Source organism: Schistocerca americana, chromosome 2 (assembly GCF_021461395.2).
Source record: "Schistocerca americana isolate TAMUIC-IGC-003095 chromosome 2, iqSchAmer2.1, whole genome shotgun sequence".
Taxonomy (NCBI): domain Eukaryota; kingdom Metazoa; phylum Arthropoda; class Insecta; order Orthoptera; family Acrididae; genus Schistocerca; species Schistocerca americana.
In genome coordinates, this window is record NC_060120.1 from 107,277,460 (window position 1) to 107,330,135 (window position 52,676).

The 52,676-nt window shown below is 41.4% G+C and overlaps 1 protein-coding gene across 1 annotated transcript; it reads left to right on the forward strand.

Moving 5' to 3' along the window:
- Positions 1 to 9,937: 9,937 nt before the first annotated feature.
- LOC124594577 (NADH dehydrogenase [ubiquinone] flavoprotein 1, mitochondrial) lies at positions 9,938 to 52,101 on the forward strand. The gene is made up of 9 exons (XM_047132948.1): positions 9,938 to 10,092; positions 11,294 to 11,364; positions 17,802 to 17,946; positions 22,536 to 22,629; positions 28,301 to 28,499; positions 43,678 to 43,908; positions 45,480 to 45,712; positions 51,241 to 51,559; positions 51,645 to 52,101. Exons 1-9 carry the CDS (start codon positions 10,044 to 10,046, stop codon positions 51,726 to 51,728), a joined length of 1,425 nt encoding a protein of 474 aa, XP_046988904.1. The 5' UTR covers positions 9,938 to 10,043; the 3' UTR covers positions 51,729 to 52,101.
- Positions 52,102 to 52,676: the final 575 nt, after the last annotated feature.

Consider the following 52,676-nt stretch of genomic DNA (forward strand, 5'->3'; position numbering starts at 1 on the left):
TACCTGTATTGCAGAACGTATTCGTATTACATTAATAAGAATGCTGCAGAATCTGTTACAAACGAGAAGATGAAAAAAAAAAGTTAGCACATGTGAACATACTTCCACTGATGCCACAATCATATGTCTCCAGTCATTGTGCTACAGTAATAAGTACAAATTCGTACATTGTCTTTCGTCTTCCAGTGTCTTGAAAGCGTATACCACTAGTAAGTCGTTACCTGACAATTATAACAAATCTTACCATCAGTGAATTGTTTGTAACAGATTTTCAATTCATCGTTGCCCTCAGATAGCATACTGTCACAATACAACTTTTAATATGAGCTCAATGTAATACGATGAATCCAATATGTTGTCCAACTGTTATTGAGTTCCGTGGTCACTTTGAGCTGCATGACGATGTCATGAGCATTAGCCAATCAGCAAACCCAATTCCTGGGGTGTGCTTGCATATCTCACATCGTAAAATCATGATGTTGTCATGACTCAAAGCTGAGAATTTGAATCACACACTTCAATTGACCCCATATTTTTATTTCGTTTTTGTAGGTCATAAAATATTTATAAAAATTTGAATTATTAATAAATTCACTACTTTCAAAAATGAATAGTGAAATGGGACAAAGAAAGAGATGGTGGGGCTATTGTGGGGTTTTCCAAAAAGAAATGAAAATGTTTTTCAGTGAATTTGTATGACAATTTCCGTAAACATTAAGAGACAATCTACGTAATCATCTACATGATGGACGAAATAGAGGCCTATCACTCCCTTAGGGACAACGTAGACAAGATCATTGCCCACAGAGGCAACCATTCTTTCTGTGCTTCATATGTGATTGGAATGAGAAGAACTGTGATATGTGGTTCAGTGAGAGGTAACCCCTGAATTTCACTTCAGAGTGGTATGAAAAATATAGATGTAGATGTGAAACACAAAGTGAGTTGACACAGTGCGACACTGGACTCACATCAACGGGTGGGGGGGTTGCTAAAATCCGGTCCAACCATCCAGGTTTATGTTTACCATGGTTTTCCTAAATCACTTACGGCAAATCCGGGAATGGATATCCCTCCTCATCCTATCCCATTCCGTACTTGTGTTCCATCTCTTATGTTTCTTCTTGCATGCCAGCGTGTTATTTGCAGCTTACTGACAACAATATCTCTAAGTTAGCTATAAGCGTTCATAATGCTTGTGACAATACTAAAATTTTACGATGGTTGCAATATTTCTGCTATCAGTCTTAAAACTAGAAGTACGGGAGGAGCACAACGGCTGATTCACACTAAACTTCACATCACGTCACGTCATCACCACGTCACAACATACTCATACAGGTCATCACATTACGTCAGGTCAGTTCACTTAAGCCCAGCACCGAGTGGTGAAAGTGGGGTTATGAGATACCATCCGTGATCCAAAGATCAGAGTACGTATCGAAATTGATAAAATCTATTAATGGGCAAAACAAACTTCATAACATATGTTCTTGATCAGTTTTCTATGGTAACGTACTGAGATGCGAAACAACGTTTCAAAACATCGACATTTAGCTGTTAGCGAAAATATATACATACAGAAACGTCGAACAACATTTACAAGTCAATAAATAAAGCCTTTTACCGTATGTGTTGCGTTTTTTCTTACGTAACTAACAACGTCATGAACGATTGCACGAGAGCTGTTCAATAAAGAATGATCATAATTTTTTATGGTCATAACTTCTCGCGCTAAAATTTAATCTTATGATAATGTGTTAGATTAATGTGCAACAAACACGCCGTAGCAGTATCATTGTTGGCGCTCCTGGTTCCCGCCTGAGAGAGGCCGTCAAGGTCAGACATGTTCAGTATCGCCTACCGCTGCAATGGAGGTAACACGCGAGGAACAATATGCCGCTTTGAAATTCTGTTCTCGTCTCAACAAATCTTCAGCTGAGGCCTGTACAATGTTACAGGAGGCCTATGGAGAGTCTGTTCTTCCCTACAGCAGAGCTCGAAGGTGGTTTAAAATGTTTAAAGAGGGGGGACAATCAATTTCAAAGGAAAGTGGACCCGGTGATCCAGTTACTGCTCTTAGGGAAGAAAACAACACTGCTGCTGTCACTGTGAGATTGGATCGACGAATTACCTTAAGATCACTTTCTGAAATACTGAACATTTCATTGGTGCCTCCGACACGTTGGTGACAGAAAAATTACACAAGACACGTGTTTGTGTGCCATGGGTTCCAAGACTGTTGATTCCTGAACAAAAGGACATTCATGTGCAGGTCTGCAAGCAGTTAAAGTTGATGTTGGAGGAAGATCCGGAGTTGCTCTCAAATGTAATCACTGATGATGAAACTTGACTACATCATTTTGATCCTGAGAGCAAACAGCAAAGCTCGGTGTGGAAATCTCCTTCATCACCAACCCCTAAAAAAGCAAAAGTGGTTGCTTCTACTGGGAAAGTTATGGTCATCCCATTCTTTGATATTCATGGAATGTTTTATCAGCATGTTGTATCTGCACACACATCAGTAACTGGACAATACTACAGGGATGTCCTGAAAAGACTGCAAGTCCATATGAGGCGCAAAAGACCACACTTCCGTGAAGCAGTCTGGATGGTGCACCACAATAATGCGCAGCCGCATGTTGCCAGTGTTGTTGGTGAATATCTTGCAAAAATCATTGTGAAGTGCTTCCCTCACCCACCCTTTAGTCCGGATTTAGCCCCATGTCACTTTTTTCTATTCCCCAACATGAAGAAACGCCTTTGTGGGGGGCATTATCAATCATCAGAAGCAGTGGTGAAGACTGCGGAGGCGATTTTGAAGGACCTCTCAAAAAATGGTTTCCAGCATGTATTTGAAGACTGGCAGAAACGCTGGGACAAGTGCATCGCATTCGTGGGAGACTACTTTGAGAAGGGCCATCAAAATTATAAGGACGAGTAAAGGTATGTTGTCAAAAAAAATTATGATCATTCTTTATTGAACAGCTGTCGTATATTTCTCCTTCATTAGAGCTGACTTTTTCACTTAAAAATGTGATTTAATGAGAATTGCTACATCATCTTACGTTATTATGTATACACAGTGTAGTCATCAGCTCTGTTCTGTCAATTTACTCTTTCAGGTACCTGATTTCGCTTATGGAAGAACACTCAATGGAAAAATATCCAAGTCATCGTGGAACATTTACAATTTGCCAAGACAACAGTGTATAATAGTGAAATAAAGACTAAAGGCCAGTTGACACTGGGCTTCACGTCACATCATGGCATGTCCTGTTAAAACATTCTGCAACGCATTTCAAATGGCTGAATCCATACTGACCATCCCATCACGTCACAACACATCACAGCACCATCAAGCTTTCTCAGGAAGAGACGACTGATGTCATCCATCTGTTGTTGACCACGTGACCCCAAGTTCATTTCCTCCTGATACATGGCCATGCATAGATCTCCATATTTCGTTTCATTGAAGTTTTCGTGGTTAATACGATTGTTTGTTGTTCGTTATTTGTTATAAACTGTTTCATTTTGTTATTTTTTGTCAAAATTTATAATAAATGGCAAAAGAATAATTGAAGCAGTGAGGCAGCCTTCTCAATTGTATGATGTGAGCATACTAAATTACTTACCTTTCACTACATTAATAAGGTGAATTTTTATACATACTGGTACCATATTTAATTTGTAGAATAAAATGTATTGCAATATGGCTGCAGCTTGAAGTGAAATACTGTGGGTACAATCAGAATGATTATTAAGTGGAATTAATTTTTGTGTTGCCAGGCATCTGTAGTTTTGGCCGCTGTGTAAGAGAAGCAGGTCTGAAGACTCTACTAGGGGTGTTACAGGAATAACACACATATCAGAATATCTTCAACACACTAACGGAACTTTACTTGATTGTAGACTGCTAAAAACAGTTTTTTTCTTTATTGTATTTCAATTCCCCACCTGGGGTTGGCTGGCAGCTGTATAGGCGCTGCTCTTCAGCCGAGAGACATTAAGTATATAACAGGAAGACATTTAAAACAACATAAAGGAGAAAATATGGCGGAACAGAGATATAAAAAGGGGGAACACAATGGAAGAGAGCATACAAAAAGGGGGTGACTGTAAAAATAGAGATAAAAATCTAAAAAAGTAGTTAACACAAAAAACCACACACGGTAAGGATTAAAAGAACACAAGGCGAAGTACGGCCGGAGCACAAAATTAGCAGAATGATTAAAACAGCCATGCAATGGGCGGCGTAGCACAGAACAATCATGCACAGCAAAACTATGTACAAGTCAAGCACTCAATTAACACCACAGCACTTGACGTCACTGGGGAATGGCACCAAACACAACGCTGACATACCATACCGATGGTGAAGGACAAACTGGGAGGATCTGCCAGTAGTAGGGATATGAGGGAGAAGGGGGGAAGGGGTGGTGCTAGAGGGGGGAGGGAGAGAAGGGTACAGAGTTTATGAAGATGATTGCTAAATACTGAGCTCAAAAGACTAGGAATGTGAGAACTGATCAGTTGCACTTAGTGAGCTCATTATTTACTTGTGTTACTAGGTACATGGTACATAGGAACCCATAAAGACTAAAGGTAAAAAACATAGAATAACCAACATAGCAAAAGTAACAAAACAAGGAATAAAACCTTTGCTCATCCTGAGAACAAAACACAGCACCCCCAGCGAAACGCGTGAAACTACTTGGTGCACATGCGGAAATTGATACTTGCACTCAGATTGTCACTCGCGCACTAACGCAACATGCACCAGATGATGGCTGGGGTCGCCACAACAGCCCCCTCACTGGGAGGAGAGCGCAATTTAGAAAGCGCGCCGGGAAGTGCACATGAGTGCCAAATCTCGTGGTGCAGTGTGGCACAGAAACTGCTGGTGAAGCAGTGCAGTTGTCCGGGTCACTTCTGGTGCATAGGTGTGCACTGGAGCAGGCAGTGGAGAAGGCTGTGGTTGTTGGCCCAGAAGTGATGGTGGCTCTTGGAACATGTAAGACAGATTCACTCTGTCTACAGTGACTGTGGAATGCTTTTCATCGAAGAGAATGTCCATGGTGCAGTCTCCTCTGCCGATAACCTGATGTGGATCAGTGTAGGACATCTGGAGAGCAAGGCTGATGCTGTCGCTATGTAGCATCATGTGTAAGCATGATCCGCAGTCCTTGTACGTAAATAGCGAATTGGTGGCATGTCTGGATGGCTGTGGGAGGGCATGTTTTCTTTATGTGCTCTCTAAGACGTTCAACAAGCGTACATGGTTCGATCTCTTGTCACAGGCTGGCTTCTAAAAAATCACAGGGTAGTCTCAGTGTTTCTCCGTACACTAGCTCTGACGAGGAACCACCCAGGTCTCGTCTCGTTCCGAAGAGGACGATTCACAGAGCCTCAGTCCACCCAACTGCATGGCACAGCAGCGCCACTTTTAGGTTGCAGTGCCATGATTCCACTATTTTGTTGTTGGCAAGGTGGTAGCTGGTCATTCGATGATGGCTCATACAACAGTGTGCTGCCAGTTTTGCGAACAACTCGGACTCAAATTGTCTCCCTCTATCATTTCCGACATGGAGAGGCCATCCAAACTGCAATATTCAGTGTGTTACACAGCCAGTACCAACGTTTCAGCTGAAACATTGTCTATCAGAATTTCTTCAGGCCAACGAGTGAATCTGTCAACAATGGTGAGCAGGTAACGCTGGCTGTTTGAGGGCTGTAGCAGTCTGACGATATTGATGTGGACATGACTAAAGCACATTATGATGGGGAAATTACCTAATGGCGCATGAATGTGCCTGTTAACCTCCCGAGCGGTTCTAGGTGCTTCAGTCCGGAACCGCGCGACTGCTGTGGTCGCAGATTCGAATCCTGCCTCGGGCATGGATGTGTGTGATGTCCTTAGGTTAGTTAGGTTTAAGTAGTTGTAAGTTCTAGGGGTCTAATGACCTCAGATGTTAAGTCCCATAGTGCTCAGAGCCATTTGTTAAATTCACTATGTTGGACTGTAGACAGCACTTCGTCAACTGTCTGCAGTCCTTCTTCGCCCCTATCCACATGAAGTGAGCTAGAACTAGACAGAGAATAGACCTCGCTAAGGTTGTGCAAGCGAATTCGAACGCTTGCTTATGGAAGTCTGGAGGCAGGTATGGACATAGTTTGGCTGTAGACACATCGCAATACAGTTATTCGCTGGTGCCAGCAATGTCCACAAACTGTGTCTTGTACCAGGTCTTGAAGCTCTTGTTCCGACCTCTGTGCTTCCGCGAGTGCTGTATAGTCCATTGTAGAGAATCTTCTGACGCAAGAGGGGCAGTCTATCACAATGTTGTCCATACCTGAGACGCGCTGAACATCTGTGGTGAATTGGGTTAATACAGCAACTGATTGTCGTATCTCAGCGAGCACCTCAGGTTACTTTTCCAGAAAACGAATGCCAGCAGCTTGTGGTCAGTAAATATTGTGAAGGTACGAACTTCGACATGAGGGCAGAAGTACTTGATGGCACCATATATCTCCAGTCGTTCTCTGTCACACGTGTTTCATTTCTTCTGTGAGGCCATCAGCTTTTTAGAAAAGAAAACTAGTGGCTGCCATGTCTCTTCGACACATTGTTGAAGTGCTCCACCTATTGCCATCTGACTCACATCTACTACCACAGCCAAGAGTGCATTCATTCACCTCAGGATGTGGCAACAACACTGCATCCACTTATCGTTTGTTTACACTTCTCAAACGTCACAATCATATTGTCTATCCAGGTAATTGCAAAGTTGCCTTTAGCCTTCAGGCCCACCAACTACGCTGTCAGTGGCTCTTGAACTTCAATTGCCAGCAGTGGACTTGTCTGGCAAAAAGGTTATAGTACACCAAGAAATACGCTCCTGTAATTGGTTCATCCACATCTGCCACAATGAAATTGCATGGGAAGGCATGGTGGAGGTCGATATACAGCTCTGTTCTGTGCAGAGCGTGTGTGGACATAGGCGAGTTGTTCGCAGCCACCAGCCAGAATGTTGTACACAGTCAGTACCAATGTAGCAGTATATGTGGGCCAGTATCTATCAAGTACTTATAGCCATTGCATCCATTGCATCGATTGCTGATGAATAGCCCTTGTGACGTTGGCCGGCAATCTGACAAAGCACCTGTGGTCGATTGCTGCTGGTGTAAGAGTATGCGCAGAGCTTGGTCCAGCATTGCGCACGTTCTCAAAAATGCCAATGGTACCAGCAGTCGTCCTTCTGTTTATCAGGTGTCAGTGCAGGCGAGTGACACACAGACCTGCTCAGAGAGCACCTTCTATCCATTTTCCGGATGCGTCTCCACTGGAGCTGCAACACGCTACCAGCTGGCTAATCTGTTGCGTCAGCTGATCAACTTTCGCCACTACTCAGCGCACCCTACCATGTTGCTTGTACTCGCGCTCTGTGCAGTTGATTCTGTAATGTGTTCGGGCAATTTGGCGTTCAGTAGTTTTTTGGCCAATTTTGCCACGTCGTCTAATGACATCTCTCACTGCGTCACAATAATCGCCTTGATGGAAGGAGGCAAGCAAGTGTTCCAGATCGTATGCAACAGCTGATTGCGTACGGGACCTGCATCGATTTTGCCTCTAAGATGCAGCAGGTACTGTGACGGTCTTTGGTCGCCGATATCCTCTTGGGTCATTATCTGCCTAATACACTCCTCTTGAGATGCAGAACCATGGCGGATCAGTTCCAACTTCAAGTGGTTGTATGCATGGTTTTCAGAATTTCCAATTCTGTAACACACCTTAGGAAGAATGAATTACTGAAATTACTGGGATTTACCATCTGTGGTGGGTCCTCCCTACTCATCTTACTAAACTGCTCTATGAATCTCTCACATATTCCTTTAGGTCACTCAGCAATTTTTCATTGTCACTTATTATTATGTTATTGCAAAACTGCATGGTCACTCCCCCCTTCTTTCCTTATTTACTATACTCCACATTGTTTTGATAGCATTACTAGGTTGGCTTATCTGTTCAGCATACATCTGTGCTTTCAATGTTTTAAGTGCTTCCCTGTAGGTTTTTCTACAGGATTTGTATTTAGATTGGAAGTACTGCAGTTTGGTGTCTCTAAAAAGAATATATAAAGCCTTCATTGCTTCCTTTAATTTTATCATGTTAGGGGGAAGTTTAAGATTACTGAACTGGCAGTTTTCTTTAGTATTTTAACCACTGGGCACGCTTGATAAGGCAGTGAGTTAATGTTATACAACATTTATCCCACTTTTCTTAATATCTTATATTACATATAGGCCTACATGATGCCAATTTATGTGTGTCAAGGTTTCCTTTAAAGTATGATAGTCAAGTTATACAACATTTACCCCACTTTTCATTAATATCTTCTATTTCATATAGGCCTACGTGGTGCCATGTGTCAGGGTTTCCTTCAATGTATGATAGTCAAGTTTTCTTTTGTAGGTAAATAGGTCCCCATCAGCTACTATTTCTTTGTCTTTAAGAAGCTCTAGGACTAATGCACTATGATCTGAAATGTGATTCTCAACAGTTCTAACTACAAGGTCTTCCTTTCTTAAGTTTGTAATAACATGGTCAATTCATGTCTGAGAGTCATATGTAATTCTTGTTGGCATTGAATTCACATGAGTATAATTATAGAACTGTAAAAATAAATATATCTGAGATTATTTATACTATTAGTTAAGGAGTTTATGTTCACATGGCCTACTATTATAGTCTGTTTTTTTTTTAGGTGAGAGTTTGTCAACACGTTCCTCTAAATGACAGAAAAATTCTTGTAAGTTACTGTTAGGAGATCTGTACAGACTAGCTGTTATTAAACTGCTATTTCTAAGCTTTATTCTTATTGCAGCTATTTCAAAAAACATCTCACATGCAAGTTTGTCTACCCAATCAATTTTTTCCCACTGGACATTATTTTTGGCACAAATACCAAAACCCCCATCTTTTTGTTGTTTCCCACAATAGACACTGACCGTTTTATGATTACTTAAATCAATGCTACACGTTTCTTCAGTTTTGCACCCTAGTTAATTCACAAAATAAATATGAAGTCAACTAACACTTAGAAATTCGACAATTTGTTCTATTTTCTTGGTAATATATTGGACGTTTTGTGATATTATTTTTAGTTAACTGTCATTTACGATGTTGTTGTCAAGTACTTCGCATTCACATATACATGGTGAACGCTGTTTTCCTCTAAAAATGTCTCTGTAGGACTACTTTCGCTTGTGAACGATCTGTTTTTATCTATAAGGCTTTTCAGTTCAATCTTTTCTTTTATTTATTGATTTAATTTTTCACACAAATAATGTTATCTGCATAATTCAAATGAAATCCGTGTTTAGTGTGTTGATCTCTATCCATCGTTCCTATGCCTAGAATTGAACAATTTCCATAGTTTGAACATAATGCCTTAACTGTAATATTTGTTCTTCTTACTCCCTTGCTAACGCACGAGATTTTCATCAGATCGTAGCAATACGGGACAGTAGCGACAATCGTGTTTATCTGCTTATTTTCTTCAAGAGAATTCTTCAAAGCTTCAATGCAGACACCAGCTTCGTTGCTTCCCACATCATTCGCACCACTTACACAAACTATGAAATCATTGCCACGCAGCATTTTACCTTTCAAGTCGGCGCCTTGTACGATGTTTTTAGTTTTCGCGGAGGGTTTCACAGCACTTTATATTATATACAGTCATAGAATATTATCACTTCGCCGTTCACGTATGATTGACGTAACTAACTTACTTGCAGAATTAATAACAGTGGACGCTATGAATCACTCGTTTCTAGTCTAGGTCTGATTTTTGTTTCAGTAATTGCTCATAAATCATTGGTTTATTATGCAAAAATCTCAGTAGTCGAACTTCATTGTAAATATCGATATATCGAACTTTGCAGCCGTCCTGCCAACCTTAAGCGCAACTATACGGAGTACCTTGTTTGTGTGTTTTAAATACTGTCTGTGTTTTAATTTTAATTGTATTTGGGGAGGGACTATGGCTGGAGCAATAGTTAGGTGGCAGCAGGTATTTCGGGGTAGTGTAGGTAAGATACTTCTACGTAAGCCTCACTTTTGCTCTGTAATATCATTGAATCAGTTTAAACGCGATACAGCTGTTAATTATGTGAAAAAGTTGTTATTCTAATTAGGATTATTTTCACTATACTGCTACTAGTGAGCATTAAATGCTTCTGGTAATCGCTTCAACTGTTGACTTTCCTTGTTAATATAGTTGAAGAACGCGAACAGTGAAATTTTTGAAGGGGTTACATAATAGTCCTCATGCTATTATAAACCATTCATCTGTAGTGGCAATATTTATCTTCTTTTGCAGTAACAAATTGTAATTCACCAGTCCATATTTTATATGCCACCAGCCGAGTTCATGCTCCATTTAATCTTGTTACTGTCATCAGGACATGTAACACATTATGTGTGCTCAACACATTATGTGTGCTCGCCTTTTACGATACGGAAACGATTCTGTAACTGATGTAGGCCTACTCCTAATTTATCTGTCAAATTTTATCAGAATTGTCTTATTTTATGTGCGATAAAAACATTGTTAACAAAGTATGCACCAGAATAAAAATAAAGTTACCGGATTTTGACATCTTGTGGTATATTAAACTGATAGGGACAAAGCTGATTACTTGCCATAGACTCGTAAGTGTAGTACATGAACAACAGTAGAAAATTTGAAGTTCGAAACTCAAACTTTAACTGAGGGGAGACAATACAAGTGATTAAAATAAAAAGTGGGAAATGGTCATTCTTTATTTACCATTTGGGTTTTAAATGTTTGATGATACACTGCAAATGCAGCAAACAAATACTATTTGGTCAGTCTACTCTGCCAATCTATTAAGATGGTACGACTAAGATATTTGACCTACTTAAGAGATGTGAGGTTAAACTCCCCCATCAGGTCATTATGATTTATTTTATGGTTTCCTTGAATGATATGAGGCCAATAGGACTTTACTTGGTCCAAGTAGCTGCTGAGTTTTTCTTGTGCAGTTAATGACACTTGTCTGCATAATAGAGATCACTAACACACATTTATGCTGTGATGCTCACTCAGCGGTAGCAGATTCAAATAAAGTTATTATTTCATAAGAATTTATTGTTATGCATTGTTGCTGCCAAGTCTGTGGCATTGAGTGGTATCAGAACATCAAGACACCCTCTGAAAATGATTGAATACATACCTTCATTGGTGTAAGAGTTCTGTTTGTTTTGCAGGTTGTACTGCATCAGTTGTTAACAATGTGCCAGTCAGGCACAACACCACCACAGCCACTCCACCAACAAAGGTAGGTAAAGGAAAGAAAAGGGAAAGACCATGACATGTCATATATAGTTTTCTTACTGTAAGGTAGAATGAAAATACTTTACTTCAACTTTACAGTTTTTTTCCTCATTGATATATTTTTACATTAACTAAAATACCTTTCATTTTGAAAGTTGGTGTATGATGTTTGTAAACTAAGCTATAACGTGTATGTGCCTATATGCCAACCTTGCTCAAAGCTTACTGTGTGTGACAAATTGTTCATTACTTACGCCATTATTTGTGCCTCCATCCAGGATTCTGTATCAATGTATGACCTATTTAGACTTGACGTATGTTTTACACTTCAAAATTATACCATCGTGTAGGGAACTAATGCTTGCTTACTCTGCCCATGAGCATTGAAATTGCTCATACTTTTTTCTGGTTTCCTTCAAGCTTGAGAAACACACTCTTCTGAAGGAGCTTTCTTCTGTTATTTCCGGAAATTATATATGGTACATATGTTAGTTGGGTTGCCCACACTGATCAGAGATATATGGAGAAATTAGATGTTCCCATAATTATAAATCTCTACATGGACTAATTTTTGTTCAAAGAAGTTAGTTTATTCCATGGTTTCCTGATAGTCGTGGGGTATCAACTGGATTAGGTGCAGATATACTACCAGTTAGTGATGTGTGAAAGTTTATGCCAAACTGGGATTCAAACTGAGATTTCCCACTTATTGTTAGCGGTTGCCTTAACCACTTAAGCTATCTGTGCACACTTCCTGGACTGACCCAAACTTCCATAATCTCTGCAAGTCCATTTTTACACTGAATGTTTGTGGGACATCAGCTGTTCAGCATAAAGTGTCAAATCAAAATACCTTCACATATCTAAATTTCCAATTTTATATTACTTTTGCTACCAACCTCTGTGTTACATGGCCCCTATTTTGACTCCACAAGAGGTGAGATCTTCCTACAGTTGGTCAGATGGCATAACGTAATGCTGAAACTGATAGCAAAACTAATATGAAATTGGAAAGTGAGACGGTTGAGGGTGTTTTATTGGACATTTCAAACTTCCGTAAGTCACAATGTCTACATTTTTGTGTCATAGTCGCATATATTCACGGCCTGATGTTCGTACCGTTACTCTGGACTCCCACACCAGTGGGAATGAGACTGTGGTGAGAGAGTCTTGACCAATGATGTTACTATCATTTGCACCCAGGACACCCCCCACCCCTCCTGTGGTGTATATTACTTACTACTTACTTTCGTGTTGGGAAGAATAGACATTGACAATGGACAGCCATATGAAGTCAGTCTGACATAGGTTTTCTGACTATGAATATCTTGGCATTGGCTGTGTTAGGTGTAGGGATACTACCTATTGGGTTGGTCCAGTAGACATGTGTGGATAGCTGAAGTTTTTAGTCAACCAACAGGTAGTATGTCTGTATATAATACAGCTGACTTGGAGATATTTGCAATCAGCAGATTTATTTTGAATTAATTTTGTATGGTTTGCGATCATTAGTACTGTCTATTCTTCCAGACATGCAAGTAAGTTGCAGGGTGCTCTGGAAACAGTAAGGCTTAAAAACTCTACTTGCTACAAGGTAAGTTGTAGTATAAATGAAAAGTGGTACCAGTCAGTGAGCAAAAAGACATTGTGCATTACAACACACCATATGGGAGAAAATAAATGCAAAAACTACATGATCTTAAAGATGAGTATTGCTACTCTCTTGATATCGTGCCAAATGACCAGTAACTACCTAGGACTCAGACATAGCCCAGCCATAATTAGGACTCAGACATAGAAATATGGCTCCAATAGCATAGCCAGTGCCAGACAAATGCATTTAAATCCCTGACCTAGTTAAGTAGGTCATTGGCAAGGCAGGGCCATGCATGGCATCTACGGTGTGTCAGTTGTCCCCACGAGTTCTACGAGCGCAGCCTCAGTCAGCGCCATAACTATGATGCAGTGCCGCTGCCACCAGTCCGGGATTCATCTCCTTGGGTGGCACAACCTGCTGCTGTGCAACTAGGACATCTGTGGCTACAGTGTAAGATGCCTTCACAGACTTGCCACTGGCTACCAGCTCTGAGGTGAGAGTCGTGATTGTCACAGCCAACATGGTGCCCAGAATGCTGAGCACAGTGAGCCGTATCCTGGACAGCAGGCATAGACCGTAGTCGGTTTGCTATGCTTACTTTTTCTGCATCACCAAGTGGAAATATTACGAGACAATGTCAAACTGTGCCACAGATAAGGAGTACATCCACGTAATTTTCCAAATCTGATGGGGTAATAAAGAACTGTTTTGTCCACGCTCGTTTTTCTTTCCAGCCACGTCCTACACCACTACATTCTGGAGTCACTCCTGTCTCCCTCACCACCATACAACAAACCTAGGTCACCCTAGGTGGGATTAGTGTGCCTCCTGAGCAGCAACAAGGCGGCTCCCACCACCCAGTGGTAGTCATTGCACCATTGAGCTGCTACAGACCACTTAATATGGATGCACATTGACGAGGAGTGATCAGTATTTTGGGACACTACTAGCAAACTATTGTACTGGAAATCTAGAATTGATAGAAAATTTTAGTTTGAATGATTTCTGCAAATGTTTCAAGGATGATAACAATACATTAAGAGGCCAACAGGAATTCCACTATTAAATGCATGGGAGAGAGCACCTAGGTGGAAAAAGAACATTCAGTGCCTCTTTGAGGGGGAGGACTTGCCTGACGATGTGGCAGAAGAAGGAGTCAGTAGGGAAGAGATACAAGATCCAGTATTAGAAGAAGAATTTAAGAGCTTTGTAAGATTTAAGATCAAATAAAGAAAGAGGGATTGATAACATTTCCTTGGAATATCTAAAATCATTGGCACAAGTGGTGCCAAAAAGACTGTTCACTTTGTTGTGTAGAATGTATGGGATTCGTGATATACCATTTGACTTTCCGTAAAACAATATTCACACAGTTCCAAAGATTGCAAGAGCTGACAAGTGTGAGAATTCTCGCACAATTAACTTAGCAGCTCATGCATCCAAGTTGCTGATAGACTAGTATACAGAGGAACATATAAGAAAATTGAGGATGTGTTAGATGATGATCAATTTGGCTTTAGAAAAGATAAAGGTGCCAGAGAAGCAGTTCTGATGTTGCAGTTGACAATGGGAGCAAGACCAAAGAAAAATAAAGACATGTTCATAGGATCTGTTGAGCTGAAAAAGAAAAAAAACATTTGAGTGTAAAAGGGTGAAAGTTTGTGTTCTAAGAAAAATAGGGGTAGGCTGTGGGGAAAAATAGGTAATATACAACATGTACAAGAACTAGGAGGTAACAATGAGACTGGAATGTGAAGAGTGAAGTCCTTGGATTAAAAAGGGTGTAAGACTGGTATGCAGTCTCTTGTTGCTACTGTGCAATGTGTACATTAAAAAAGCAGTGACAAAGAAAAAAAAAGGTCAAAGAGTGAGATTTCAATTCAGGGTGAAAGGATATCAAAAAGTTTTGCCAATGACAGTGCCATCATCATTGAAAGTTGGGAAGAATTACAGGATGTGTTGAATGGAATGAGTGCAGAACATGGTTTGAGAATAAACTGGGTTGTATATTTAGTCAGAATGTTGGTGGGAAAGAACATCGGGTGGCATATGCCTCTAGACAGTTGTATAAGGCTAGAACTAATTATTTGACAACTGAAAAATATCAGCAGTTATTTACAGAACCCCTTATTTTCATTGCTGTTTGTACAGTTGGAAATTCAAAGTGATTACAGACCACATGCCTTTAAAATGGTTATTACAGTTGAAAGATCCATAAAGCCAATTAGTGAGAATGGTGTTAAAATTGGGTTAGACTATGAAGTAATTCATAAATCAGGTGTCAGATATGAGTGCTGATATCCTAAGCAGGAAGATAGCAGTTTTATAAGTAATAGCTGGAAGTCAAGGATATTGGATAAAGGCACAATCACCTAAACTAGATGTGAAGTACCAGGAAGACAATTTTACCTTCCAGCTACCATCATGGACACAACAGTGATTAACATATCCCAGCCAAAGATATATTTGCCAGAGGAACCACCACACATATTACCTAAACAGAGCCCAATTTTTTAAATTAATGATGCCTTGAATTCCAATTTGCTACACCCCCTAGATGAATTTTTAACTTGAGAAAAAGAACAAATTTCAGTTCCTCAAATATTGCAACATGTGAACAACATTACAAGAAACATAGACAAAATAAAGTTATTTTCAGTGCATCAATGACAAGCATTATCTTTGTGCTAATTTTCATATAAAACGTAAGATATCTCCATCTTAGTGAACTACCCTCGGATACCTGTGGAATAGATATGAACATTAATAAACAGTTAAGTGAAAAGTGTGATTGGTTTATGTAACCAGGACAGAATTACAAAGTAGATTAATTAAGCAACTAATAGGTTGAGAAGCAACCCAGAAAATGATTATAGAACAACTTAAAAAATACAAGGCAGGTATATAATTATTACTAATAAGTGAAAGAAAGGGAAAATTTGGGACAATAAAAAAAGGGACGTGTTATAGTACAGACTAGTAATGGGTAGACATTACAAAAAAATTTATCAAAACTCTTTCACATTTCCACTGGTAAACTCGGGTCATACCAGAGACAAAGGCAGAAGCAGGAAGTGAGCCAGTGTGTCGCGCCGTAGCATAGCGAGGAACTGAGACAGCAGCTAACAGCCTGTTAATGAATATAGTAGAATGAGGACAACACATATGGTCATTACGAACTCAGCTTTGTGTCATAGTCTCACGCCAGTTCCCTTAATATACCTCAGCTCTCATCACGAGTTAGTAATTGGGATCAGTAGCAGTCACAGTAGTGGCACTCTATTTCATGATGAAGATATTGTAGAGAATCTATGTCCTAGATGCCCACTACAGTCTATGAACTAGACGAAGGTTTACTCGATGATGGACTTCGTCTGGTGAACTTCATGCTGCTTGCCACCAACCATTTACTTGTGGAGGAACTGACTGTTTTCCGACAACATCAGATACATCATAGATAGTCATCGGAGGTAATTGTAGAATTCAGAGTGGGACAGAGGACAATCTAGCAGCCAGCCTGAGACCATTTCACGGTGAGCAACAGCGACAGCTGCTTACCGGCAACCTGCCACAGCACTGGAATCATTAAACCTCACCTGTGCATGTATCGCTGAGTTGAATAACAGCTGAGGCGGGTGCAGATGGACGACCACTTACAAACATTGAGAATAAAATGATTGAGATCTAATAATATTTGATTGATGTCTTTGCCACGTCATGGGTTTCCAACAGCTATCCTGACTTCACATAGAGGTGTCTGCTGAGCCCTCTGTAGCAGTGCATAGAGAAAATACACAAAGCTTTAATTTAAGTTAAAAATATCTGTTTCAGTAACTCTGGTACGGGTTTCCTTTTGGGTCAGTACTGAGACCTCTTTTCTGTACATAAATAAATAGACTGCAACAATGTTATTCCATAACTGACATCAGTGCAGTGGAAAATGCTAACCAGTATTTCGCTAGCAGTTTTACTTGTTCGTAAATGGAATGACAGCAAAAACCTTGGAGATAAGTGGTAGTATAACAGTCTAGACAGAAAATTTTAGTGTCAACCTCAGAAATTACTTTCTGCAGTAGACAAATAACCAGTGTTTTGGAGTGTAGGATGGCTGATGGGAGAGAAGTAGAAAATACTTGTTCAAAAGCACAAACACCACTATTTGAGATATTTCATCAAGAGTCAAAATATCTGAGACTGATATAGTGCCCATTTCAAGCCTGCATTACATAGAAATAGAATACGCTGTGGAAAAAAAAAAAAAACACTTGTTTGTCCCACACTTTCAACCGTAAGGTCCATAGTTTTCACTGTTCTTACTACTTCGTATCAGTTGCCATCTAGTGCAAGACTTGCTAAATGATCTGATTAGCTGGTTCAACCTTTAAGTAGTGAAGTACTAAAACCTAGTTAAGCCACTTGACTTGTATTTTGCAGTGACAAGAAAATCTATTAGGTCAAACTAATACAGGCTTTAGTTGGTTGCATAAACAAACATTCTACAAAAATTGGCAAGTTGCTGGAAGATGTGATGGTCAGCTCAGTGTCTTGTTGTCCACCACAGCATGTGAGACATTGATCATTCTTGATGGGGAACTAAATCTGTTAAAAAAAGTTACTGTTAGCATGCTGGTGGGAAAAAAAACTCATATTATAGTGAACGGAATTCCTTTCTGTTTCTCATATTCTATTCGGTTGTATTGGTAACTATTTTTTATGACTCACAAATGTTCCACTATTGTTATTAATCCTTCACATTCAGCCATTTCTGCTTACAAATTGTTTTGTAATTGCTTTAATTATGTAGATGTGTAATTTTGAGTGGCTTAAGCTTGTATTAATTTCAGAGCAAATACGGACCCCTTTCTGATGAAGATCGCATCTTCACAAACTTGTATGGTAGACATGACTGGAGGCTGAAGGGTGCATTGAAACGTGGTGATTGGTACAAGACAAAGGAGATCTTAGTAAATGGACCTGACTGGATCTTGAGTGAGTTTTCTGTGCGGAGAAATTTCAGTTTTCTTTCCACCTCTAATTAAGGAAATGTGTGCCAAAGCAATAATAAAGTGGAGCAACACTCAGCTATTTTTGCCCTGAGTGGGTGAATGTTTGCTGTCAGTAGCCATCTACAGGCAGTTATTTCTGCAGAAAATGGAGGGAATTAAATACCCATTTAATTTTGGTAAAATAATGTAATCAACTACATCTGTTTATTTTGCATGTAAATAATTTGGAAATTAAGGTACACACACACACACACACACACACACACACACACACACACACACACACACACCAGAGAGAGAGAGAGAGAGAGAGAGAGAGAGAGAGAGAGGAGGGGGTGTACAAGATAGTGAAGTTTTCATAACTATATATATATATATATATATATATATATATATATATATATATATATATATATATATATAATTTCTTTTGGTTCCAGTCAACGACTCAATGTATCTACTGTTCAGTTAATTGTTGCCTTCACTCCTAAATTATTTACAATCTGCCAGAACTTTCCATAACGTATTTAGCATGTAACACAGCTGTGTAAATGGTTGTTACGAGAGGATATTTTTCTGTTTTGTTCTTAATACCTGTTGAGGTGAGTTCCCTCCACATCCAGTTTAGTGTAACACCATGGGTCTGTCTGGTCCATGTGTTAACTGAAACTCTCTCTCTCTCTCTCTCTCTCTCTCTCTCTCTCTCTCTCTCTGGTGGTGATGATGCATAGGTACAATGTGCACTTCAGAAGATATCACATTGTCCTTTTTGTTAAGGTTTCCATTTTCAATACGTCAGCCATCCTCCTATGTGTGTCCAAGTTTCTTTTTTAATGATTTTGTTTTCCTCTATTTCTCTATTTACTGTCATGTGGAAATGAATGACTCTTGTGGGTCATACCATGTCTAATTGCCTTATGTTCAGAACATTTTCCTGCTCACAGATTTTGATGAAATTTTATATGAAAAGCAATACTGACCAACATGCAGTCACTTTAACTTCAAGCACGACTTCACACAAAGTAAGTGAGAATTTCTGGTGACTTTTGGCTGTATATCTCAGGTAATATTTTGTTAAAAGAAATGAAATTTGGCTATCTTGTAGAGCTTTTTGTTCTCTTAAGAACTGCAATGAAAAAATTGTACGAACCATTTTCATTCATAGGCAAAGCTGCATGAAAAAACTTCAAATTTATAACTCTGGGACTAACGGTATGACAAACAGGAAACTTGGCATGTAGTAACCTAACAACATGAGGTTCTCAAATGTAAAGTTTCATTTATGTGCCACTTTCCAGTACTGTATAAATTAAATGCAAAGTTGAAGATTTTGTAAAAAGATTTTGTAAAAAAACCAACTGTAGGCTGTAAAACTTCCCATTAGAAAGACAGTGGTTTTAAACGAAAAAAGTTTATTTGATCAACCAGTGCAGGCTAACAATGCTAGATAATTTGAATCGGAGCTGTGCCTAAAAGTCACGCAGCATGAAAAAAAATGTAAACTTTGCAATTATTATCTCATAGAGTAAAAGCATACTGAACATGAAACTTCATATGCAATAGGTCCGGTTGCACAAGGATGCGGAACAAAACATTTCATTCGCCTACTGTTCTCCAATAATCTACAAATTTGCTGAAAATTTTTTGAAAAGCTGAAATGGATATATTAGACAGTTCTTTCACAAATACCAGTTTCATTGGAAACGTGTTTGATACCCCTGCCACCCCTCTCCCCAGAATAGTGGGTTTAATTTCCAGCCTGGACCAGCAGTCCCACATAAATTGAAGCAAACTGTCTGGAAAATTCACACTGTGAATTAAGTTTTAAATTAGGCTTCTTATATCTTGCTGATGGAAAGGATGATAAACGTGAAACTTTATCCACAACAACTTAGCAACTTAAGGTTTTCCAGTACAAAATATCATTCATGTACTGCATTTCAGATTTACCCAAAATCAGTTCAAAGTTGATGTTCGTAAAAATTACAAAAATACATCAAATTCGGTCTAATTGTGGAAAATCTTTTTTTTTTCAGACAACCAGGAAATCACATTTGATTTTCCAGCCATGAGCTAACAATATCTGAAAAATACTGACAAATTGGAGGGGGTGTACAATGGCAGCAGGGTACATTTCAAACAACTTGTTGATCGTGTTTAGCTGCGTGTATTTTTTATTTATTTATCGACATAATATCCTACTATATTGCTTTCATCCTCGGCAACATTAACAGTTCACAAATTACAGTCTTGAGAACCTGGATGAAGAAACCCACCTGTGGCTGGTATTGCACAGTTATTTGCGTGACCCCTATGTTGGTGAGGTTGTCAGTTCATGTTCTTGATCTGTTAGTGACATCACCACCGTGGACCAATGCATTATAGTGAGTTGTTGCTTGTCAGTTTAAAAATAAAAACCACATGCAACCAAACCCAGACAACAGGTTGCTAGGATGTAGCCTGTTGCCATGGTATATTTCCTCATATTTGTCCATCATTTTCAGGTATTGTTAGCACACATTGGAAAACATATTTTCTAACATCAGGTTGTATGTGATAGATTTTTGTAATTTTTGTTAAAATCGAGTTTGCAATTATTTCGTAGAAATTTGGAAAGCAATGTGTGAATGATACTACTTTGTTGGAAAACCATACATTGCTAAGATGTTGTGGCCACAGTTTCATGTTTATCATGCCTTTAATCAATAGAAGAAGCCTAAGTTAAAACTTTATTCGCAGTACAAATTTTCCAGCTAGTTTGCTTCGACTTGCGTAGCAATTGTTAGCCCTGGTTGGAAATTAAACCCATTGATCTAAGGGGGGGGGGGGGGGGGGGGGCTACTGACTTATTGCATATGAAGTGTCATGTTCAACATGTATTTACTCTTGAGATACAAGAATGCAAAGCTTACATTTTTTCATGTCGCAATTTTCATGCCCATCTTTGGGTCAAATTATCTAGCATTGTTTGCTTGAGGTGGATAACCAAATAAACTTTCTTGCAGTTGAAACCATGGTCCTTCTAATGAGCACACTTTGGTAGGTTTTATACAATGCAGATTTTTGCAAAGTCAGGTCGAAAATACTGCATTTTTTTATCTTTTTACAAAGTCTTCAACTTTGCACTTAATTTATTCAGTTTTAGAAAGTGGTATACAATTGAGACTTTATATTTGAAAACCTAATGTTGTTAGGTTACTACATGCCAAGTTCCACATTTGTCATACCTGTAGTCCCTCTGTGATATAAGAAGCCAATCTTTGAAATTTTTTGGGCTCAGGGTTTTCTTCTTCTTCTTCTTCTTCTTCTTCCCTCCCCACCTCCAGGTAATCTTGTCTAAAAATTTGTGGCTGAATATGGCTCATAAAATTCATTTTATTATTATTCTTAAGAGAACACATGAAGTTGTACAAGATGGTGAAATTTAATTTCTTTCAACAAAATATTATCTGATACATAAAAGCTCAGTCATCAGAAATTCACACATTGAGCCAGACAAATGACACATCTCGGTCAGTATCTCTTCAACTGATGTGAAACTGTTCCAGTATTCATAAGGACATGCGTGAATGATCACATAAAACTTCAATGAAATCGTTGGTGTTCAAGCAGGCTTAGGTGTGTTGACAGAATACTCTTTGTAAGAATTTTGTTTCTGTATGGTTTCATTGTTTTGCAAACACAAATTTTATCCGTCTTTCAACAAAGTAAGAGTGTGGATGGATATGTGTGTGTGTGTGTGTGTGTGTGTGTGTGTGTGTGTGTGTGTGTGTGTGTGTGCAAGTGTATACCTGTCCTTTTTTCCCCCTAAGGTAAGTCTTTCTGCTCCCGGGATTGGAATGACTCCTTACCCTCTCCCTTAAAACCCACTTCCTTTCGTCTTTCCCTCTCCTTCCCTCTTTCCTGATGAGGCAACAGTTTGTTGCGAAAGCTTGAATTTTGTGTGTATGTATGTGTCTGTTTGTGTTTCTATCGACCTGCCAGCACTTTCGTATGGTAAGTCACATCATCTTTGTTTTTAAGTATATTGTAAAATTATGAGATAGAATTACTGACTAAAATTTCCTTCAGGAGACAAAATTATTCAAACTTTCGAATTGACTGTACTTTTGTTTCCTTTACTGCTCACAGCAGATGGGTATCTCCCATATAGGTGTCTGTGATCTTCTCTTCCCTTTTGATCTCCCACAACATATCCCTCTGTCCTCTCAGGAGGAGGATCTAATAGTCCCAGAAAATAGAAAATAGTACTGTGTATGTTTACAATTAGGTGACTGCTTCAGTACTCATAATTTCAACTCTTGGAGGTAGGTACAGGCCAGAAATTCTGACTCATAATTTTATAGCTCTCTCAAATGAATTTTTCTTTTGATACTCGTACAGTATAGCATAATATATTTAGCTCTCTACAGTTTTAAACACAGCTATAATAGAGTTTTCATATTCATTACCCTGCAATCATGCTTGATGCTGTCATATAGTAATTATCCTGAAATTATCAGTCATCTTAATGAAGTTGAGTTTATTGTCTATGTTGTTAGCTGTCATAATTCTGTATTGGGTTTATTGCAGATGAGATAAAAACCTCTGGCTTGAGGGGCAGAGGAGGAGCTGGTTTTCCTTCAGGAATGAAATGGGGTTTCATGAACAAGCCATCTGATGGCAGGTACAAATTATTATTATTATACATATTATATATAATAGTAAACACAGCAAATGAATACACTGTGCTGGATTTCATTTATTATCAGGAGTCAGGCATGCATGATGTATCTGCAGATAATTCGTGCAGATCTAAGTAAAGTGGGTTTTGGTAGCTGGCAGGTGGATATTTTATCAGTGTCATTGGTTTTAAAGTGCCCGCTAAGATCTTTCAGCACTGCTTCCACTGTGCTGAGAACCACAGGGACCTCTTGCACTGGGTGTATACGAAAGTCATTGTAGTTCAGTTTTAAAGTTCACATATCTGGCAAGTTTTTCATTTTATTTCTTCTCAGTTCTTCTGTCACTGGGGTGGCAATGTCAATCATCCACACTTTGTTATGCTCCACGATTGTGATGGCTGATGTATTGGGTTCTAGCAATTACTGGTGAAAAGTCCCAAAGTAATTCGGTATGTTTGTTTATGACAACTTTTTGTGGTTTGTGGCCCCACAAGTTCCCACTGGCTGATGGTAATTTTGGCAAAGAGTTCCTGTGGATCATCTATACTCCATCTTTGTGCCTCTGCTTGTAATCAGTCTGAGCTTTTGGCGACAGCTCAAGATATGGTCAGTTGTTACAACAGCTTTCTTGCGGAGTCTACACTTTGAATCTTTTGCTGATTTCTCAATTCGGCCTTTTCTGTCATTGGTTCTGATCAGGGTGCCGCAGGTTTTTGTGTCAGCAGGGGCAAAACATTTTATCCATTTTAAATTTTTGAGAACATTGGTATCTCTCATCATTTTCTCCTTTTGATCCTACTGTGCCACCACTCAGTGTCATAAACATAAACAAGGTAACTGTACAAATGTAGTAAAGAATGTTTTTACATTCACAGATTTTACATTTTCCTGCCAGTTGTTATTTTCTCTTGTTCCTGTTGTAAGCACTGTTCTCTCAACTGTTTTCCTGCAATTAAACATTTCATATGTATTAACATTTCCCATATTTGATGCTGAGGAACCACTACCACAAACTTCAACATCAGTTTGGAAATAGATTTATGTGGAAACTAGAAGTGTTTTGGTGGTGGTTGTGGTTGTGATTTTTGTGTGTGTGTGTGTGTGTGTGTGTGTGTGTGTGTGTGTTTAGAGCGCTGACGACTACACTATATATAAATAAGGATGTATATTGATGATGGTTTGTCTCTCTTTTCATTAAATAACCTTTTAATAACTGAAAAACCCAATTATGTTGAAGGAGAAAAATATAGTTGTTTATAACCTTATTTGCTATGTGGGGAAAAAAAGGTAATGGAAAGGTAAACAGACTATATATATTCTCTTATAAATATTGTTTAATGTGTTTGTATGTATGTATTAATTTTCACTAGCAAGTAAATGTTGGTTTCAAAATTTTGTTTCACTTCTCAGCAATGTACCATACAAGCATGATCAAGAATATCTGTTATGAAGTTTGCTTTGGCCATTAATAAACTTTATCATTGTTAGTTTCTCAGTTCTGAAACTATAATCAGACATTTTGTGTAGTGGATGGCAACTTATAATCTCACTTTTACCATTCAGCACTGGGCTAAGCGAATTGACTTGTGCCATATGGTGTGAATTGGCCTTAATGCAAGACATAAACATGAACAGTTTGCTGCAGAATCTAAATAATTTTGGGATCTGTGGGGAAATATAGGTGGCATTTTTAGGAGCACTATCAAAATGTTTCCACAATGTTTCGTGACCTGACCGTACTCTAAACTGCATTCAAGTGTCAAAAACAGCAATTCAATTTACTTGTCCCCTTAAAGACAATTGTATAATGCACCAAACAATATACAACAAACAACTGATTTCAGCTTGGTGTGATAATTTTGTACTAATTTTGTAACATTGTCACTGACAAGTTCTTCCAGATTCTTAATTTTGTTTATCATAAATTAACAATATTAACAAAGTTATTTGATTTTTCAGCTGCATTTTTAATGCCGTTCGGCATTCATATACATCTCTGCAGTTTCTTGAAACTTCTTCAGATTGGTAAATAGGAGGCTTACGAATGTACCATTCCCTCCAAGCTTTCATTTTTGGTTTTTGTTTGTTGTTGTTGTTGTCTTCAGTCCTGAGACTGGTTTGGTGCAGCTCTCCAAAGCACAAAATACTTATGAATGTCAGTAATTTTTTTCTCTCTATTCATTATGCTTTTAAACTTCACGCTACACAAAATTGTAAGTACTATATTTAACTGATTATAAGACGAGATTTTTCCCCCAACTTTGTCATTCAAAAACGTTAAGGAGTCCTCTCATATTTACAGATTAAACTGTAGCTGCTGAGGTAATGTTTTTACATTGTTTAATAGATTAGTGTAGTGGTCATCTTACATTTGCAGATGAAGCTTTGGCTATTCAGATTTCATATAAATTTATTTTGAAGAGTTCTGAAGGGTAGGGTTTAGCAAACTTGCTTTCGTTTGAATAGGCTTGAGATTTCATGATATTCTGAAGTGCTCATTGCAGTCTCAACCTAGCTTGAATAATCACATGACATTTGATTTGCAGTGCAAGTGCAAAGGATATGTGAGAAACTATTAACTAGTCACTACAACCATCAGATTGTGTGCTTAAAAATTGACAATTTGGTGAAACACAGGGGGAAATAGCATTAAATTCTATCAACTTTAAAATTTTGTTCTATTTCAATAAGTTTGGAATAGAAGTTCTCATACATGTATGGGACCCTGTACATACATTTATGCAGCTTTTTAAGTAATGGTAACATTCATCTTGTTTTTCAAAAATCATTACTTGATTCTGAACCCAAGTCAGTGTTCTATTTGGATATGAGAAACTGTAATGATTTACCAATTGGGTTATAATTGAGAAATTTGATCACTGTTCAAGTATTAGAATACTGGGGGGAAAAGTCGCCAGCTTTTAATTAGCTTTAGAACTAGATGGTGACATTAAGAAGAAACGAGAAAGAAAATTAATCCAGAATTAACTGTCTAATAAATGAAATAAATCACATTAAACTAACTACTATTGTTACTGCAAGAATAAATTACAGTGGAAAGACACAGCCAATGAGAGAGCAGTGGGCAGATGATGCGGTCGCAAGCATGAGATGTTATAACATTCCCACTTCAGTATAGAAGCAAAATCTGTTGTGTGATCGGGAAAAAGCAGCTGTGTTCTAAAGTTCCACCGTAACCATGTAAGTTTCACTGCTGTCCCCTTAGGATGATTAAAAAATAGAGATACCACAGATGACAGACTAAATAAACAAGACTGACAGTGAACGAAAAATTAATGTAAACAATTAATTTTTCTTTATTTTATTTCACCTTGTATCATCAAGTCATAGACAGTAAATAAGTAGCACAAGATTAAAATAAGTGAAATGTTAACTCTTTAGGGAGATACTTTATATCAATAAAAGTTCGTAATTTTGATTAGACAGAATATGTTATAAAATAAATATTTGTCAAGGAGACAAAAAAAAAATGGCAGGTCATCTTGTATGTAGTCTCTTCTTATATTCGGGTAAGTATGATAAACCATTTTTAAGATATTAAATAATTTCTTACATATTTCTATTTAATGTCCATTTGGCACAGGAAGTAATTCTTTCAATGTTGGCAAGAATGAGCAATGCATGTAGCAGTAGGAACAATGCAACAATATTGTTCAAGAATGTATTTGTACATATTGAAAATAAATAGATGATACAGCTGTTTATTCTCATTGTCGCGTCATTTACTGTTGTTGACATGCACCAGTTATTGGTATTGAAATAAAAATATAGTTATTGAATTGATACAGTACCAAAATTAATATCCACTTTTTAAATATCATTATTATTGTGTTGACTTACAAGAGTAGCTTTTGAAACTGAAGTAAAGCAAAATGCACACTCCAGCTAATTCACCAAATACTGAAAGGATTTTTTTTAGCTGCAAGCACATGGTGACCAAAACCAGACATTCCCTCACTTACTGAAATAGCTCTGTGATGGTTAGATGACAATTTCTGTACATCTTCAAAGAACAAAATTTGTTAAAGAAAAATGTAATGCATTTAATTTAATTATCCTTTTTATAATTTCATTTGCAATCTCCTATAAAGTTTTTTCCGTTACTGTAGGTCATTTTATAACTCGCTTTACATACCCTGTCAGTCAAAGAAGTTTAAAGACTGGATTAAAGTCATCTTATCAATATTTTCAAGTCATTTTTGTGCTAATTTTCTAGGTATTTTAGGTCAAAAAAAACCAGGCTCTGCAGTTACAGGTCATTTTCCATATTCATAGACTAAATGAATTCGTACAAAGGGCACCCCTTGTTCTCATGGCTTGTTGCTATACTGCAAAATTCAATATTTAAATTTCCTTCATTAGGGTTCCATTGGTCAACCAAGACCAGGTTTTTTTCCCCAAGAGCTGTTCATCCAATGCTTAATTGTGCAGTCTGTTGGTCCGGCATTAAGTTTTGGTTTGTCATACATTGAGAAGCTTGTTGACTTCAATCAGAGCTGATCTTTTGCTATCTTTCACATAGTCTGCCAATGCATGCTTCTTTTCTTCCACTGAATGCCTCTCTTGGAAGAGTCTCATACTACCTAGTTTATTTTGCAAGTACAACCTTTCAATGTTACTATGAGGCTGGAGTCCACGGTGAACTGTCAAGAGTTTTCATGTTTTCTTGTATAAATTATCAAGCTCTGCTTGTGTCCCATTCACATTGTCTGTAGTGTATCTGATTACAGGTATGACCCAGGTATTGCGTGCCCAAATGACATTGCTGCTATTCGGTTTACTTCTAAAAATTTTCTTTCCCTTTTAGGTGTACTCTTTCATGAACAAGCATTTTACATGTTCATGCTTGATGTGTCCACTAGGCTGGTGGCATTTTATTTTGTTAACTGGAACTTGTTCCTTTACTTCGAGATTTTTGCCTTTCTTTAGTGCCAATATGGCACACTTGTCTAAGCCAAATTCGATGCTTATGTCATCGCTGAAAGTTTGGACTGTGTACATTGAAGCGGAACTTACAGGCTGTTAAGTGAATGAAACGTATCAAATTTGTTTATACAAATCAATGCAGTTTTCAGTATGTAATCGTACTCTTGTGAATTGTGTACTAATTATTTTGACATTATCCTAACCTATTCTCTTCCTCCTCCTATGCTTTTAATTTATTTTCCTCCTTTCCTTGTATCACCTATCCATTATTCTTTCCTGTCTACCACCCTTTTTTTTTTTTTTCTTCCTGTCTGTCATCATTCCTATGTTCAAAATGCGGCATCAAAATTGTGTGTGCATCATAAAGACGAATTCAGAAGCCTAATCCATCATTTGTACTTTGTGCTTTACCATCGAAGGCACTGTTAAAAATATTTTGAAACTGTGCAAAATATTAAGATACTGTATCTAGCATTGAGGTTACAGGTGAAGCATTAGGATCCATATGTGTGATTTTCGGGTTGAACAGTACTTATAAAAGAAACTGTCCGGCCAGTTTCTGCTACTATCGGACTGTCAGCACCTCGATTCAGAGACTTAAGTTCTAGTGTGAAATATTATTGAAACATTGTATCACAAGTTTCCAGTCGTTTAACATTTCCAAATTGAAAACAAATTTTGTGTTACAGCCCTATTTTATTTATCTATTTACTTTTATTTTTCCAGACCAAAGTATTTGGTTGTTAATGCTGATGAAGGAGAACCTGGAACTTGTAAAGACAGGGAAATAATGCGTCATGATCCACACAAATTAGTGGAAGGTTGCCTTGTTGCAGGCAGAGCCATGGGTGCAAGGGCAGCATATATTTATATTCGTGGAGAATTTTATAATGAGGCTTCAAATATGCAAGTGGCAATATCTGAGGTAAGAATTATCACTGTTAAATAAATGTGTCATACTCCATTAATATATTGCATTGAGGATACTAGTCCTGGGTGAAATATTTCAAGATTAATGGTTTCTCTCCCAAACTAATTTTGTCACACTTTGACAGTATTAAAATGTTACATTATAGAGGCAACACCTTGTACTGTTGATAAATGCGCACACAAAATAGATGTCACTCCTAGCTTTTGGAATTGCCATTTCTTGCCTGATGAAAAGAAATGTTTCATGTCTTACAAGTGGGTGTAAAAACACTTCTCTCTGTACATCAGGGAGGAGGCAGGAATTGGCTGGGGAGAAAGAGGCTAGATCACTCAAAGCACTGGCAGAGAGGAATGCATCTTGCAAAAAGAGGAAGGGTGTCCTGAATTGAATTTTATTTTCTGTGTAATTAAAATGTAATGTCACATTTGCACTTTAACAGTTTTGAGGGTAGGTCTACAGATATACTTGTTACACCTGTGTGGTATTGATGGGAATTCACTCACAGTAGTGTGTGTTATAGCCGTGATTAACAAGGTCAGTTTGTTACAATCGACATTTACAGAAAGTGACAGTTCCATAGCCAGTACCAGGATTTTGTTGTATTTAATGAGCTGTTCTTTTTTCATGTAGCATTTGACATTTATTTTAATTTGTCGGAGTGTTTTGATGATGTTAATCTTACAACTTAACAATGGTCTGATTGGAACCAAAGCAACCTGTTGCACATTGAGGCTATTTTAGGACACAGGTAAAAAGTGTGTGAATGCCAACTGACAGGGAAAATTTTAATTGTTATAGATTTAGAGCTTTTTCTTTGTTATATAAAATTTACAAAGAAATGACCGCAATCAAGCTACAAACTGTGAGCTAATTAATACATTTCTTCATGCAGGAACAATTGAATTAATTTCCATCAGTGTAACTGTATTTTTCAAAATTTCAGGAATGAGTTATACAGTTTACAGCTCAGCTCTATTTACAATAGTACATGCAGGGATTTTGAGATTGTCTTGGTTTTCTTTTATACTGGTAGTAATTTTCATATGTAAGTGAACTTCACTTTGGGGCTTTGGCATACAATTTAGTTTAATCATTGGCTTCCTTGGGGTATTATCTGTTTGTTGTCCTTGAACCACAGTTAGACTTTAGTCAGTTTGTCATACCATTCTCCACCAGTTTCATTCAAAGTGTCCTGAAATGCTCATCAAAAAAAAAAAAAAAAAAATTTCTTGCAGTCTACATCACTGGCATCATTCTTAGCAGGGCTTTCTTGCGCCCTTTTTTGTTGCCAGGTTGACCTATTCTCATTCTACAGCAGTGTGTGAGCTATCCCTCCCATAATTTACATGAACGTGACTTGTTACCATGTCAGTGTTAGAAACACTTGTCAGTATGTTAAGAGGGAAAGTAATGACAGTCCAAACTCTGAGCAACAACAAACCACAAGTAAACTTCCTGTATCAGGAAACTGTAATCTTAACAACAGTGTGTGGATGTAGTGCATAACTGACCTACCTTGGTGGTTCTCCATTGTTGAAGTCTAGCTGCACCGACCACACCTGTCAGACTTGTCTGATCTTAGCCAGAGGACAATTGACAGCACATTGTACACCAGCCTGTGAATTCTGAGAATGTATGTACTAGGCAAATTATACTGTGGGAGGTTGTTACAGTTTCAAATAAATCAGACAAGTCTGGTAAAAGCTTAATATAATGTTGAGATCTGTTGTCCTCCAATTTCATAGGTGCACATTCATTACAGCAGTTGCACAGTCACAGCTGCGTCAGTAGAAATCACGGTGTCTTTGTGAACATAACTTTGCCTCTCAGCCCAACACTACCGGTAGGCAAGATAATGTTACTTGCATCCGAATGCACAATAATACTTCGCCATCATTCTACTCTGTTTGGAAACTATACCTGTTACATGGGTCATCCTAATGTACCACCAAGACGATATCTCAACAAACACAAAATAATACAGTGTCTCTCATTATCTTAAGTCTGTGAATGTGTTGCAAAGGAAAAATACTTCTAATTACAAAACAGTCCCTTCCTATGTGATTTGACTTGTAAATACCTCATGTCATACGTGCGAACACAGCACATTTTGCCATAACTGCAGAGGAATCTCCCGCAACATGTCCGTGTGCTCCAGGCTCCAACCATGTTCTCTTCGAACAATGGCACATCCTCTCCACTGCGATGATTACATCACATCACATTGCATCCTTACCTTTAAGAACTGATAATGTTTTTGATGTTAGAATAAGTTCTGTCGATAACTCTTGAGACCCTTGCAGAATGATGTCTGCCAGAACTTTACCTCTCTCTTAACTGTTACAGTCTGTAACTTTTATCAAGTTCTACTTTACCTGTGACTGTTTATATTAACCTTGAACCTGTCCACCCACTCAGAAAGAAGAGATTTCTGCTGCTGCAAGCTACACAATAATTTTGCTTACAACACAGTTCGTATCCATCTGCCAGCCTTCAAAACTTTCCAGAAGCCATGGCTTCACCTGCACCTTAGTGACTTGCGTTATCTTGGCCAAAATAACACCACTTTGTGACAATGGTGAAGTCTGCTCACTTCTGTCACTCATAAACTGAGATCGATTAGCTGAATTAAACCTTGAATATCTTGTTGCAGTTTCTACCACCATTATTCTAGTAAAATTATCTGTATTGGTAGATATGCATATCCTTGCTCAGTTCTTTCATTATTTTAATTTGCTAGATCCAAACAGACTGGGAGATAGGGTAATAGAATAAAGGAGGTAGAAGTAAACTCTGGAGGAAAATGGCACTGGACAAGATGACAGGAGGAAAGGCAACGTGTGTGGACAAAGTGCCAAAATGGTGAAGGCAGCAGTAAGTGTTGATAAAAGTGGATGTATATGTGATGAGGGTGGTACGGAATGAGAAGATTCCGGAATATTGGAAGAGGACACTAATTGTCCCTGTACTCAAGAAGAGGAGTAGGAAGGATTATAGAAACTACAGGAGAGTAACCCTGAAACCACACTGTGCCAAGGTAAATGAAACGATCCTGAAGAGCAGGATCCGAACAAGGGTTGAGAACAAATTGAGAGTGGAACAGTGTGGCTTCAGACCTGGGAAGTCAACTGTTGATCTCATATTTAGAGTAAGGCTGCTACAGGAGCACCATTATGGATTTTGGGAAGACCTTGTAGTGGACTGTCTCAGTATAGAAAAGCATTTGACAGCGTCTTTAGAAGAAAGGAAGCACTAGAAAAGGAGTGGAAAAAGAGACAACAAGCAGAGTGGAGGAGACACTGTGGAAGTCTGAGTTGTGTGAATTGAAAGGACAGATTGGTTCCAGCAAACAAGTGGTGTGAAACATGTCATTGCTTTGTCACATCTCCTCTTTATTGTCATATTGGATAAGATAATGACTAAGGTGACAGAAAAAAACTAGAGAAGACAAGATGAAAGCAATGGTGTTCTTGGATGATTTGATGATTAGGGGAAACGGGGGAGAGCTGAATATGTGGGAAGAAACTAAGAGACAGTATAGAATGAAATTTAGTATAAACAAATGTGAAATCCTGTTTACAACTGGAAAGAAAGATCGGCCATTCAGTGGCATAGTGAAATAAGGTTTGGAGATGAACAATTGAAGAAGGTGGAAAGTGGTAAGTACTTGGGAAGTGTCGTAGAGGAAAATGCAAGATATGAGAAAGAAATCGGTGAATGTGACAGGTGGACAGAAACATTCCTGCTAAGTGTTAAAAGCCTGGTTTGGAATAATGACATTTCACATAAAAGCAATGTTATATATGGAAAATACTACATTTCAGTACTGGCCTATGTATTTGAAACATGGGTAGTGAAGAAAAGGGATGTAAGCAGGTTACAAGCATGTGAAATGAAAAGTGTCAGGGGCAGGGTAGGAGTAACACAGGGAGACATATGATGAGGAATAAAAGGGTAAGGGAAATACTGAGAGAGGAACCCTTGCAGAACAGGACAAAGAACGGAAAATGAGAGGATTCCCAAGAAGATACATGAAATGGAGATGTGAAGGAAACAACCAAGAGAGAGACCAAGAGATAGGTGGCTGAAAGATGTGGAGGAGTGTGATTAAAAAGAGAGCTGAGGACTGGACCAGAGTGAACACAGGAAGATGGTGGGGAAACAGGATTAGATAGTGAGATTTATGTTTGTAGCACATCCAGCCTTGGGCTGGAAACTGTTAAAGATGATGATGATGATGATGATGATGATGATGATGATAATAATTTTAATTTAACCAATCATGGACGAAAAGTACAATGAGCATGGACAATGGACAGACACACCATGTGTCAGTTGATCTAAATATCTTATATTTGTATAATCTAGAATGTTTGTATAAATACCTGCCTTCTAAAATATTTGATGATTGTATGAAGTTCGTTCAAATGAAACCTGGTCAGTGCGTGGCACCACGTAACTGCGGGTAGGGTGGCACCATCTATTGGTAGAGAGGCTGATGCATGTGCACCCTTTGATGTTGCATAGCACCAGTGTGGCTTCACGCTGAAGAGGTGGTGGTCACACAAGTTATCATCCACCACTGAACATGCGAGCGAGTAAGCAGGAACAACGAGAAGTGATTCAATGTTTGGCGGCAGAGGGAGTTAGAGACCATCAAATGTATCAGCAGGTGAAGGCTGTGCACGGTGAGTATAGTCCGAGTCATTCAAGTGTTGTGGAATAGTGCAAACAATTCCTTGAGGGGAGCGAGTCACTGGAAGATGATGCTCATCCGGACAGGCTCATAGCTTCATCACACTAGGAATGGTTGCAGAAGTGAATGCTTTAGTCTTGGACAACTGCAGCTGAGCTTTGCTGTGTGCGGGTCTCAAGTGTAATCTTGCCAAGTTTCAATTTTTTCAGCCGGCAATTGAGTACCTATGTTTTGGGGGTTCTCACACAGGAGTCAAGCCATTGTGTCCCATGTTGATAAAATTGCAAATTCGCCGCAGCCGACCTCCATTAAGAAACTGCAGGTATTTCTAGGTAAAGGTGCATCCACTGTTGCTCAGCCCCAGCATGAGCTTTTGAATAAAAATAAACCTTTAAATCTAAGCTTTGGTCTGACCCTTGCCTGGCCACTTTCCAGCTGGGTCAGCATCTCGCACTGGCTACGGATAACTGTCAGCACGGTCTCGATGCAACATTGGCATGCACATGGCTCTGAACGGATGTGTGCCTGTCAGGAGTGCAGATGACACACAGGTGCCGACCCCGGCGACGCTGCCCCCTGCGGGTTCGGGGGTAAGAATAGGCCCGCGGTATTCCTGCCTGTCGTAAGAGGCGACTAAAAGGAGTCTCAAATGTTTCGGCCTTATGTGAGGGTCCCCTCTTGGGTTTGACCTCCATCTTTCTAAATTATTCCGAAGAGCGAGCCAATTGGGGAAGGGCGCCTTACATGGTGCACTGTATCCGTCGTGCAATTACACCTTTAGCTGGATTTCTCGTCGTTGCAATGGTGTCCCGCTCATTTTCGATCTCTTGGGCGAGGATACATACCTGGGTGCGATTACCACGCTGCACTCTGCAGTGTTTCTTTTACCTGCGACGACGGCCTTGGACATTTTTGCACCTAAGATCCAGCACGGTAGCCAGTCCATTGTGGTGGGGCCGCCATGTACCCTCTTGGTTGTAGTCCCCTGACAACGCAGGGAACGCTCTACTGATGCCTGCGCCGTTAACTCCCCACGTATGCCAAGGAGTAGATGCCTATCCTTCTGGGGTATCGGGACTCCCGGCAACGGCCATCCTGCCAGGTGGCCTTTGCTGTGGCTGGGTGGCGCCCGTGGGGAGGGCCCTTGGTCGGAGTCGGTGGCATCAGGGCGGATGACCCGCAATGAAGTGTGGTACATCATCTCTCGCTGGCGGCCAGCCGCCAGCAGTCTCTAAGCGTTCTCGGGCTCAATTTAATGCTCAGAAGTACGATCCGAAAACGTTCCCCTCCCTGGCCACGCCGTGGGAAGAGCGTAAGTCTCAGGATGGAGGTAACAGTTATTCGCCCCGATTCTTAGTTTGCACGAGAGCTGATGGGGAGTCTTTTCTCTCCACAAAGCCTCAGTTCTTCGTCGAGCATTTAGAGGACAAGTTTGGGGAGGTGGAGGGCTTGTCTAAAATGCGCTCTGGGTCAGTACTGATACAAACGGCATCCTCCGCCCAGTCACGCAGGTTACTTGCTTGTGACAAGTTGGGGGATGTTAACGTTACTATTACACCACATAAGAGTTTAAATATGGTCCAGGGTGTTATTTTCCATAGGGACCTCCTTTTGCAGTCTGATGACGAGCTGCGCGCCAACTTAGAACGTGGAGGTGTTCATTTCGTCCGGCGCGTTCATCAGGGTCCGAGGGACAATCAGGTTGCTACCGGTGCCTTCATCTTGGCCTTCGAGGGTGATACGTTACCGGAAAAGGTCAAGGTGATGGTCTACTGATGTGACGTCAAGCCCTATATCCCTCCCCCGATGCGGTGCTTCAAGTGCTGGAAGTTCGGCCATATGTCTTCCCGCTGCACTTCCAGCCTCACATGTCGAGATTGCGGACGCCCATCTCATCCCGATACTCCATGTGCCCCGCCTCCCATCTGCGTCAACTGCGGAGAGCATCATTCCCCTTGCTCGCCTGACTGCAACGTCTTTCAGAAAGAGCGCAGAATCATGGAATATAAGACCCTGGACCGGCTGACCTATACTGAGGCCAAAAGGAAATATGACAGACTCCATCCCGTGAGAATGACATCTTCTTATGCAGCTGCTACAACAACTGTGCTAGCCCCATCAGTTTCGAGACTTCCAGCCAGCAGTAAGACTCCTCCTGCCCCCTTGCCCGTGGGGGGCTCTACCCAACCGGTTGCTCCTGCACCACCTACCTCAGGAGCAACCTCCTCCCACCCGTCGGGGACGTCCGTCCCCGCTTCTCAGCCGGAGAAGCGTCTAACTTCTTCGGCTACTCTCGCCCGTAAGAGTTCCCTTGGGACCCTCCCTTCCCATGGTTCCACCAGCGGGAAGGATGACGGCCGCCAGTGGCATAAGTCCTCACCAACGGCCGGGCGTAGGGCTTCACGATCCTCCTCTGTCCTGGAGACTGAATCGGTGAAGCCTTCCCAGCCGGTGAAACCCAAGGTTCAGCGAGAGAAGTCCAAGAGAAAGACCTCTAAGGCCAAAGAACTTGCGGTAGCACCAACCCCACCGCACCTTTCGCGCTCTGTGTCTGAGGATGAAGTCGAGATTCTGGCGTCCGCTGAGGACCTTGATCTCGCTGGTCCCTCAGACGCCATGGATGCCTCTCGTACGGGTACTGAATCGGTGGCAGTGAGTGAACAAGCGGCGTAAATTGCCTTCCCAGTCGTTTCACGCCTTTCTCAGCCATGGACAATATCATCCTCCAGTGGAACTGCGGCGGTTTTTTCCACCATCTAGCTGAGCTCCAACAACTTATCAGCCTTCGCCCTTTCTTCTGCATTGCTCTTCAGGAAACTTGGTTTCCAGCAATGCGAACCCCCGCCCTCCGTGGCTATCGGGGTTATTATAAGAACCGGGCAGCATATGAAAGGGTGTCGGGTGGCGTCTGCCTCTATGTCCTTCATGCTCTGCACAGAGAGTCTGTCCCTCTCCAAACACCTTTAGAGGCTGTCGCTGTTCGGGTGTGGACGCCACAGGCTGTTACCGTCTGCAGTCTTTACCTTCCACCGGATGGTGATGTCTCGCAGCATATCCTGGCTGCGCTGATAGCCCAATTGCCGCCACCTTTCTTGCTATTGGGCGACTTCAACGCCCATAACCCTCTGTGGGGTGGGTCAGTGGCAACAGGTCGAGGCGCCATCGTTGAGCATTTATTGTCGTTGCTCGATCTCTCGATTTTAAATGATGGTGCCTTCACACACTTCAGTGTGGCGCATGGCACATACTCCGCCATTGACCTTTCAATCTGTAGCCCTAGCCTCTTACCGTCTGTCCAATGGAGTGTGCATGACGACCTGTGTGGTAGTGACCACTTTCCGATCTTTCTGTCACTACCACAGCGTCACTCTTCTGGGCGCCCTAGCAGATGGGCTATGAATAAGGCTGACTGGGACTTGTTCTCCTCCACTGCCGCTCTTGAGCCTCTCTCTAATGACGACATTGATGCGGTGGTTCAATCGGTCACCACCGGCATCGTTACTGCTGCCGAATCTGCCATTCCCCGCTCCTCTGGGTCCCCTCTGCGGCGGACTGTGCCTTGGTGGTCGCCTGAGATCGCTGCAGCGATTACAGATCGCCGGCGGGCGCTACAGCGTCACAAGCGACATCTCTGCATTGAACACCTGATGACCTTCAAACGGGTGCGTGCGCGGGCCCGCCGCCTTATCCGCCAAAGCAAGCAGGTGTGCTGGGAGCGGCACATGTCCACCATTGACTTCCATGTCACTCCATTGCAGGTCTGGACCAGATAGCATCCACTGCCAGATGCTGAAACACCTCTCAGTGGACTGCCACCGACGGCTCCTCGACCTTTACAACCGTATTTGGGTCGAGGGTGAGTTTCCGTCGCAGTGGCGGGCAAGTATCGTTATCCCCATTCTGAAACCAGGCAAGAACCCTTTGGAGGTGGACAGCTACGGCCCCATTAGCCTCACCAACGTTCTTTGCAAGCTTCTCGAACGGATGGTGAGCCAGCGCTTGACTTGGATACTGGAGTCTCGGGGGCCTTCTGGCTCCATCTCAGGGTGGGTTCCGTAAAGGCCGCTCCGCCGCCGACAATCTGGTGAGCCTGGAGTCGGCCATCCGTACTGCCTTTGCCCGCCGTCAGCACCTGGTCGCTGTCTTTTTTGACATGCGGAAGGCGTACGATATGACATGGCCTGATCACATCCTTTCTACGCTTCATGGATGGGGTCTTCGGGGCCCTCTGCCGATCTTTATCAGAAATTTTCTGTCGTATCGTACCTTCCGCGTGCAAGTCGCAGCCTCATATAGTTCCACCCACGTCCAGGAGAACGGTGTGCAACAGGGTTCTGTTTTAAGTGTCTGCCTGTTTTTAATAGCCATTAACGGGCTCGCTGCGGCCGTGGGAAATTCTGTCTCTGCTTCCCTGTATGCTGACGACTTCTGCCTTTATTACAGCTCTACTGGCATTGCAGCTGTTGAACGTCAGCTACAGGGTGCTATCCGCAAGGCGCAGTCTTGGGCTGTAGCTCATGGGTTCCAGTTTTCGGCAGCCAAGACCTGCGTAATGCATTTCTGCCGGCGACGCACTGTCCACCCGGAGCCGCGGCTTTATCTTGCCGGCGAACTTCTTTCAGTGGTGGAATCACACAGGTTTTTGGGGGTGGTTTTCGATGCCAGGTTGACTTGGCTGCCTCATATCCGGCAGCTTAAACAGGCGTGTTGGCGGCATCTAAATGCTCTGAGATGCTTGAGCCACACCCGCTGGGGCGCCGACCGATTTACCCTGTTGCGGCTCTACCAGGCGTTAATCCAATCCCGTCTGGATTATGGGAGCCTGGCTTATGGCTCAGCATCCCCCTCTGCGTTGCGGGTGCTGGACCCAATACTACACAGCGGGATCCGACTTGCCACTGGTGCCTTCCGCACCAGCCCTGTGGACAGCATCCTTGTTGAGGCGGTGTCCCTCCACTGCGGGTGCGACGCCAACAATTACTGGCTGCTTATGCTGCCCATGTTTTTAGCTTGCCCGGGCATCCAAATTACCGTGTCCTGTTCCCGCAGTCGGTCGTCCATCTGCCGGACCGTCGGCCCCGGTCGGGTTGTCCGATCGCAGTACGCGTCAAGGAGCTTCTCTGCGGGCTTGGGTTTTTCCCTGTTCCACCCTCTTTCCAGGCGTCTCTACGTACACCCCCGTGGTGTGTTCCTCGCCCTTGCCTTCGGCTCGACTTGGCACAGGGCTCGAAGGACTCGGTCCCTCCAGAGGCGTTCCGCCGCCGCTTTTATTCCATCCTGGCCACGTATCAGGGCTCTGGAATTGTTTACACTGACGGTTCGATGGTTGCTGGTCATGTCGGGTATGCGCTAACTCTAGGGGACCGTTCCGAAGAACGGTCCTTGGCGGCTGGCTGCAGCGTTTACACTGCTGAGCTAGTCACCATCTTTCGAGCCCTAGAGTATATCCGCTCCTGCTCAGGTGAGTCCTTCGTGATCTGTAGCGATTCCCTGAGCGGTTTACGAGCTCTCGACCAGTGTTTTTCTCGTTCTCGTCTGGTGATGGCTATCCATGAGTCCCTGCATACTCTTGCGCGTTGCGGCCGCTCTGTGGTCTTTGTGTGGACCCCCGGTCATGTCGGTACCCTGGGCAATGAACATGTTGACCGCCTGGCGAAAGAGGCCACGTGTAAACCATCTCTGGATGTTGGCCTCCCAGAGACTGATTTGCGGGCAGTCCTCCGCCGAAAAGTTTTTGCACACCCAATAAACTCCGCACCATTAAGGAGACGACGACTGTGTGGCGGTCATCCATGCGAGCCAACCGCAGGGACTCAGTCGTCCTTTGTCGGCTCCGCATTGGCCACTCCCGGCTAACACACAGTTATTTACTGCGCCGGGAGGACCCTCCTGTATGTCGCTGCGGGCCGGCTTTGACAGTGGCCCACATTCTGTTGGCCTGCCCCCCTTTTAGCTGTGGTCAGGCAGACATTTGCGCTGCCTGATACGCTCCCTGCCGTTTCATCTGATGACCCTGCTATGGCTGCCTTAGTTTTACGTTTTATTAGGGCAGGGAGTTTTTATTCTTTAATCTGAGTGTTTCTGTTTTATTTTATTGTTTTGTGTTGATTCTGGCCTTTGGCCTACGGTTTTAAACTAAGTTTTTAATGTGTTTTCGGTGGTTAGCTTTTCCATTTTTTTTTTTTTTTTTTTTTTTTTTTTTTTTTTTTTTTTTTTTTTGTTCCTATGGTCGGCCAACCACCGTCCCACTCCATGTGATTTTATTTCGTTTTGTCTGGTCCTTGTCTATGTTTCTTTTGTTCTGTGTCGTCTGTCTCCTATTCTGTTGAACATTTTTTATTCTCTGTGGGTATTTTTAGTATTTTGGAAAAAGGGACCGATTACCTCTGCAGTTTGGTCCCTTTAATCCTTAAACCAACCAACCGGCGACGCTTGATAACAGCAGGAACCAGGTTCAGCTGGTTAGCTTTTGTTCCTATGGTCGGCCAACCACCGTCACACTCCATGTGATTTTATTTCGTTTTGTCTGGTCCTTGTCTATGTTTCTTTTGTTCTGTGTCGTCTGTCTCCTATTCTGTTGAACATTTTTTATTCTCTGTGGGTATTTTTAGTATTTTGGAAAAAGGGACCGATTACCTCTGCAGTTTGGTCCCTTTAATCCTTAAACCAACCAACCGGCGACGCTTGATAACAGCAGGAACCAGGTTCAGCTGGCGGCCAAAACCATGAGCCCAAACATAGGTGCACCCGGAAAAAAACTGTTGTGTAGTCATCGACGTGGTGGGCGCAACATCAGATGCAGCAGGTGAAGGAATGCCTGTGGTTGGTGTCCATGTAGCAGCTCCACCCATCTCTTGTCGTCCAACGGAATGAAACATAAAGGGGTTTCAGGAGACCTGACAGATACATACTTCCACATTTGAGTTTTAAACATCGGAACCATGTGTTCGGGCTCAACATTGAGTTGAGGATGAAACGGGGAAGCTGTGAGATGGCAAACACCACTAGCCTGACAAAAAGATGAAAATTCTCGAGAAACAATCTGGGGGCTGTTATTGATAACCAAAAATCTTAGATAGTGCCGAAATAGTGTCTGCCCTGGACATGGACAGGCAATGCGCCACACAGGGAACTTTGAATAGGCGTCCACCACAATGAGCCAATACTGATTTAGGAAGGGTCCATCAAAATCGACGCGTAGACACTCCCATGGGTACTGCAGCATCGGCCAGGCGAAAGCAAAAAGAAGTAGAGAGAGAGAGAGAGAGAGAGAGAGAGAGAGAGAGCGCTGCCCATTGCTGAACACAATTAGTGCAAGTGGCGATAAGCCGCATCGTGTTCCCAGCTATGCCTAGCCAATATATATGCTGGTGGGCCAAAGCTTTGTTGCAAGAGGTCCACTAATGACCAATATACAGAAGCCGCTGTGCATTACGGCATAAGGAAGCGGGACTCACAACCTGGGAAGCAGCATCCTCCATAGCTAACAAAAGAACCCCGTCAAATGCAGAAAGGCAGTGCTTGAGGGAGAAGTAATTATGCAAGGTATCCGAGGCATGGGCCGGGTGTTTTTCCAGCCAACTGTGCTGCCATGTGAGCCATTTGGGGAAGAACTCGTGCCCTAGCATCAATGATGTCAATTCCTCTTTCTCCTCCCCTCCCCTCCCCTCCCCTCCCCTCCTCTTCTTTCCCTGCCATAGCTCCCCACTCCATCCTGCTAGTTGCCAGCACTTATAGCTAGTCTGTGTGTTGGGGCTGTTATGTACCCATCTGGTTGAGCTCCCTGATAACAAACAGATCATCCTTCCGATATGTGAGCTGTTACGTCCCATTGTATGTCTAGGAGCGGTTGCTTGACATTGGAACTCCCAACGACGACAGCCATGCCTGACAACCCTTGCTGTGGCTGGCTGGCACCCATGACAAGAGCTCCTGATCAGAGTGGGTGGTATCAGGACGGAATCTTTGCATATGAAACGTATTAAGCACCAAAAAACTGGCCATCCTTCTGTACAGCCATCTCTTTGGTTGGTAATGGATCATTTGATGCTGCTGTTTATGACCCTACGGCCTTCAATTCCCTGGCTACACCCTTGGAGGAGGGCCAATGTTACCAGCTTTGGGTGAAACACTGCCACCAAGCCATTATTTTTTGTGTAAAATATCAAGGATAAGTTTGGCGAAATGGAGTCTCTCAGTAAGGTACCATCAGATTTGCTGTTGATCAAAACTACTTCTGCCAACCAATCTGCAGCCCTTTGTGCTTGAGACCATCTTGGTGGCATCCTGGTGTCCATTACTCCTCACCAGTCTTTGAATATAGTTCAGGGAATAATTTTTCATAGGGTCCTCATCCTCCAAACTGAAGAGGAACTCTGGACCATTCTGGAATGATGGGCCGTTTATTTTGTTTGTCGTGTTCAGAAATGTCATAAGGACAATCACACAGATACAAGCACCTTTATTCTGGCATTTGAGGGTAATACCCTCTAGGAGAAAGTAAAGGTTATTTTTATTGGCATAACATGACACCATACGCCCTACCAGACATGCTATGTTTTCAGTACTTGTGTTTCTGGCGTATCTTCCCACTGTACAGGAGACCATCTACGCAGCAAATGTGGACGCCCTCTCCATGAGGGGAGCCCATGTGTTCTGCCACCTTAGTACGTTAATTATCACAACTTTCACTTTCCATGCTTGCCAGATGGTCCAATTTATAAGAAGGAAAAGAAGATACAGGAGTAAGTCCCTCAATCATTTATCTGACACTGAGGCCCATCAGAAATATGACCGACTACACCCCATGTGGAGGACATCTAAATTTGGTTCTGTTACATACGTTCTCCCTCCTCCTTACCCCAGCACAGCCCCCTCTCCGCCTCCCCAGTAGTCCCCTCACCTTCCATTCTGGGTGCCGTTGCCACTCCTGCGACCACTCCTCTTGGCTTCTTCCAGGCCAGAGGCCTGCTGCTGCAATTCGCCCCAAGGTCCGCAGTTCGCCTCAAGGTCGCCCAATCTCTCTCTTAGTTCTATATCGTGCAGAATCCCGCTCTCCCTCCATACCCTTCCCTCCTTGTCCTATGAAAGAAAGGAAGAAACAGGACAAGCCATGGCCCCTCCCCGTGCTCCTGGAGGTGCCCTCTCCCCCTTGCAATCGGAGTCTTGATATCTTATTTATAACCCTTTCAGGGCTTCCAGTGGCATTTCCATGCTGGTTCATACAGATGTTGTTAATACATGAATCTCCTTTTGTACCGTATTGGAAGCAGTTGCCTTTTGGCTCCACTTGGACTCTGTGGTCACGGTTTGCAATCTCTCTTCCCCCCCCCCCCCCCCCCCCCCCCTGACTGGCCAGCAACACTTGCAGCCCTGACTGCCCTCCTTCAGCAACTCCCCCCTCCTTTCCTCCTCCTTGGGGATTTTAATCCGCATCATCCTTCGTGGGGCAGTGCTTCCTCGTATAGTCAGGGGCTCCTCATTTATAAATTTTTGTGGACCATGACCTGTGCCTTTTTAATGATGGTTCACCTACTCATTTTAGTGCTACATATGGCACTTCCTGTACCTTTGATCTTTCCCTCCCTTGCCCTCCCCTTCTTCTACCATACATTGGTTGCCACACAGTGACCCCTGCAATAAACCATTTCCCATTAATTCTCCCCTTCCCACTCCTGACGGCCAGGTTACCCTGTTGGTCTTTTCCATTGTGCTGATTGGCCTCTATATACCTCCTAGGTTGTGTTTACACCTTCAGTGGCCTCTGTATACCAGCTAGGTCATGTTTACACTTTCATTGTCAGATTGATGAAGTCATTCGTGATCTGTCTGAGAAGATAATTCACACTGTCAGCATTACTGTTCCACCCTCAATGGGTTCTGTTCACCGCCAGCCAGTTCCATTGTCACCACCATCTGTGATTGTAGTTGCGCCCTGGCGGCACACATCCTCCATTGATCTTATTACCTTTAAATGTCTTCACACCAAAGCCCATTATTTAACCAGGCATGGCAAGTGGGAGTATGAGAGTACTTTGTCTGCTCCCTAGGTTCCAGAGATTGGCTTTGTCTGTGCTCCAGTGACGACAGCCTAATCTGTAGCATTTCCCGAGGTCTAGGTTTCTGTTGGCGAGTTGTATCAAGGGCTTTAGTTATTTCCTGAAAAGAGCTGTGCAGAACTTCGTACAATGATTTGTAATGTATTTTGACCCTGATGGCCATCATATGGACATCATCATTTGAGAATCAAGGTAGTAAAGAACTTGTTACACGTACTTTTTGTAAATTATGTTTATCTGTGTTGAATATGTGGGAGGCACTCTGCTGTACCCTGTAAAAACCTAAGTGGTTTGATTCAGATTTTGAGTGTTTTCATTTTTAGGTAATAAAAGTAATAATATCTTATTAGTCTAAAATTGTTCCTTATATTACACACTTTATTTGGCTGTATAGTAATAATCGGACCTTTTCTTCCAGGCATACCAGGCAGGCCTCCTTGGAAAGAATGCCTGTGGTTCAGGCTATGACTTTGATGTATTCATGCATCGTGGAGCTGGTGCTTACATTTGTGGTGAAGAAACTGCACTTATTGAATCACTGGAAGGAAAGCAGGGGAAGCCAAGGCTGAAACCACCATTTCCAGCCGATGTTGGAGTGTTTGGCTGCCCTACAACTGTTGCAAATGTTGAGACTGTGGCTGTTGCTCCGGTACGTAAAACAGAATTTCATGCATCCAATTATTCTATCCTTTGAATGTAACCTCAGTTTGGTGAAGTAGGGAAACTTAGATATTTTTAAAAATAACTTACAGATTCCAAGTTGGTGTAAAACTGAATTAATGATTCAATCCTTCTACGTATTTTTAATGTTAAGGATATTATGTGTTTCAATATATATGTAAACATTACGTGTCAATGAAGTGACAAAGAAAAAAAAAAAAGAGGTTAAAATCAATAACTCTCAGTATACTAATCCACATGAATAGAACAGTCAGCTACTGTTGGAATGTGTACAGCCCAACTTGTTCTGAATTCTAAACAGATTGTTCAAAAATGACATCTTTGTAGTCACAAAGCTGCCACCCTTTGGTTTGGTTCGCCTTAGAAACACACCAAAAATTTTGAGCTGAGCTTTGGTCTTGTCCAGGGCCAGTTAGAGAACATGTTTCCACACAAAGTGACATTCTATTTGATGTCCTCTCACACACTGATCCCTTGTATATTTTCACCTGCATCAGTTTTCACTACTAATGATGAAGATACATCCAGTATATAAATTTTTTACTGGGGCTCCTCCAGCTCCCCCTCGCCTTGATGTTGCAGGTAGCCATTGTGTGTCACTTATGTGTTAAACTGGCTCTGGTTTCATCTAATGTTGTAATCTGAAGAAAAAAAAAAGTCCGAAATAATTAATGTAGATTAATGAAATTTTGGGAATACATTTGCCTTCTTGAAACTCTGGGTCAGTGGCCAGCTGGCCACTGAATTCTGCTGGGCTGGCTGCCTGCACACTTCGCATTGCTGGCACAACCTCGTTACGTAAGCTGGCTGCAGCAGCCCCTGGCACCGTTCAGTGGCATCACGGTGGGGTTGCCCACTGCGTTGAGACACTGTCAGATGTGGAGGATTTTGGCAGGTGCAAATAGGAAGTGACCTGCCGCCCTTTGGGCAGAAGTCACCCTTGCTGTTGGAGATGACCTGGTGAGACCAGCTGCACCATGGCACCAAGTCTAGGGAGAAACTTAGTGCACAGAGCTGTTGGCCTGCCGTGGCCTCGAACCAGTGACCTCTGCTGGCAGATCCATGTAGGTCTTCATCCAGCGTAGCCATATTGTGCTGGTTTCTCTGGGAGACTCGCAACAATTCTATCACAGAACTGACCAGTATTATAGTTGGCAGCAGCGTGCTTGTTGTACATATGCACCACTACCAGTTAAGTATCTTAAAACACTACTGCCACTGTCTGTGGAAATCTGCGTTGCCCCTTGCTGCACTAGTCGGTGCAGTACTCCTGATTTCACTGTTCCAGCAAGCTAACCTGCCTCACAACATTCTTGTTGGACTTGCTGAATTGTTACAGTGACAATATTCTATGTTCCCCCACCATCAGTGCCGCTGCAGTTCACTGCTGAGGCTCTCACTAATATGCCCGTATATGGTTGTCACATTACAGAACAATAGATTAGTGCACCCATTTTAATTAAAACTTCTCACTACAGAGGAGAAATATATTCAGTTTTGTTGAATCTATGGATTTAATAAATTTTCATTTGTTTTCAGACCATTTGTAGAAGAGGAGGGTCATGGTTTGCTAGTTTTGGCAGACCCAGAAATTCTGGAACAAAGCTCTTCAACATCTCGGGTCATGTATGTAATCCATGCACAGTTGAGGAGGAGATGTCCATTCCTTTGAAGGAGCTTATTGAAATACATGCAGGTGGTGTCACAGGTGGATGGGATAATTTATTAGCTATTATACCCGGAGGCTCTTCTACACCTCTCATTCCAAAACAGTAAGTGCATTGTATAACTAAGTATCTTTCATAATTAATGCACCTTATAATCTTCATTTTATTCTGACAGAAATCCAATTTACTCGCTGAATCCTCACATTTCTTTGTCATATTTTCTAGTGTTAATGAAGGCTGGAAAATAACAATCAGTTGGCGTTGCCATTTATGAGCTCAGTAGCTGTTTGTAATCTTCCAAATTAAGACTGGCCATGTATTTGCTGAGTTCTTGCTGTTTTCAACTAGGACTAATTTGTTTCATATTCAGATGTGCCATGTAAGAGAGAAATCTCATGTAGCACGACTTTTAATTTGCACTTTGTGAACATTCTTTATCAAAACCTACCTTCATTATTCTTCTTTCTCTTCTTTTTCATGACCATATCTCCATGGAGTCCGCTTCACCAAATGTATCCGGTAGACCCGCTGATTCAGCGGCTCCAACGCCGTGGCAAGGATGTGATCTTTTGCTGGGTACCTGGCCACGTTGGAGTACAGGGCAACGACATGGTTGATAAAAGCTGCCAAGGAAGCATGTTGGGATGGTGCTGTCCATCAATGTTCCATCCCATTGCACGCCATTATCTCATTTTCTGACAGATGCATCATGTGTCAGTGGGAGACTGAATGGTTGCAGGTGTCGGACAACAGACTGCGGTCACTCAAACCGACCACAAAAGCTTGGCGGACTTAGTGTCAGCCTCGCTGCTGGGAAGGGGGTTTTGCTTATCAGACTGCATATCGGGCATAGCCCTTTCACACACAGCTTCCTCCTCTGGGGATAGGATCCACCTTTCTGTGAAGTTTGTGGCGTGCTGTTGTCAGTTCAGCATATTGTGGCTACGTGTGTCCTTTATATTGACAATAGGGCAGCCCTTCGTCTCGCTGGAGATCTGCACACTGTCCTCGCAGATGCCGATACCAGTGTTAACAGAGTGGTGAAATTTTGTGAACTATCAGGCCTCATCCCTAAACTGGTGGGGAAGGGCGGCAGACTTTAGTACGTTATATAAATTGCTCTGCATGTGGGGACAGCCTTCGTTCCCATCCATAAGATTTCATGTTGATTTTTCGTCAGCGCACTGGTGACAGTGATGTCGAGCGTTCTCTCCACCCGACTCATCATCATCATCACCACCCATGGAGTCAGCAAGCCTGAAAACAATATCCAGACTGGCCAGCGCATTGGCCCTTGTCATTAATCCACTGGGCAGATTCAATCCGGGGACAGTGCATGTTCCTGAAACCTGGAAGCAGTATCTTAACATGCAGCGTTATCATGGCAGTTGAAACGTACCTTCATTCGCCCTATTGAAAACTGAAATTAACATTTTATTTGAGTTTATAACCTGAAGCATAACTGTTGGTAAAAGTTTTATTTTGCCTGTTGGTGATATTGTTTTGGACGAATAAGGTTAAAATATCTATCTCTAAACAATATTGCAGTCTGTTTCATTTGTTTTTCACATTGAATATGTGCTTTCTTCTGTAGGTGTAATTTAATTTTCCATAATTGTGTAACATACTTCAAGAAATAACTCGGTTATTGCATAATATTAATTACAAAGGCTATTCTCTTTTTAACAGCAGTGCTTTTTTTAATGATAGTGCTTGTTCAGTGCCAAAAACACTTTCAATTTGAGGAAATTGAGTAGTAAAAATGATAAACTTAAGGAGGTAGTTCGTAGGTAAAATGATACTATATGTAAAATAAAAGATTTCAGTGTACCTAACAGTTGAATAATGCATCAGCAGACCTACTTTGTGAAGTACAAAGCATTGTCAAGAAATTCTGAGCAAATATGTGACATTGACATAATTTAATATTGAAAATACAAGTTAGAGTATGTTGCATCATATGGACAAACATCCTGAGGAATTTTATTGTTCATATTAAAAAAATAAAAAAATTGAATCATTGATATGGTCACTGCCCACTAAGAAAAGTTATCCAGTAGTAAAAGTAGGTTAAGTGCCAGATCACACTGTAGGTGGTAGTTTTCTTCAGATTGTTTCCAAATATGGAAACCACAAAATGTGACCTTTTTGCAGGTACCTTAACCACCAAAATTGACACGGGATTCATATCTATAAATTTGTAGTTTTTGAATGTAATGCGCGTGCGCACGCGCCATCCGCACATGTACAGACACAAGCAGACATGTGTAAAGGCAAAGAGTTTTGGCAGAGATGTCAGTCGAGGCGGAAGTACAGAGGCAAAGATGTTGTTCAGTGACAAGTGATGTACGAGGGGCGGCAACTTGAAATTAGCGGAGGTTGAGGCCAGGTGGGTAACGGGAAGAGAGGATATATTGAAGGGCAAGTTCCCATCTCCGGAGTTCTGATAGGTTGGTGTTAGTGGGAAGTATCCAGATAACCCGGACGGTGTAACGCTGTGCCAAGATGTGCTGGCCGTGCACCGAGGCATGTTTAGCCGCAGGGTGATCCTCATTACCAACAAACACTGCCTGCCTGTGTCCGTTCATGCGAATGGACAGTTTGTTGCTGGTCATTCCCACATAGAAGGCTTCACAGTGTAGGCAGGTCAGTTGGTAAATCACGTGGGTGCTTTCACACATGGCTCTGCCTTTGATCGTGTACACCTTCCGGGTTACAGGACTGGAGTAGGTGGTGGTGGGAGGGTGCGTGGGACAGGTTTTACACCGGAGGCGGTTACAAGGGTAGGAGCCAGAGGGTAGGGAAGGTGGTTTGGGGATTTCATAGGGATGAACCAAGAGGTTACGAAGGTTAGGTGGACGGCGGAAAGACACTCTTGCTGGAGTGGAGAGGATTTCGTAAAGGGTGGATCTCATTTCAGGGCAGGATTTGAGGAAGTCTTATCCCTGCTGGAGAGCCACATTCAGAGTCTGATACAGTCCCGGAAAGTATCCTGTCACAAGTGGGGTCACTTTTGGGGTTCTTCTGTGGGAGGTTCTGGGTTTGAGGGGATGAGGAAGTGTCTCTGGTTATTTGCTTCTGTACCAGGCTGGGAGGGTAGTTGCAGGATGCGAAAGCTGTTTTCAGGTTGTTGGTGTAATGGTTCAGGGATTCGGGATTGGAGCAGATTCGTTTGCCACGAAGACCTAAGCTGTAGGGAAGGGACTGTTTGATATGGAATGGGTGGCAGCTGTCATAAGGGAGGTACTGTTGCTTGTTGGTGGGTTTGATGTGAACGGATGTGTGAAGCTGGCCATTGGACAGGTGGAGGTCAATGTCGAGGAAAGTGGCATGGGATTTGGAATAGGACCAGGTGAATCTGATGGAACCAAAGGAGTTGAGGTTGGAGAGGAAATTCTTGAGTTCTTCTTCACTTTGAGTCCAGATCATGAAGATGTCATCAATAAATCTGTACCAAACTTTGGGATCTGGACTCAAAGTGAAGGTACTTCCCACTGACACCAACCTATCAGAACTCCAGAGATGGGAACTTGCCCTACAATATATCCTCTCTTCCCGTTACCCACCTGGCCTCAACCTCCGCTAATTTCAAGTTGCCGCCCCTCGTACATCACTTGTTATTCAACAACATCTTTGCCTCTGTACTTCCGCCTCCACTGACTTCTCTGCCCAAACTCTTTGCCTTTACACATGTCTGCTTGTGTCTGTATATGTGCGGATGGATGTGTGTGTGTGCGTGCGTGCGTGCGAGCAAGTGTATACCTGTCCCTTTTTCCCCCTAAGGTAAGTCTTTCTGCTCCCGGGATTGGAATGACTCCTTACCCTCTCCCTTAAAACACACATCCTTGTCTTTCCCTCTCCTTCCCTCTTTCCTGATGAAGCAATCGTGGTTTCCGAAAGCTTAATATTTGTGTGTGAATTTGTAGTTTTTGTTAGAGAGACAGTACATATTGGAGATTGATTTATCATGGTACATCATTATTTTTTTTTTTGAAATCTGACAAGATTAAACTTTTATGTAATCAAATTGAAAAATAACTTAACAAAGTTGTCAGCAGCCTGCTAATTTTCAGGTTCTTTCCGTATAATATTTTGCAGCCAAGAATGTACTGTGTAATTTTTTAAAACGTATTCTGGTTGATGTGCTGTGAAACCTTCACCCCCAGCCCCACTTTTCTTACACCATACACACACAGGCACACAGCAAGAGCCTCATTCCATTTTAATATTGAAGATGGTAATTTTACATCTAATAGTGGAACTTGAGAGAGTAGTGAATTGTCAGAAGTAGATCTCTTGGCTGATCAAAATAATTACTGTTGTTTGTATCCTTCATCCATCTTCCAGTTAGAGAGCTTAAATGTTATTTCTGTATAAAATCTCTATTTTTTTACGTGTGTCCCATAGCTACCTCATTAGTGAACAGGAAGGATGGCCTAATAATTTTATTCAAATGATAGCTGATTTGCAAGATCTTCTGACAATGGGAGATACGTGTGGAACTTATAGTGTAGGTAGGCCAATTTAAGTGGCAAAACTTATCAAAAGGAAATATTCTCCCGAGAAAGCTTTAAAATTGTATGAGAGAATTGCTGGCCATTATTTACTTTCAGCACAGATATGTGTACTGCCATTACACACACTTAAAAGTGCATACACCATCCTAGCTTATGGAACAAGTAGTTCCTTAATTGGGGAAGAGAGAGGGACAAATAGTAAAAGATTAAATACGAGTAACCTGCACTTTCTTTTTAGTTTATGTGCTTGTTTTGTAAATAGAAATGTCTTTCATATGTGTCTATTGGCAGTGTTGTTATCTCTCTTGACGATATGTGCTGGCCACCAATGTTGTGCCATAATTTTAAGAATTAGAATTTTGTGTACATTTCATCCAGGAAACTCAGTACCTCTTGCTATTTGCTGTTTATCAGTTTATGAGAAAGGATGACGACCTATGTCAATAGTAGTCTGTTTTGGCCTTCAATAACATTAGCTAGTCTGCATAATTGAGGCAGTTTATTGTTGCATAACATCTATATTTCTTTAGTCCTATAATGAGCACATAGAACGATTAGTAGCTTTAGTGTACTTATTCTTATTTTTCCAAAACTTTTTCATCCTTTTAGTTTGTATCTCTAATCATTTATTGCCCTAGCATTTTTGTGTTTGATTCATTACTTCAAACCGAACGAGGTGGCGCAGTGGTTAGCACACTGGACTCGCATTCGGGAGGACGACGGTTCAATCCCGTCTCCGGCCATCCTGATTTAGGTTTTCCGTGATTTCCCTAAATCGTTTCAGGCAAATGCCGGGATGGTTCCTTTGAAAGGGCACGGCCGATTTCCTTCCCAATCCTTCCCTAACCCGAGCTTGCGCTCCGTCTCTAATGACCTCGTTGTCGACGGGACGTTAAACACTAACCACCACCACCACCATTACTTCAATTGTTTTTCTGTCACTTAGTTTTTCCCCATGGAAGTGGTACTGGTGAAGGTTTTACACACACACACACACACACACACACACACACACACACACACACAATTTGTAGTTTCTTGGCTATTCATAGTTTCTTGTAAAATTATGTATTTATTATAATGCTGGAATTAATATTTGTTTGTTGCCTTTTTCAGTGTTTGTGAAGAGGCCATTATGGATTTTGATGGGCTAGTTGCCTGTCAGACCAGTTTAGGCACAGCAGCTATAATTGTAATGAATAAACAGACAGACATCGTTAAAGCAATTGCAAGATTGATAGAGTTTTACAAACATGAATCTTGTGGGCAGTGTACTCCATGCAGAGAAGGTATTAACTGGATGAATAAAATAATACATAGGTTCATAACTGGTAATGCTGAACCTGGTGAAATTGACATGCTTTGGGAACTGAGTAAGCAAATTGAAGGTCATACAATCTGTGCCTTGGGTGATGGTGCAGCTTGGCCAGTGCAGGTAAACATAACAAATACATCTATAATGATTATATGGTTACATAGCTTATATGAAATATCAAAGTAATATGTTTATTTCATTTTAGGGCTTGATTAGACATTTCCGACCAGAGTTAGAATCTAGAATGAAGAAGTTCAAGGAACAACAACCTGCTGCTGCAAGTAACTAACTATTTATTGTCAGCACAAATTAACTATTCTCCAGGATGCTGACGTTTATTGTGTGTAGTATAGTGTTGAGACTATGCTTGGAATGAATGAAGCACACAGTTAATTTATTCCTGTCTTGTAAAAAATGCTCTTTCGTGTTTTATTGTGTAAAATATAAAATCGTCACAAAATAGTGGTGAATTTTTGTGTGAACTGCTTGGCAGCAAGTAGCATGTAAGTTCTCAAGTCATTTGTTTATAGGACTGTTGTAACTGTATCGTTAAATATAAGTTAGTAGGCCCAAATCTCTCAAGAACAAAGCTATGTTCATTGTCTTTTCCCATATGAGTGTTATGCAGACTAATGTGAACAAATACAGGGGATATTTCTTTAGACTATTTTACAACCCATTGATTTTAAATACATTGTACTTGTTGTTTAGGGTGTTGTCAGTGATAGAAACATCAGATTACACAAAGCTGTGTCAGTTCCTTCGAATTCAATTGCACCATCCACTGCTTTGCGAAGAAATAAATGTTGTATATCATTTTCACCTTGCAATCAGCAAAATACATCCTATTTATGAGGCATGTTCAGAAAATAAGTACCTTTTTAGGAAAAAAAACCTCATAAAAACTTTTTTTTCTTCTCCAAACAAAAATTTATTTTCACGAGAAAGAGCCTCTCCTAAGCTATTTTTATAAACATTTGCCATCATTGTCCAGTCATTTTTCGCAGAGAAAAACCCACTTTTCTATACCCTCTTCGTAGGAAGATGCCACCAATGAAAACAGCAACTGCCGAGAATGTTTTTTGTTGTCATTGCTGTCAAGGGGCTTTCCTCCAAGATCACACTTGAAGTTCAAGAATATGTGGTAGTCAGAAGGTAAGAGTTCACGTCTGTACAGTGAGCACCCTGCTTCCAACCAAATTGTTGAATAAGGTGTTGAGTGACTCCAGCAGAATGG

What these genes read in the sequence shown, in the direction of transcription:
- LOC124594577 (XM_047132948.1), top strand. Translation starts at nt 10,044, where the DNA reads ATGGCTGGAGCAATAGTTAGGTGGCAGCAGGTATTTCGGGGTAGTGTA. An exon ending in CAGCCACTCCACCAACAAAG is followed by an intron (nt 11,365 to 17,801) that starts GTAGGTAAAGGA and finishes TATTAATTTCAG; the next exon opens with AGCAAATACGGACCCCTTTC. An exon ending in ACACCTCTCATTCCAAAACA is followed by an intron (nt 45,713 to 51,240) that starts GTAAGTGCATTG and finishes TGCCTTTTTCAG; the next exon opens with TGTTTGTGAAGAGGCCATTA.